At 43.4% G+C, this 72,089-nt stretch overlaps 1 long non-coding RNA gene across 1 annotated transcript; it reads right to left on the bottom strand.

The window, feature by feature from the left end:
* Positions 1–43,081: 43,081 nt before the first annotated feature.
* On the bottom strand, positions 43,082–60,881 carry LOC149864160 (uncharacterized). Its single transcript, XR_016442724.1, has 3 exons — positions 60,807–60,881; positions 44,701–44,903; positions 43,082–43,399 (listed from the first exon to the last, which is right to left on the bottom strand). It is a non-coding gene; the product is annotated as an uncharacterized LOC149864160 (long non-coding RNA).
* Between the last annotated feature and the right edge of the window lie 11,208 nt (positions 60,882–72,089).

The raw sequence follows: 72,089 nt of genomic DNA, 5'->3' as shown, positions 1-72,089 counted from the left end.
AGAAAAAAATGAAAGCTGAAAGGCTCAAAGTCATTCAAAGGATGTAGACACCTTCTACATAGCTCTCACCCAGATGTCACTGTTATAATATTTAGGCAGCTTGAAGAAAGTCACTTCACCTGCAGAGGTTCTAAGCATTTATAACTGGCTATGAAAGGGCATGTTGAGACTTTCATCACAGAGGATTTGACCAGCAACTACTAGTGAAATGTATGCAACATATGTGACTAAGTCTGCTGTGTAGCTTTGAAAATATTGACCTTAGATTATAACTATCCAAATACTGGCATCCAAATACGAAAAATATACTAAATTGTCACTATGGGTCAGAATGCTATTCCACTTACTAGACATCTAAATTATATTTTAATGGCAAAGTCTGAAGCTATCACATCTTTCTTGAGTCCCTGAAAAAGAACAGTAAAAGAAAAAAGTGAGTGAATCCTTCTCCTTGCCTTATGTACTTATTGTGACTTAGACTAAAGTTTAAAATGGAAAATGTTAACTTATTTTTTTCAGAATCAAGCAATGTTTAATAGGATAGCACTTAAATGACTATTCTGTTTTAGGAGCTGACCTTTGGTTCTTTGAAATAGTATACGTGTATGTGTGTGTGCACATGTGCGCATGTATGTAGGAGAGAGAATAAGAGAGGGAGAGAGTGTGGAAATAGACATTGCTGGATGTCCCATGTGTGCTGCCATAATATTTTTTTAAGGCAGTACAAATTCTTATCTAATAGACATCACTACCCTTTGTTATGCCACATCAGAAGAAAATTATGAAAAAAGGTAGTAATAGACTGCCACTTTAATAAAGAAGACATCTAAAGAAGACCGCAGCCGCGCGAACAGGCTGCACAAACAGGTGCTCGAGTTAGCGCCGAGTTCGTGCAGGGGAAGGCGCGGGAGGGCACAAGACCCTGCCTGCGACCCCCCCCCAGCCATAGCCAGCCCCAGCTGTAGCCAGCCTACCAGAGGCATGACATGGATGGGCACGTGCCACACCCCGAGGGTCCCCTCGGGCTCTGTGGCCCCTTCATTGGCCACCTCAGAGACAGCCACCCAGACGGAGCCCATGGTTCTGGGCTCCATGCAGACAGAGCCCCTGGCTCTTGGCTGCGGGGGCTGCCTGTCCCTTTTTCAGGCTCTGGGGCCCAGGAGCATGGCCACCTCCCCTTGTGGGGTCTGCTCCCTACTGGGGTCTCTGGCACACCAGCTGGAGGAGCTCTAGGCCACAGTCCAGAGACTGCGTGCCATCAGGGACTGCGAGCAGGAGATAGACTCCTACTGCCAGGCCCTTCTCCCCCAGGAGCCACAGGGGAGAGCTCTGTCTCCCTCCATGACTAAGGATGACTCTGGGACCTCCCGCTCTGCCCAGTCAGGGGCATGGACCAAGGTGGTCAAGGGCCCCAAGGCCCGCCGCACCAAGGCCCCTCCCTCGCCGGAGCTTAGCAACAGGTTCGCACCTCTTGCAGCCCCGGCAGAGCCTTCTCAGTTGCCGGCTCCTGCAGGCAACCCAGGCTCAACCGCAGCTACTACCCCCACTCTCCCCAAGACAAAGCAAAAGGTGTTTGTTGTGGGAGACTCCATCCTGCGGGGGACCGAGGGGGCAATCTGCCGCCCCGACCCCTTAGCCCGGGAAGTCTGCTGCTTCCCAGGGGCCCGCATCCGAGACATTGCAGAGAGGATCCCACAGCTCCTCCAGCCCACAGACCACTACCTCATGCTCCTTATTCACGTGGGCAACAATGACACGGCTCGGAGCACCCCCAGCCAGGTCATGAGGTGCTACAGGGAGTTGGGAGTGGGGCTTAGGAGTCTGGGAGCTCAGGTGGTGTTTTCGTCCATCCTCCCAGTCTCGGGCTATGGGCTGAGGAGGGAGAGGAGGATCCATGTGGTGAACCAAAGACTGCGGCGCTGGTGTTATCGGGAAGGCTTTGGCTTCCATGACCACAGCCCGCTCTTTGGTGAGAGAGGCAGCGAGCTGCTGGGAAGAGACGGCCTCCACCTCTTTCCCCTGGGGAGAAGGCTCTTCTCAGCTAGGCTGGCTGACCTGCTCCACCGGGCTTTAAACTAAGCCTGCTGGGGGATGGGGGGACTACTACCACTGCTGGCCTGCAGAGCGACCCTTGCAAAGCCAGCGGACCAAGGCACTTAAGGGAGACCACCCCTGCCCCAGCCCTGGCACAATCTGTGGGCAAGGCAAGAGCCCCCAAGGGGAAACCTGCCTGCCTGTACACTAATGCCAGAAGCCTGGGCAACAAGCAGGAGGCGTTCATCCTCCTGCTCAGTGCAAAGAAATATGATGTCATTGGGATAATGGAGACCTGGTGGGACTCCACCCATGACTGGACCACGCGTATAGAGGGCTATACCCTGTACAGGAGGGATTGTGTTGACAAAAGGGGCGGGGATGTAGCTCTCTATGTCAAGGAAAGCTACATGTCCCTGCAAGCTGATGTTGGTGACCGGCATGGACAGCTAGAGACCCTCTGGGTAAAAATTCATGGGGAATACGGCACAGGGGACACAATGGTGGGAGTCTACTACAGACCTCCCACTCAAAGTCCTGAGCTTGACCAGGAGTTTGCCTGGGAACTGACTGAGGCCGCTTGCTCCAGGACCTTGGTTGTCATGGGTGACTTCAATTACCCGGACATCTCCTGGGAAGATCACTCAGCAAAATCCGAGCGGTTGCAAAGCTTTCTCTTGTGCGTGGATGACCTCTACCTGACTCAAGAAGTCTATGGGCCAACGAGAGGCAAAGCGCTGCTTGACCTGGTACTGGCTACGGGGGACGACCTAATCGGTGACCTAGTGATCGATGGGAAGCTGGGTGACAGCGACCACAAGCTGATCACCTTCACCATCCGCCGTAAAGCTGGCAAGTCAGTCAGCAACACAGAAGTCCTTGACTTCAGAAAAGCCGACTTTGACAAGCTCAAGAGGCTAGTCAGTCAGGCCCTCAGGGACCATGACCCCAGGGAGATGGGAGTTCAAGAAGAGTGGTTGCTTCTCAAGGAAGCGATCCTCAATGCACAAGCTAAATCTATCCCAACACGGAGGAAAGGCAGCAAGAAGGCACAGCAGCCCCCCTGGCTCTCCAGGGACCTAGCGGACCTCCTGTGGCTAAAAAGAAAAGCCTACAAAGGATGGAGGATGGGATTCACCTCCAAGGAGGATTACTCCGCGCTGGTCTGGTCTTGCAGGGAGCAAACCAGGAAAGCCAAGGCTGCAACTGAACTCCAACTAGCTTCAGGCATCAAGGACAACAAAAAGTCCTTTTTCAGATATGTGGGGAGCCGGAGGAAAAGCAAGGGAAACGTTGGACCCCTGCTAAACCAGATGGGGCAACTGGCAACTGACGCCCAGGAAAAAGCCAAACTATTAAATAGATACTTTGCGTCAGCCTTTCATCAGTCCCATGGGACGCCCATGCCTGCTATGGGACAGGGAAATCTGGGTGAGGGGGATCCCCTACCCTCCATAAATGCTGACCTCGTGATGGAACACCTTGAGAAGCTGGATACCTTCAAGTCAGCTGGCCCTGACAATCTGCACCCCAGGGTACTCAAGGAGCTGGCGAGCGTCATAGCCCAGCCCCTGGCACGGATCTTTGAAAACTCCTGGCGCTCTGGTGTAGTGCACAAAGACTGGAAGAAGGCCAATGTGGTGCCGATCTTCAAGAAAGGGAGGAGAGTGGATCCGGCTAACTACAGGCCCATTAGCCTGACTTCTATCCTGGGGAAGATCCTAGAAAAGTTTATTAAGAGGCCATCCTTGAGGGACTGGCCCAGGCTAACATTCTAAGGGATAGCCAGCATGGGTTTGTTGCGGGTAGGTCTTGTTTGACCAATCTCATTTCCTTCTATGACCAGGTGGCCTATCACCTGGACAAGGGAGAAGAGGTTGATGTCATATATCTTGAATTCTAAAAAGCTTTTGATCTGGTATCCCATGATCACCTCTTGGCCAAACTGCCCAGTTGTGGCCTTGGCTCCACCACGATCCGCTGGCTGGGAAATTGGCTCCGTGGTCGGACCCAGAGTGTTGTGATTGATGGCAGTCACTCATTGTGGTGCCCTGTGACTAGTGGGGTCCCTCAAGGCTCTGTCCTTGGACCCATACTGTTCAACATCTTCATTAACGATGTGGACACTGGAATCAGGAGTGGACTGGCCAAGTTCGCCGATGACACCAAACTTTGGGGCAAAGCATCCATGCCAGAAGATAGGTGGGTGATCCAGGCTGACCTGGACAAGCTCAGCAAATGGGCAGACGAGAAGGTTCTCCACCTTGGGAGGAAAAACCTGCAGCACCCTTATAGGCTCGGCAGTGCTACGTTGGTTAGCACTACAGAAGAAAGAGACTTGGGGGTCATCATTGACCACAAGATGAACATGAGCCTGCAATGCGATGCTGCGGCTAGTAAAGCGACCAAAACGCTGGCTTGCAACCATAGATGCTTCTCGAGCAAATCCCGGGACGTCATTCTCCCCTTGTACTCGGCCTTGGTGAGGCCGCAGCTGGAGTACTGCATCCAGTTTTGGGCTCCACAATTCAAAAAGGATGTGGAGAAGCTTGAGAGAGTCCAGAGGAGAGCCATGCTCATGATCAGAGGTCAGGAAAACAGATCTTACGATGACAGGTTGAGAGCCATGGGACTCTTTAGCCTGGAAAAGCGCAGGCTCAGGGGTGATCTGATGGCCACCTATAAATTTATCAAGGGTGACCACCAGGATCTGGGGGAACATTTGGTCACCAGAGCGCCCCAAGGGATGATGAGGTCGAACGGTCACAAACTCCTGCAAGACCGTTTCAGGCTGGACATAAGGAAGAATTTCTTTACTGTCCGAGCCCCCAAGGTCTGGAACAGTCTGCCAGCGGAGGTGGTTCAAGCACCTACACTGAACACCTTCAAGAGTAAATTGGATGCTTATTTTGCTGGGATCCTATGACCCCAGCTGACTTCCTGCCCTTTGGGCAGGGGGCTGGACTCGATCTCCCGAGGTCCCTTCCAGCCCTAATGTCTAATGTCTATGAAATTTTCTCTGTAGTGGGAGAGTATGAGCAGCCTGAGATGCTCACACTCCCCAGACACCTTGGGCAGGTGCTTTGGGGGCTTGAAAGCCCCTCCAACCCTTGGAGCGCCTGCCTAGCTTTTCTCACTTACAAAGAGGCACCCCAGAGAATCTCAGTGCGCGTTGCCATACACAGTTCAGGGGTGTTCATTGTAACCTTGATGGCCTAAGGACATAGGCAGACAAGGATTTACCCAAAGACCTTGTCTTCCCATACATGGGGAAGTTGGGATTTCCCACTCACCCAAACCCATCCACAATGATCCTAGGACTGAGTCTGGGTAAGCGGGGAAAGTTTTCCCTCTGAACTTGCAGATATGCATCCTGTGTCAGGGCACAGACACATGCACAGGATTCCCCCAGCACATGTATCTGTACCCCAACACATGGCATAGGTCTGCAGGCAGGGAAGGAAGAACTCCTACGGCAGTTCTCCCCTCCCTGATTACAGATATGAGCTGAGGAAATCCCCTACAGAGGATTCCCTGACTTCCCAACATGGGGAAGAACATTTGCAAACATGGGGTTCAGCGCACAGCAAATTCTTCAGTTGTCTGTGGAGCATAACATATTGTGGTAGAGCTGTTCATGCTCCACAGTAGGTGTCTATTTCCAGCCAGGCAACCACATATAGAATTAGTCTGTGTTCATTTCTTCATACCACCACTTCTCTCATGAATGAGAGAAAAACTAAGCAAATGATTGCTGCTTAGTAAGTCTCCCTCTTATTACATGGTGATAAGTAGTTTCTGTTGAATTATACACTAAATTAAAAATGCCATTTGAGCAGATAGTTGTATTATTCCTGTAGTTTAGAAACCAAGTAGTGCTTACAGGATATTCAATTAATATTATACTTGTATCTTTAATTAGATTTCTCTAATTGTGTTTGAAAAGCTTGAACTATGCATTATTTTAGATGTTAATACAATGAAATGTTATACTCTTCACTAATCAAAACATACAAGCGTAATTATGAAGCAGAATTCTCTCATTTACCTGAACATAAATTTAAGTTTTCTATTTGGCAAATGTCTTGAATGTTAAAATGAATAAATAACTTTCTTTATCTCAGTAAACATAACTGGAGATATAGCTGACTGCATCTGCAACATTTAGGATTTACATCTTAGGATTGCTATGCATGGTTTGTTTAGTTAATTGATTTTGCACATTCTTACTGATTTATGTTTATTCATGGTTCATGTAATGCAAATGCTGACCAATGTTTGAAGAGAATATTTGGAATTCAGATAGCTCCTCTGAATGAAAGAAAAAGGTGATGATAACAGATTATACTTCAGAGACTGGAAATATACTTCTAGTCACACAACTTAATCCCTGATCACATAATGAAGTTTAAAAAGCCAACTATAATTATGTGTCAGTGGGTTGGAAATTCACAGTTTGGTCAAAAATCAGTTAGGTATTCAAGGCAAAAGCCCTGAAATGTAATTTTTTTAGCAACTAGATACAAGATTTGTTTGCCTCCTGCCTGAACAAAAAAGTTATAAAAAGAACACGTGAAAAGCACTAATTTCATAGATCTCATAGATTTCTTAGACATTAAGCCTGGAAGGGACCTCATAAGATCATTGGGTCCAGTTCCTGGCCCAAGGGACAGGAAGTCGGCGAGGGTCAAAGGATCCCAGCAAGATAAGTGTCGAAATGTTTCTTAGAAATGTCCAGAGGAAGTGCTTGCACCACCTTTTGCGGGAGTCTGTTCCAGGCCTTGGGGGCTTGGACAATAAAGAAGTTTTTCCTTATGCCCAGCCTAAAACAGTCTTGCAGGTGTTTGTGGCCTTTGGACCTTGTGGTCAATCATATCCCCCAAGTCTGTGTCAGCTGTGGTGTTAGCAAGTGTAGCTCTGCCAAGCCTATAACTGTAATGCAGCATTTTTTTTTCCCTGAGGTGGAGCACTTTGCATTTCTCTGTATTCAGTGCCATCAGGTTTTCTTCCGCCCACCTTGCTAGCCTATCAAGTTTGGCCTGGATCACCAACCTATCCTTAAGTATGGACACACTTTCCCAAAATCTGGTGTCATCAACAAACTTGCCCAGTCTGCTTCTGATACCAGTGTCCAGATCGTTTATGAAGACATTAAAGAGTACAGGTCTCACAACAGAGCCTTGAGGGAAACCCCTAGTCACTGAGTGCAAGGTTTATTTGGTTCTGCCAACTACCACTCTCTGGGTCCAACCTCAGAGCTAGTTCCTGAGCCATTGTACTGTGGAGTAGTCATGGCTGCAGTTGCCCAATTTTTCCATGAGGACATCATGGGACACCAGGTCAAAGGCTTTATTAAATTCCAGATATATGATATCAACCTCTTCCCTTCCGTCATAGAAGAAAATGAGATTGGTCAAGAAAGACCTACCTGCAACAAACCTGTGCTGGCTATCCCCCAGAATGTTGCCTTCTGTTAGCCCATCAAGAATGGTTTCCTTGATATTTTTTTCCAAAATCCTCCCAGGGATTGAGGTCAAACTGATTGGCCTGTAGTTTCCTGGGTCTTCTTTCTTCCCTTTCTTGAAGATGGGCACCATATTGGCCCTCTTGCAATCTTCAGGTACTTTGCCCAGGCACCACGAGTTCTCAAATATCCTTGCCAGTGGCTGCACTATGATGTCTGCCAGTTCCTTTAGCACTCTTGGGTGCAATCTATCTGGACCAGCTGCCTTCTGGGGGTCCAGCCTCTCAAGATGCTTTCTCACAAGATCCATGCCAACGGTGGGCATATATTCACCCTCACCCTGATCATCCCGTATCATGTTAGGCAGGGTGGTCCCTTTGGGCTGGTGAAAAACTGACACAAAATAATCCTTAAGCAGATTGACTTTTCCCTGGATGTTGAGAGTCAGCTGGTTTATCGGGTCCAATGTTGCCCTTGTTTTTCTTTCAACTCCCCACATAGGTGAAGAAAGACCTATTATTGTCCTTGATTCATGTAGCCAGTTAGAATTCAGTCACATCCTTGACTTTCCTACTTTGCTTTCTGCAGGTACAGACCAGTGCAGAATGCTCCTCCTTAGTGATGTTTCCAGTATTTCATTTCTTATATGCCCATAAGTACTTTGTGTACTTCTAGAGAAATCGACTATATGACTGTTTTTGGCAGTACAGGAAACATTTTGTGGGGGGCAGTGAAACATTGTCAGTGAAATTCACATTGTCAGGGAAAATTAAATCCCTTAAAATGTATTTAAATAGATATGCAAAATAACAAATGTTCAGAGTAATTAATATAAGTATAACCATATTAAAATTTGCACTAGTTAAACTATTTAGGTCATGTGTAGATGAAATGAGAGGCATGTGTTCACAACACTTTAAAGTGGGCTAAATGCTTTTTCACCTCTAATGGTGTCAGTGTTTGCATGCCACGGTGGTGTATTGTGCATTAATTCCAGCTGCTGTAGGAGACTTGGTGGCGTAACATGCCTTAAATGACTTGGGGCTCAGCAAACTAAAACTCTTTTGAGGAATTGTAGTTTGCTGCCCCTACAGCCATGGAGTGAAGCACTGGCCTCCATACAGCTCCGCAGCTCTGCAGTAAGCCCTGCAGGCAGTCTGGCAGCAGCCTGGGAAAACAGCTCCTCCCAAGAAAAGTGGCAAGTCTGATCTTCCCCACCCCTACTCCCTAGAGCCTGCCTGCCTGCCTGAGCTGCATGAGGGCCTGGTGCTTCCCTTTGTGCTGTGGTGTCCCCAGGGACTACCCAAGCCAGATGCCTGTGGGCGAGTGCCACCTGGGGGGTGGCTGCAGTTGCTGAGGAGGGAAGCACCAGCCTCCCTCCACCCACACACGCCAGGGACTGCTCCACCCGCTGGCAGCTCACCCGCCCCTCCCTGCCAGACAGGCAGGTAAGCCAGTGGGGTGTGTGCAACACACAGGGGTTTAATCAGCCCTAAATTGAAGCGGTGTTTTTTAAAACCCACCACTGCAATTTAGGGCCCCCATTTTGTCTACACCCACCCTTAAAAAAGCTAGCTATATATCCATTTATATTTTATAATGGAATTCTAACTGATTAAAATAAGATTTTAACTGGCAAAAATTGATGCGTATTAGGAATTTACACAAATTTAACTGTTATTTAAAAATCAACATATTTAAATCACAACAGTTTTAATACAGAGAAGCATAGAATGAAAAAGCAGGAATCTGAGATTTTGATTATATTAGTACAAATACAAGTGTAAACAGCAAATATATTTTGTGTAAAATCTTACAACTTCAGAATTGTGTTTTGTTCCATAGTGAAAGAAAAACACAAAATTTAGATTTTTTTTCTTGGAATAGAAAATCCAGAAAAAATAGAGTTTCAATGTGACAAAATATTTGTGTCATAAAATCCATCTTGTCAAGTCTTTGGACCTGATTATAACTATGCCTTTCCAGACAGAGATGAAAAAGAGGTTAGTAAAGTGTCTCTGGGAATGACAAATACTGTTGCTGAACTTGGTCCATACTGTATGCACCCGGTGGGCAGCAGCTCTGTGCCCCTGGTGCTGGCTTCAGTGCAGACCTGTAGGCAAAGGTCACTGCGGCTCCTGCCTTGGGCCTGGGGGGCAGTGCATCCTGCTGTAGACACTGCTTCCACTATGCTGGCCAGAGACAGAGTCCATAGCTACTGGGCAGGATGTGTCAGGGAAGGGCCCCGGGCTGTGGAGGGGTGGTGGACAGGCCCAGGGCCCTGATGAATCTTAACCTGCCCATGGAGATTGCAGGGGATTCTCACCATGAGCATATTGGACTGCTGCACTCTAACCTGAGGTGTGAGTATTCAAGTGGGAAAAGCCTGCATGAGGATTCCTGTGGCATGTATATCTTAATGCTGGACCTGAACATAGGGTGTAAATTGCAGGCTGTCATGCCCCAGGTTGGGGTTTGGCACCTAGAGCCCTTGTCCTGCTGGACCAGGGCTCTAAATCCCTGGGAGTGGCAGGGATCAAACCCTGTAGACAACATCCCTAGGCACTGTCTGTAGATTCCAGTGAAGCAGATCAGCTGTGCCAGGACACATCCCAGCGCAGCTGATTCCACTCTGAAAATATGTCTATCATACACTATGAAGGGAAGGCTGGGGAAAAGTGTCCAACACGCCTTTGTGCTTAAGCAATCGCCTCATAATGTTAAGGTTCCTTGAGATATTACTATAGTATGTATACCACTGAAGGCATTATAATTTAGAGTAGGGTTGGGTATTTGACCGGTCAAATAAAGTTCAGTCAATTGAACAGTCAAATATTGGTCAACAATTGTGAAAAGTTGCCAAGATGTCCAAATAATGCACAGAAAAAGCAGTTATTTTCCATTAAGAAACATGTCAGAAAACAATAAAAAAACATAATTCTGTCAAGAAAACTATAAAAAGTAAGGTTTTTTTTTGTAAAATTTCTATAAATCTTTGATTGGTCAAAAATATGCAGTCAATTTGATCGGTTAACTAACAATATTTGAACAGTCAATTGACCAGCTTGTTGATGCTGATACAGAGTGCCTATGACAGTGACAACTAAAACAATAGGAAACAAAGCCTTTTGTGGTTCTTTTTGGTGGCAATTAACACATACTGGTCATATGAACACGTGTGCAAATCTAATAATGAAATTATTTGTATGGCAGGAAAAGATCCAAAAGAGACAAACAGAAGAATAGCATGTACATCAATAAAAATACCAATAATTTAAATGAGTATTTTACTAACATTAACAGAAATCCTGCCCCCCAAAAAAATAGTAGAAGGAAACACAATGATAACATTATGGTAAAGATAATATTTTTAAAAAGCCATAAAGAGAGCAAAGGAAACATTGAAGAAAATCCCTAAATGAAAATAAATGGGTAAATATAAAAATGGCAAGGAAGTTGGTAATTATTTTATAGGTTTAATTGTATTAATAGTCAGAGCTTTATTAAACACATTTCTCAGTATAACCCAAGGATATTGATGTGATAGTGCTTCTAAGTAGTGTCAAATCCTTAAAAGGGTGAAATGCAGTTTGCTATTTTGGGCATAATTTTTAAGAGAGTCCTTATTTTTCAGATGAAACTCAGTGACAGAATCTCCTGCTAGGCAATGCTTGTCATCCATCTGCTTGTTGCAAAAATCTGTCACACCCAATGAACATCAGAAGGAAAATTGATTGCTGTTTATGTTTCTGAAGCTTAACAATGTCTAACATTTCCTTCTTTAGACATTCCCCTTTTATTTTTAACTAGTCTCTAACTAGTAGTAGAGAAATCCTCATCCTCAGAAGCATCTGATACCGGGACAACTAAACAGAATTAGTTCTTTCTAAAATGACTAGCCCATTTGTACAAGAGGACCAAAAACTGCACATAAACAAGCAAACAGGGGGTTAGCAGTCTTTTCAATCCTTCAGCTGTTCCTTGCTTGTGTTCTTAAGGCTAAATTCCAGGCTCTCCTCAGACCTCTACTGGAGATGAAAACAGCAGTTACTAGTGCTCATTTCATGCTTTTTATGAAGCAGCATTATTGCTTCAGGTTCTATCAGCTACTGATGGCTTTACCTGTGATGCTGCAAATTGGTCCCCGTTGACAAGAGAAAGCACAGTAGACTACCCAGTATCTCTTCCTGAATTCAACAGGGGAGTGGCCTAATTAGTTGCCTTTGAAGGGAGGGCAAAAAAGTTGATTCATCAATAGGTGAATCGGCCTGTATCTACTTAGCATTCTAGACGAGACTCAGAAAAAAAATAAAAAAACAAGTACATTTCTGTTCAAGAGGGGGAAAAAGAACAAAACAAATAAATACATTTTTAAAATTGGCATGGTGACTTGGGATAAAGGGAGACCTAATATCAATCACGTATACTTTATTCCTCTCCTTTTCATACCCTCCTGGAGTGCAAGACTCCAAAACATTAATAAAAATTTAACCCTCTGAAAGACAGAATTATGGTTCATGCTGTGGATGATTACAGTGAGAGTTTGGCTGGTCCCACTGTATCATTGGTATCAATGACCCCCCACACATATGGATTCCACATTCTGAGCTAGGATAGAGCAAGAAGGGAAAGTCTGGGTCTGAATTCCCATGTCCTCTTTTTGTCATGAGAATGTGTGAGTTAATACAGTCAGAATACATTAATATTTATAAGCACTCTGCAAAAGTATAAAATATATGACAGGAGCAAGGCACAGGGGCATCAGAACTGGGAAAAAATATAGAAGATAATCTGGCCATACATTTTTCCAGAAATAACTATCTATTAAATGCTCCTGACATTTAGAATGGGGATTTTAGGTAGGGGAAGACATAGGATAACTTGAAAGAATGAAAAGAAAATTCAAGTTGTTATGGTTCTTTCCTGTAAGTTATGACCTTGCTTTATATGGTCAAATGGGGCCCTTGGAAAATAAGGTCACCTACTGTGAAAAAAAGGTGGCAAAGTTAGATCTATAGAAATCAAGTATAATTTTTCGGGCTTCAGAAGGAGTAAATAACAAAGAAAGACATAGCAAATTAGAGATAAAAATAACAAATCTGGCCACTCATTCTGACAGCACCTCTGTGAAGAGAAGGAAGAGGAGGAAATGAGTGTCATAAAAGTATCTTTTCATAATTTGGAAATGGATACATTGATAGGTATGTTACAGCAGAGGTGAATTAAAAAAAAGCAAAACTGTCAGTTATGTCTCTCAGTATTAATGGCACTACATATCTATCTTTAACCCATGTTGGCTGCAGACAGCAATGTGTTCTGAGTTACAGCAGGAAGCTGTACTTCTATCTGCACCCATTGTGGACAATGACATTCACAAAATCTTTTATAGCTTCACACTTCAAGCTAAGTGTGAAGCTATAACAGATGTTGTGAGTGTCATTGTCCACAATGGGCACAGACAGAAGTGCAGCTCCCTGCTGTAACTCAGAACACTTTGCAGCCAACATGGGTTAAAGCTGGATATGTAGTGCATTTATACTGAGGGATATAATGGAAAGTTTTGATTTCAGTGTTGTTCTTTGTGAAATCTTGGATTTCTCCTTGAGTTTATAAATGCTCTGAATTGCCTGCTACACACCAGTGACTCAGAGATCTTTACAGCATGCAGGAAAAAAAAAATTAATCACCATTGCATTTGAAAGCATTTGTCATGGCCCAAATGAGTATTCTTAAAATGAAAAAGTAACACAGTAAAATGTTAGCTAAATTGCTACAACTTGGTTTTATTTCATGTCAAGGCAGATTCTAAAGGTAGCTCAGCTGAAGTCAATGAGTTTGGAACGTTAAACAAATTGAGATTCTGGAATGAAGTGTCCAGTATATCCAAGATAAGCCTCTCTGTGGTGAGTAGAAAGTAGAGCAGGGTGCACCCTAAAGATTCATTCATTTAGAAAGACATAAGTTTTCATAAGCAACATTCTGTTTTTCTAGATGCTCTAGTAAAGAAAATCCTAATATCTCTGAATAGGAATGCATGCACCTTACCTGACATGCTTCAATCACTTAGGGCTTAAATCTGTTTCATACAGTATGCAGAAATAAGAGAGTTAGTTAGTGAATTCAGGAAAGCTGTCAAGAACAGCAGAGTTTTCTTGAGGAAGTCGTTAGCTTCATGGAAATGTAGCTAGCTGCTGGGTTTTTGTTCCTTTTGAGTTGGCTAAAGATTACTGGTGCAACCACAAAATGGGTACTGTGAAGAAAGGGCCTGATCAGATACCATTTTTCTATCACCTGCCTGGGGAATAAAGTAATACATGGTATTTTGCCTTTTCACCCCCCAAAATCTGTAAAATCTAAAATAGTGTCCTTTTTGATTTAGGGGGCTCCTTTCTTGGTAGGGGAACATCATACTGGCAGAATTTCTGTCCAAAAGGGTGAGGAAAAATATCCCAGAAAACTGCAGCACTAGGAACAAGCCAACTGTGTGTATTTGAAGTCTACAAGAGGGAGAGATTTCCTGTACGTGTATTTTGACACAGAGGAGAAAAAATTGAACACTGAAGGATGGGATATTGACAGTTTGGCACCCTATATTTGGAATTATCACAATATTCAAAGTTGTCTACCCTAATCAAATGATTTAGTTGTAATATATTATTCTAATGACAAGGGTTTACTTATAAAATCAAAAATGACCTACAAATTTAGGTTGTCAGGTGAATAATTATCTATTATGACCTGTGTATTCATCAGCTGGCCTAGTTCCCACTTCTCAAATTTCAGTCTCCTATTTCCACTTTGCTAACAAAATTAATTCAGTAGCAGTAATGAAAAGAAGGAAAAATACAACAGAAACAAGGCATCTAAAGATAAGAAATCCATCCATAGTCTTCCATCCATCTAGCTCTTACATGTTGCATTGTATGTATGTAACAGTGTGATCTGAGCTTTCCAGAGCTAAAGAAGCTGCTACTAACCAGCAACATCCTTTTATGAAAAGGTGTGTTGTCCTGACAGAATGAATCATCAGAATCAAATGGGGAAAAATCTGGTGATGGTCTGAGGATCTTAGTTTTATAAAGGATGAAAGAGCTCATTTGAAACAAAAAAGTTAGTGAACTAAGAAGAGCTGTCAAGAACAGTGGAGTTTTCTTAAGGAAGTCTTTAGCTTAATGGAAAGGTAGCTAGGCTGTTGCTGGGGTTTTGTTCCCTTCGAGCATAGGCAGAGGAAGAAAAAAAATGGGGGGAGGGGGCTGAGCATGTGTGCACACATGCCTCCCCCATGGGAAAGTCTGCTGGGGGAGGGAAAAGGGCCATGGCGGGGGAGCAGCATTGCCCAACACTACACTACTCCCAGCTGCCTCCTGGCCCTAGCTGCTACTCCGGCTGTGCCCCCAGGCCCAGCCCTGGTCCCAACTGCCTCCCTACCCCAGCCCCAGCTGTGCACTACCCAGGGGGGCCCAGACACAGGGGCTGGAGCAGGGCCAGCCTCAGCTGCACTACTGGGACAGAGGATATGCCTGATCCACATCATCCTGTCGCAGGGCACTAAGGTGCCTGCTCCTTTAAGACCAGAAACTACCTAGGGAGAGGGCCCTAAGAGTCAGACAGAAATGCCACAGGTGCAGGTTACTATGGCAGCAGGCTAATAAGGGTATTAGCCTGCACCTGCACCCGGTCAGCTGACTGAAAGAAGGCTGGGGCCTGGGCATATATAAACTCCAGGGCTGAGACCAGCAATAGTTAGTTCTCTGGCAGGATTCAGGGGAAGAAGCCTCCAGGGAGGAATTGCCCAGAGGTGCTGTGGCTGCAGCTGCCTAATATGCTGTATTTAGGGCTAATGGGGCTCCAGGAGCTCACCAGGTAACCTGGCCAGTGAGGCACTTAGTACTGGGGGGAAGTTTGACTTGTTTAAAGGGACAGAGCACACCCTGAACTACTTGTCTTGTGTTTTAGCCCAGGGGCTCATATTTCAGTGGTTGTTTATAGACCAGTGCATTGGGCTGAGGTTACTGAGGAAGGAGGAGGCCACATTGGGGGCCCACTACAGTGTGGGGACCCCAGTGCCAGGGAGTGTGGTGACAAAAGGAATGAGTGGACCCCAGAGTTAGGTGTGCAGTGACAAGGTGAGGGGGGGGCAGACCCTAGCGCCAGGGGGTGCAGAGGGAGACAGGGCTGTGGAGAGCCCAGTGATGACTGGAGGCCAAGCTAAACTATGGCCTTGGAGCAACAATGTGTGAATGCCATCTGCAAGGCTTGGGGCATGGTAAAGGCGCGGTTTTGAAGCTATGCATCAAGATCATAAAGCTGAGGGTGTCCCATTAGGCATCCATTTTTGAGTGGGACCCACAATAGTAGCAGGAGGAAAAAGTCTTAGTAGAGGGATTGAGCTCAAGGTGTGCAGAGACAGAACTCAGGTCCCTTGCTTAGAGGAAGAGGGTGAGTGATAGCTACCTGTTCCAGGCTGAGAGTTGATACTCAATGGCCAGTCAGGGTCTTCTCCAGTAAGGTATTGTCCAGAGGGAATTGCTGGCAGGGCCTCTGGGTGGATACATGGCATGGCATAATGCTGGTCCAGATGGAGAAGGCATCCCAAGGAGGTCATCTACCATCCCTTTTATAGGGGTGGGATAAAATGGTGGAGTTGCTGCTTTCTATTCTATTCTTTATTTCCATGTTGCTGGTTTTTTGGAGGGTCTTTGTCTTTCAAATATTGGGTTTTGTCACTGGTCCTTGGAGTAGGTCTGTGGTTTCAGGGAGAGTCCATGCAAGGCAGTGGTCCAGTCATTGATTAGATGGTCCAGTCATTGAGTTGATGGTCTGGTCATTCAACAAGAGCTATTTTTAGGCCTGTGCCATTATGTCTCAAGCACCTTCATTCACTCTTATTCACCCAGGAACAAATTTACATAGGAGGGGCAGGTATGAGTCACAGTTGCAACAGAGTTACCATAGGGTATGCTGGGGCAGGGGACACAAGATGGAAACTTGGCATTACAAGATGGAGACTTGACATTACTTTGGTTAACTTACAGGAACAGGCCTAAATCATATAATATCAATGTAAAACCCAGAGAGTAGTGGTGAACGGGTCTTATTTGACCTGGAGGGATGTGGGGAATGGGGTCCCCCAAGACTTGGTCCTTGGGCCCACACTTTTCAACTTCTTCATAAGCGACTTGGATGAGGGGGTAAAAAGCACCCTGTTCAAATTCACAGATGACACTAAGATGTGGGGGAAAGTAGGCACACTAGAAGGGAGGAATAGATTGCAATCTGACCTAGACGGGTTACAGAGGTGGGCGGATGAGAACAGGATGGGTTTCAACACTGAAAAGTGCAAGGTACTGCACCTAGGGGAAGATGAACCACAGCATACCTAGAGGCTGGGGAACTCCCTTCTTGTCAGTGCAGAGGCAGAAAAGGATCTTCGAGTCATCGTTGATGCCAAGATGAACATGGGCCGACAGTGTGGAGATGCAGTCAGGAAGGCCAAACGTACCTTGTCATGTATCCACAGATGCATCATGAGCAGGTCCAAGGAGGTGATACTCCCCTTCTATGCAGCACTGGTCAGGCTGCAGTTGGAGTACTGTGTCCAGTTCTGGGAGCCACACTTCAGGAGGAATATGGACAACATGGAGCGGGTCCAGAGGAGGGCCACTCACATGAGCAGGGGGCAGCAGGGCAGGCCCTATGAGGAAAGGCTAAAGGACCTGAACCTGCTCAGTCTCCACAAGAGAAGGTGGCTGTTTACAAACTAGTCAGAGGGGACCAGCAGGCATTAGGGAAGTCCCTGTTCCCCCTGAGCACTACCAGGAGTGACTAGAAATAACAGTTACAAGCTGGCAGAGGGTAGATTCAGACCAGGCATCAGGAGATGCTACTTCACTGTCAGGGTGGCTATAGTCTGGAACCAAGTTCCAAGAGAAGTGGTGCTGGCTCCTACCCTGGGGGTCTTTAAAAGGAGGCTAGATGAACACCTTGCTGGGGTCGTTTGACCCCAGTACTCTTTCCTGCCATTGCAGGAGGTCAGACTTGATGATCTGCTCAGGTCCCTTCCAACCCTACCAACTGTGAAACGATGAAACTATAAAACAGTAAAAATCAATACAAAAATAACAGAACACTATTTACAATATAAAAAGGGGCTTGTCACAATAATGACATACAAAAACTTAGCTTATCTATTACTACTTATAACTACTTATAAAGGAATAGAGAGGGCAGAAAAAGAGTCAGAAATGGTTGGCGAAGGGACAGGAATGTATTTAAAAAAGAAAAATGTGTTTTGCTACACCATGAAGAAAGGGCCTAAGCATACATATTGGCCAAACTAATACAAAGCGGGCACATCTATATGAGACGCTGACTGCACAGTAGCCAAATAATACTGTGCAGTAGAGTGTCACAGCATGGACAGTTCTAATAGGCTACTGCACAGTATTATTAGACTAGCACGCAGTAGCATTACCTAAAAGTAGCTCACCAGTGCTACTGTGCAGTAACTCCGGTTACTGTGCATTTATTTAGTACTTGCTAATATAAGTACTAAATAAATGTGCAGTAATGACTGTGCAGATGTGTCTCATGTAGACACATCCAGTGTGTTTAATGGCTTGATTTTTCTAAATAGGATAGTCTTAAGTTTCTGACTCCAACATTTGTTTTAAAGTCCTGGATCTCTTTGTAAGAAGAAAATTAATGTATGAGTATACTGGTGGGTATCTATTGTTTTAGGATGGCAGCCCAATCCCAGAAAAAACACTTGCATATCAAACACCTTAGTATAAAGATTCCTCTTTAGGTAAAGAGTTAGCTTTCTGGAAACTACATAGTTTCTTAAAATAAGTAGTGTTTTGAATTTTTATCCTATCATTTCACTTTCCTTGTGTAAAGCAGGTGTACACTCTGTGTATATTTGAGACTTGGTGGATCCTTTTATTTTACTTTTGAGAAACCTAAGAGTTACAGTTGCTTTCAAAATCTCCAGAGTCTTGCACTATTTCAGTGGCTGCTTACTATGAAAATAATCCAATTGAACTAATTAAGAACTGATTAAGTATTGTGCTACTTAAGATGAGTAACACTATGTCTGGCATCATAATCAGCCAAAGGGCAAAGGATTTATAATGGGCCCATAAAATTAAAAGTATTCTACTGAAAAATAAGATGTCAGGTTGATGATTTACTGTTAAATATAAGTATCTATTCAAACCTACATCTTATGTTTTAGTAAAATACAATGGTTTATACTGTTAGCAAATTATAAATACTTCACTGTTATTAAAATTGATTAACATTCCATTACGTTGTCATATTCTTTTTGAAATAGGTCCTTGTTTCATTGTGTGGTTTGGACAGATTATGATATCTGGGACTATTTTGCAAAGCCACAACACTTATTCATCAGAACTACATTAAGAAACAAATACTGGAAAATCTGATGGTGAATCACTTAATCTGGATCAATGCAGGTTATTAAAGGAACTTCAATCTTTGACATGTATATCAAAAAACAATGTGTCGTATAGGAACTATTTGATTGTTGCTAATTCTTCTCTAAAATTGAATTCTTAAAAATAACAAATGGATATAAGTTTTTGGTCTGCTTATCAAGGGCTGAGAGAACCCAATACTCTCCTTGGGTATTGCACATACTGAAAATGAAACCTTTTTCACATATTTGATTTTCTTTGATGTCAAAGGATAGAGTCCTCAGTTGGCACAAGTAGCCTACCATCACCAATTTTAATAGAATTATTACCTGGTGTAAGATGCACTCATCTAGCCAAATAAGATGACAACTTGCATAATTAAAAAAACACTAAAATCATAATGATATACAATTATTTAGATATTAGTGACACAATTATTATTATTATTCAGATGAGGAAACTAAATCATAGAAATGAAATGTCCTGCCTGTAACACATAGGCAGCACATGGAAGAGATGTCCTTGTCTAATACATTATCTATTACACAACATTGTCTTTATGGCTTTATAATTCACGTGATAAATAGTTTAAAATAAATTGAAAAAAAACCAGCTTTAATGATCAGAATCAAGATTAATAGTCTTCAAATCCCACACTGTTTTTGAATACTCAGAGGGCACTGAACAGGAATATAACTTTTGAGAAGACTGACTGAAGAAAGGTGGTACCAAAAAGGAGAGTATAACATGTGTGCTTATATGCAGTCTTGGCACAGTAGTAGGGCTATACAAAGCTTCAGTTGCCAATTTGATTCAGAGGAGATTCGGCCCAACTGTGGGGCCAAATCTCCAAATCCAAATTGAATTGGGAGACTCAATAAAAGCTCTGAATTGATTCAAAACATCCAAAATGATTTGGAAAAAATTCAGAGATTTGGACTGGCTGGGGAGAGGCAGGCACAGCTGGGTGGCTTAAGGTTCTCCTGTGGCTCCTTTGGCTATGCTAGCCTCTCCCGAGGTGGGAGGAGCCCCCATGGCTGCTCTGCCTGGTTCCAGCCCCATCATCCCAGCACTTAAAAAAACCCCAACCAAACAAAAAAAGAGCCATGCACTCACCAGCTGCAGTACTCATCCAGAGCCCAGCACCACTGAGTCCCACTGAAGGCTGAGTGCTGCTTGGCTTCAAGTGAGTGTGGAGTGTTTTTTGGTTTCAAGTACCAGGAAGCTGGGCCTGAACAGGGCAGCTATGGGAGCTTCTCCCATGGCTCCCCCTGCTTGGGAGAGGCAGGCATAGCCAGAGGAGCCATGGGAGAACCTGCAGCCACCCAGCTGTGCCTACCTCTCCCCAGCTGATTGCAATCATCAAATCTCTTTGAATCAGCACTGATTCAGCTGAATCAAATGAGGACAAGGATTTGAACCACCGAATCAAATCACTATCCTCCAAATCAGCGGAATTCAAATCCAAATAAAATATTTCCCTATTCACATAGACCTAAATATTATTTATAGCTTATCTGACATCTCCCCTTAAATTTCTGAAAATATTGTTCTCACATTCATCCTACTGGGTGGATGTTGCTTCATTTTACTGTGGTCAAAGATGTGAGGCCTAGAACGTTACTAGAGCAGCACTACCAGAAAATCTACATCTATGAAAAACAGTAGCACTTCATGTACAGGTAGTTTTAAGCCTGCTGAGACTGTATAATATGCTTTCCTTTGGCATCACATCTTGGATATCACTTAATCCTATGATTTGCATGAACAGTTGGTCCTGACCAGAATTGCTGTTATGGTAGTGTGGTACTTTTCATTTATTCAAAATTATTCCATTTTTTAACGATAACTTATCATAATAACAACATTATATTATTAATTACTTATATTTATTTAAGTAATTATCTGAATTTTATTAGGCTTTTAATTTCAAGAGACTAGCTGGAGAGTGACAAGATACCGAGGACTGATACTGGTCACTATAATTAAAGACATGTTGCAAAGTGCTGCATAAGAAGGAACAGTTATAATATTCATAGTTCACTAAAACCTATAACATTCAAGTAGATGTGAAATTGCTGTATGAGCATTTTTTCCTGACACTGTATGCAAGGAGAGATATGAATAATGTGTTCTACTTGTATGATAGAGTTCCTTTTATTTGTGACATATTTTTTATCTTTCTTTCTTATGATATGATTACTTTCATACCACCTATTACAAAGCTGTGATTAATTTGAATAAAAAAAAACTTAGATGTTCCAATTCAATGTTTCTGCAAGATGATAAAATGGAGGTAAGAGTAGTTTGGTGCATACAAAGCTTTATATAGGTACCAAATCTCTCCCCACCCCCCCTTGGGATAAAGTATTACCATAATCTCACATCTTTAATATAATTACATTTGATCCATCTTTAAAATAATTCCAGCTTTTAAAATCCCTGAAAATATTCTTTAAAACAAACTTTTCAGCAATCCAGACATTTTTCAGTTATTACTCTCAGTTTTGACCAATATCATTTTTCCATATTCAATTTTGGGTTTTGGGTGGTCTTTCTGTGTCCCTGGTTAAAGTGTGCTTATTATCTGAAGTGATAAAGAGTAATTTTTTATTTTCTCTGCCATTATACAACAAAATAGCTGAGTATGAAATGCTAATACCCATGGCAAAATTCCAGTTTTCTTTCGGCTTCTAAGGAAGGAGTAGTTAGCTTGCTTTATGGAAATGTCCCTGGCTTTGGTCCTGCAAACACCATGCAGATGTTTAAATTTATTCATGTAATTAATTCCCTTGAATTTTGCTACTCTGCTTAACTTTTTACATTGTTATTAACCTTTCCAAAACTAGTCTATGAGCACAAAAGATTTGGTCTTCCTGTAAGTGGGCCATCACCTTCTGGATAACTTAGTATTTTCCTTATGTATATATTTAAAAATTGCCTCAATGAAAATATTTAGAAAAGTTCAGAAAGAAACAGAAAATTACAGAGTAGAAAATCACTACTGAAATTTACAAACAGTAGAAAATTATTACTGAATTTAACTGTCAAATTATGAACAGAAAACTTCTATTGACAATACTTTCTCCAGGTGTAGCCCCCACTTAAAGTACTTGTATCAAGTTGATAAAATTCATTTTTGGCAATATATTTGTAGAGGAATTGTATAATATTAAAAAAGTAATACAATAAAAACTGAGATCACTTATTTATAGTTACTGCCTAGAGCCTGAGGCTCGATCCTACAAACACTTAATGTTGAGTTCAGTGCCAGAATTTAGGACCTAATCCTATGAATAGTTAGGTTCCAATCTTAAAACTGGTGTACATTAGTGCAGAGGTGTATCTTCAGAGTAGTTTGAAAGATCCAGGTTTTCAACTGTTGGAATAGAAGAATGGAGAAAGAAGCATGTAGGAGATGAGCTTTGACAAGCAGGTCAGGGTTGAATGATGGACACAGAATATGAGGGCGAGAAATTTGAACTTGATGTACAGGACAATGGCATGCCAACAAAACAACTCAGACTGGAGAGTGACATGGTCAAATCATCGGTGAGAATGGTTATCTTGCCAATTGTGGTAGTTTCTTGTTGTTTGTTAGGTTGGGTTTTATTTGGGGGGGGAGGGGCATGGCTTTATGATTGCCTTTTCTATTTCTGCAAATTTGTAGTTCTTCTAAAATCAGTTCCTAACTTGACAGATATTTTTGTCTTCAGTTTTCTGTTGAATGAATGTCATCAAGTGACAACCCATTCTTCACTGTTCTCTTACTTATTCACAGTGTTAAAAATGGACCATTCAGACTCCACAGCCTTTTTTAGTCACTTCTTTCTTTTTTTTAACACTAAACCACTGGATTGGGGACTAGCGATTACAGATCTAAATTCAACTATCACTGCAAATGGTTTGAAGTCACGATCTTTTAAATTTGTGTTTAAATTCCAAATCATACATATATATCTGAAAAATAATCTGTAGTCTCATGGGTGGAAAGTTTGTCAGGCCCCTTTTGACATGGAGAATAAGTAATCTGTAGTTACTTTAAGCTACACAGGGTGCATTTACATGAGGAGCTTTACTACAGAGTTGACTAATTAGCTCCACAGTAAAGCATCACCATATGCACATGCACCCCTATTAGGCCAGAGTAAACTAATTAACTCTACCATAGGATAGTACCACCCAACACAAGTACTACCCTATGGCAGAGTTATGTGCTCTTCTGCAATGCATGTGCAGATGGTAAACTGGGCTGTTGAGGCACAAGGGTTCTACAGTGTGGAAGCTGCTTGCCAGGTAGCCCCGCACTATAGCACACTCATTCCCCAGCCATCCCTTCCACAGCAGGTTGATACAGGGGGAGCAACTCAGGGTTAACAGGCTAACCCCCCTCCCTCTGCTAGCTGGGGCTGAGCTGCCCTGGCTCAATGTACTGCAGTCCTGGGCACATGTGTAAACACTGTACCTGAGAGCAGTATCTCTGACACAAAGTGCACTGGAGTTGATTGCATCACATTCATATCATGTGTAGATGCTCCAACATAATGCTACTGCAGCTGTACATAAAGAAAGAGATTAGGCATACACAATCAGTTGTTTAACCATAGTATCTTCCAATTGTGCTATCTCAGAGAAGTAAGAATAACAATTTAGAACAGGTACATAACTTTTCCAGCTAATGTAAACAATTATATACTTACTGTTCTTGAAGGTATATAATACAAGTTTTGGTGCAAGAGAAGATTTTGAGGGATCAATCATGGAACAGATGTTATGAAAACACAGAAGACTAGATTGCATTTTGTATAGATAATGCTTAACTCAGTAATATTAAAGGCCTTAATGCATCTTTTTATTTATTAATTTTTCTATACTACTAAAGCATTACTATCCCAATGTCTTTAAACAAGCTCCAATCTAATACCGACAGCTCACTGTTGAATTGGTGGTAGTGACTGGTAATATACTGGGGACATACCCTATGAAGAAAGGAAGTAAGGCTATTATAGTTGTGCAGCTAAGGTGTGGCAACTGGTTCAGCACCCCTGAGTATCGTCTTTGGGTGGGAGGAATGCACTGCCACTGCTGCTATACAACTGCTGCCCATCCAGCTGCCCTGTTATGTTTCTGGGCTACTTGCATGAGGTGTCTGTAGTATACCCTTAATTACTTTCTTAACAGTCCTATCATCAGCCAAAATTTTAAAGAATGTGTCTTCATCCACCAGTTTAATGTGTCTTCACTCACCAAATCTCCCCCTCTCAGGTTTGTACTTACTTGACAACTATATATTCATGGATGAAAAATAATTTGTATTCTTAGGGGGATGTTTGTCAACCCCATTTTGCACTGAGAGTGATTGATTTATAGTTAGTTTCAGCTAACACAAATCTCCATTCAATAAAAAAAAATAAACTTTAACCCCTGTGGAACACAGCCAAAGTCTCCTACTCAGCATATTGAACAAACTGTTGTTCTTCGCTTTTGATTATACTGCTGTAAGAGAAATGTACCAGTACCCTTCTCAGAAGCATATATGGACAAGTTTTTACTCTGCCGCAATGCATGTGTAGATGGTGACCAGGACTGGCTGAGGCACAAGCCAGCTAACTAGCCCCACACTGTAGCGCCCTCATGCCCCAGCTACCCCTCTACAGAATGTAGAGCTCGGGGCAAATATAAAGGTGAATATACTGCCCATCTTCAAGAAAGAGAAGAAAGGAAATCCAGGAAACTACAGAAAAATCATCCTTACCTCAGTCCCTAGAAAAAATCATGGAACAGGTTCTCAAAATAATTAATTTCTAAGCACTTGGAGGAGAAGCAAGTGATTAGGAACACTCAGCATGGATTCACCAAGGGCAAGTAATGCCTTACCAATGTGATTGCTTTCTATAATGAGATAACTGTCTCTATATGGGGAAAGCAATAGATGTGAGATACCTTGATTTAGCAAGGCTTTTGATACCATCTCCTTTATCGTTGTTGCAAGCAAACTAAGGAAGTATGGGTTGGATGAATGGACTGTAAGGTGGATAGAAAGCTGGCTGGTTTGTTGGGCTCAAGTGGTAGTAATCAATGGCTCAGTGATTAGTTGGCAGGCCATATCAAGTGGAGTGCTCCAGGGATTGGTCCTGGGGCTGGTTTTTTTCAATATCTTCATTAACAATCTGGAAGATGGGATGAATTGTACCCTAGGCATGTTTGCTGATGGCACAAAGCTGTGGATGTAGTAGATACACTGGAGGGTAGGGCTAGAATTCAGAGTGACATAGACTAATTGTAGGATTAGGCCAAAAGAAATCTCATGAGGTTCAATAAGGAAAAGTACAAAGTCCTGCACTTAGGATGAAAACATCCCATGCACTGCTGCAGGCTTGGGACCAATTGGCCATCAGCACCTCTGCAGAAAAGGACCTGAGGGTTACAGTGGACAATAAGATGGATATGAGTTGACAGTGTGCCTTCGTTACCAATAAGACTAACAGCATACTGGGCTGCATTAGTAGGAGCATTGCCAGCAGCTCAAAGGAAGTAATTATTTCCCTCTATTTAGTACTGGTCAGGCCACATCTTAAGTACTGTGTCCAGTTTTGGGCTCCCCACTATAGAAAGGGTTTGATAAGTTGGAGAGTTTCCAGCAGAGGGCAATGAAAATGGTTAGGAGGCTGGAGCACCTGATTTCTGAGGAGAAGCTGAAGGAACTGGGCTTAGTTTGGAGAAGAGATGTCTGAGAGAGGATTTGATAGCTGCCTTTAACTACCAGAGCGGGGTTCAAAAGAGGATGGAGCTAGACTGTTCTCAGTGGTAGCAGATGATAGAACAAGGAGCAATGGTCTCAAGTTGTAGCAAGGGAGGTTTAGATTGGATATTTTGAAAAAAAACCCCATAACATTTCTCACTAGGAGGGTGGTAAATCACTGGAACAGGTTACCTAGTGGGGAGGTGAAATCTCCAAGCTTGGGGACGGTCTAGCTGGGGATGGTCCTCCTTTGAGCTGGAGGTTATACTAGAAGACCTTCTTGAGGTCCCTTCCAAACCTAACTTTCTGTGATCCTAAGTTTTGTGCTTATGGTCCCAGAAACTCATGATGAGGACTTCTTCCACTAACTCCTTGCATTTCTCAGTCTGTTTATTAAGATTTGTATCACATGCATCAGGGATTTTTTGTACAGTCATACTCTTAGGTTGCTGGTTCAGTCAGCTAGATGAAGCACATGTTTCCCTAAATATCTCATGATTTCAAGGACTCATTTTACCCCTTTATGTTGGGAAAATTTTCCATAATGATTTTAATCTTACTTGTAAACATGGTTGTGCTAACTTCTCTTCATAGTATTTCTGTTAATGGAATTGATGTATTTTTGTTTTGCTTTTTTGTTTTGTTTTGTTTTGCTTTGGCCCCAACTGCGTAGGCAGGGGAGCCGGGGGGGAATCCCCATCTGCTCACTTTTCAGGGCAAACCAGGGCTCAGGGCACCCTGGACTAGGGTGAAGGAAACCCTATAAGGTTTGGAGTTCCTTCCACATGGGCAAATGTTTGGTTCAGGCAGGATCCAGCAGCAGCCCATGGCAGTGCTGCCCCACTCCCACCTGCAATGGTGGGGTTGATCTATGGCTGAACAGGGTGTGTGGGAGAATACCCCTCTCTTCCTGCTGCAGGGTACTTCAGGGCTGAGGGGATCCCAGACCAGAGCCAAGGGGCTCTGTTCCTGTGCTTCCCCATCCAATGCCTTGTGGAGCTGACAGGTGCAGGCAGGATGCAGGCTGGGAAGAAGAGGCAGAGGCTTTGCTGCCTCAGCTCTGTGATAGCTCATGGACAGAGGCAGCTAGGCTCTGGACTGGAGCAGTAGAGTGTGAGCAGGCCTACCTGTTCCAGCAGGCCGCCCTGTGAGAAGGGGAAGCCAGTGGACTGTGAGGTAACTTGTGTTGGGAAGGGATCTGGGACAGAAGGTTGATAGACCAGTTCAACCTAAAGTGATTCAATCTGATACTACTATCTTAAACCAGGTTCAGCCAGTTTGAAACTGGTCTATGTGCACTGAACTTATGTTCTGTTACAGGTTTAGACTGGTTTCCAAGCACATATACAAGTTTGTGTGTGATTTCTGTGCCTAGTCTTACTTCCTATCTTTGCAGTGGCCAGACATTTACAGTGGCCTTATCCCCCTGCTTTACCTGCAGTAAATTAGAATATATTTGATGTTTCAAGCACCATGCCTGGTAGACACAGTTTTGACAAATTTTTTAGGAACAGATTAGACAAATGCCTGTCAAGGATGGTGTAGATACATTTGATCCTGCCTTGAGCAGGGGTTTGGACTAGACAATGTGACTGAGGTCCTTTCCTGTGTTACATTTTTATGATTCTATAATTCTGTCTGTTGTGTAGTACAGGAATGCCACTAGATTGATTTTTCCACATACTCTTCTTCCTAGAGCAATGATCCTCTCCTGCTCCTCTCTTATTCTTTGCCTTAGTGCAAGATGAACTTTTTCATGGGGCAAGAACTGTGAAGATGTTCAGCTTTAATCTATATTACAAGAGCTGCATTTTTTCCTGGAAGGCAGCCTGAACCCTACACTACCATAATTGACTTGGTTCCCTCCAATGAATACACTTTCTCAATTAGACCAAAGGCTTGACACATATTTAATTTAGTACCACTTTTCCATAGTACAAATTTGCATCTTTTCCAGTTTATTCCCCCTGACACACACACACTCCCTTCCCCCTTCCCCATACATTGCATCTGTTCAGGGACAAACTTACAACTATAAACTGAGTATTAACCTGTTTACCTTTTACTGTCTTTATAGTATACTTTATGGTATGGCTATTGTAAAATAGTAAGGATAGTAAAAATATTCTTTTATCAAAGATTATTTTGGTTAAGAAAGAAACCACACAGATTCTAGTGGTTTTACTGATTGTGATCATCATTGTAACCAGTGGCTGAATCACAATATACATCTTTTAAATTAAAATCCCAACCCCAAACAGAAAGAAATCCACAATAAATCCTTCTGCCCTGTAGTGGCCAGGTTATCTTAAAATAACAACTTGTACTTTCTTTTTATGTGGATTTTGAGTATTCCTACATCTCATTTTCAACTGCTTTTCCTTGCTTATGAGGAGTAAGATCATACTTTTCTAAAAAGCTATTTAAATTATTGCCTGTTTCCAAGACAGTAACATTGACATAAAGTATCACAAGGACTGAGATAAAAAAATGGCAACACAGTGGTTTCACCCTAGCAAAGATCCAGTCAGAAAAGAGAAGCTTTCTTATTTGAGCTTGCAACTCTGCAGACATGCAACAGTGACCTTCACAACTACCTGTAACAGGGGGTCCTGTTCATTTAAGAGAACACAGCAGACCAAACTATCTGTGTGGGGCTGTGGTGGCAGGAGCTCAGGGTGACCCTTAATTAAAAGGAGAAACTCCTGTGTGTAGCTGGGGAGCCATCTGATGGAAAGAGGGGCAGAATTTTGAGGCATGTGAGCCCAGGACCTGAGCCACAGTCAGCCATGTGGTACTGCAGGCAGCAGGAAGAGATGCTCCAGACCAGGATGGCTGCAGAAAGAGACTGACTGGTAACTAGGACATCTCTGAGAGATGCAAATATAGAACTAAAGGGGACTTACAGCCTATGAGGAAGATGGTGACCCAGCAGAAGAAAGGTTTTTTTGTTACATAGCTTGTGGGTTTGCATTATACTTTCGTTAGGGACTGGAGAACCAGATAGTAGCTGGGGGGGAGGACAGGGGACCACACAAGAGTGCCTCCAGATTTTCAAACCTATAAGGGGCAGGCTCCAACTGAGAGGGCCAGGACCTGAGCCCCAACAGAGAGGAAGTGGCAGGATTCAGCTGAGAGGGCTAGAGTCTAAGCCCCAACCACAGTGAGATTGGCCAAAGGCCAGAGAAAGCTGAGGCTCAGAAGCCGGGCAAGAGAAAGTGGGCCTATGCAAGCTGTCTACAGCAAAGAGTAACCAATGGAGTAAAGCCAAGGAGGCCGAAGCCTGTACAAGCTGGTGCATGAATCTGAAATAACATCTTCAGGGCATGGGTATGGCTGTAAGGGTAGAGGGAAGCCATGAATCATAAGGTGATTGATGCCCTGGAGCACTAACAGGGCCAAGGTGGGGGAGGTACTTAGGGCACTGAAGAACACGACTGGAGTATGGGAGGGACTCTCTGGCCAGGAAATGACTCACTTAGGGACCCTGGGGCATCCTCCTGTCTAAAAGAGAAACACAATTCCTTCTAGGCATAACAGATGAGAGGAAAAGGGAAGGTCCCCTGGGGAGTCAAGTGGGACAGGAGCTGCGTGGCCACAAGGGGCATCATGGCTGCCCCTGAAGCCCAGTCCTCTTACACACCCCTGTAAAACAATTATGAAAACATCTTTGGTCAAGAATAAAATATATATCCCCCATTCTTTGCCAGCAGGATATTTGCCTTGTATCCAAAATATTAACTTTCCTTGTGTGAGTTCTGCTAATAGAATTTTGCTGTGTAACAGACATCACCACTTGGTGAATATAATGTGCTAGGTCTTCTTTTTTTTTTCTTTTTTCTTTTAAGCATTAACAAATATAAAGTGCTCCAAAAAAGATTTACTTTCCTACCCAAAATGTTTTTTTTCATTTTAAAAAATAAAGGATAAATGTTTTAGTTTAGAGCTAGAATTTTTTATTTATGCCTTTTGAAAGATAAAAATAAGTTGGTTATTTTTCTGGTCATATTTCTTCTTCTTTTTTTCTTGGTTAACATGCAATTTGCAGGTAGATGAAAGAATATTTTTTTCAGCCACTTGTATAATTTACCCTTCAAACATTTACTTATATACCTAACTTTAAAAAAGCAAAAAAATCTTGATGTGGGAAACAGATTACAAGTTTTTCAAAGTTGTTGGGGGTTTTTTTGTACCTACCAAATGTTCCAGTTGGAATCACCATTTGATCTGCTGTGCACTTTTCATTCCCTCTTTCATCTTTGGGAACTCAGTATCTTAAATATGAAACTCCAGGTGATTAACATGGGAAATCATAAAATATATACACCTAAAATCAATAACCAATTAACTTTTCTACTGGTAATGCTGCTTGAACATTCTTATCTATAATTGTAATACCACTAGAACTATTATGGGTCTATAGCTGTTAATGTAGATAAAGCATTTTAAGAGCAGTTAGTGATCATTATTATTTCCATTATTGTTATAGCATGAGTGGATTTAGGGGTGGGGAGATACCCAAGCTTGTGAAGTTAAACTGCGTTACTGGAATCTCCACGTAGCTCACACATCTTTTCTCTATCTGTTACACAAGTTTTTAAACAGGAAACCCTATCTCTGTTAAGCAATAAAGTTACCTGATATCTGCTAGAATTTTACTGGGAGCAACCTTAAGATAATAATCACAACTCATGCTTTCAAGATTCAGAAAATCACTTGTGTGGGACAGATTATTTACCCACATGCATAATTTGATTTAAGGGATTATTTTTGCCTTTTTAAAGCATCAAAGATCAGTGTTGACAGTATATAGTAATTTATCAGACTGGATCAATGTTCTAAATTGGCACATTATATTTTATCAGTTCTCTGGATGATTTCTTGCCCTGTAGATATTGCCAAATATGGGGTTGAGAGAGAGGATGTTTCTCTAGGTTAGATTAGAAAGGATCCTTTATTTCTCTCCTTTCTTCTGCAGGTTTCTCTCTGAGATCAATGGAGCATGTCTAACCTGATCAATTAATTCACTAGTGTCTTGGGAATTCACAGCACCATGATGTTTCCTGTTTTCTACAATGGCACACATTTTATGTTTTTGAGGATTGAAACATTTTGTCCTAGTGTTTGTATTGGTTATAAGGCATTTTACTACTATTTTAAGATTAGGCCTCTGGTATACAGGAAGTCAAACTAAATAGTATTGGCCTTTTTTGATTTCTAGGAATACCCTTATCTTTAGTACCTTGATTAGCGTGAAACAGAGAAACAAGTTATATTGGATTATAGACCTAAAAATCCTGTAAAACAGAGGAAAGAGTGTTACTGCATCTCTCTTCCTTCATTTACTGTATTATCTATTTCTTAGATGGCTTCCTAAACTGCTAAGTGGCAGACGGTCACCTCCCGTGCCAGGGCTGCTCGAGACATGGCAGCACCAGTTCCTCTGGTCCGGCTGGAGAACAGGTACAAAGCCCTGGCAGCCCTGGAGGAGGAGGAAGGAGAGGACAAAACCGGGGAGGAGGCAACTCCACACTTACCGTGTCCCATGCAAGCTGAAGGAGGCAAGAAGGCCAGGAGGAAGAAGCGTCACGTGATTGTCATTGGTGACTCTGTCCTGAGAGGTACGGAGGGCCGCATCTGTCGCCGGGACCCCTCGGCACACGAAGTATACTGCCTACCTGGAGCGAGGATTCAGGACGTGAAAGGGATGCTCCAGACTGTAATCCAGCCCACCGATTATTACCCCACGGTCCTAGTCCATGTGGGCACTAATGATGCAGCAGGAGGAGCCCTGATCACCTGATGGAGGATTACCATGCTCTGGGGTGTGTGCTGAAGGAGATGGGTGCATAGGTGGTTTTCTCTTCTATCCTGCCAGTGAGTGGACGAGGTAGATGGCATGAAATGTGCATCACGGAGACCAACTGGCGGCTACAGGAATGGTGCTTCGAGGAGGGCTTTGGCTTCCTCAGCCATGACCGGCACATCACGACGACAGACATGCTGGGATGGGATAGGCTTCACCTTTCCCCTAAAAGTAAGCGTGTGTTCTCTTCTAGGTTGGTGGACCTCCTCCAGCGGGCTGTAAACTGGCTCATCGGGGGAAGGGGAAGATGAGGGCAGAGAAAACATCAGACTGCAAGACCAAACAGCACCCACAACTACAGTCCAGCCCAGTAAGAGATAGGGGCCAGGGTAATGCCGGGACTAGGGGGTCAGTACACACACCCACAAATGCCTCTACACAAATGCTCGTAGTATGGGCAACAAGCAGGAGGAACTCACCCTCCTGCTGGCTGACACCAGCCTGAAAATAGTGGGGATTATGGAAATGTGGTGGGATGCAACGCATGATTGGGCGATGAATGTCAAGGGCTATAGGCTGTACAGGAGGGACAGGATAGGAAAGAGAGGTGGAAGCGTGGCACTCTATATTAAGGAGGAATACACATCCTCGTTAATTAGCAAGGAATCAGGGGAGGGGCACTCTGAAGTGCTTTGGGTTAGAGTACAAGGCAGTCGAGGGGAAAGGGACTTAATGGTGGGAGTCTACTACAGACCTCCCAACCAGGGAGAAGAGCTTGACCAGGAATTCTTGGGTCAGCTCACAGAGGTAGTGAAGGCTAAGGATGTGGTAGTCATGGGGGACCTGAATTTCCTGGACATCTGCTGGGAAGAACACTCAGCCAGGTCTGAACGCTCACATAGGCTCTTGGCCAGAGTGCAGGACCTCCATCTAACCCAGGAGATGCACAGCCCCACCAGGGGAGATGCCTTGTTAGACCTAGTGCTGGCCACAGGTGATGACCTGGTGAGGGGGTTGCGGGTGCTCGACCACCTGGGCGACAGCGAATATCGCCTGCTGGAATTCACCATCCAGCACAAGGTGGCAAAGGCATGCAGTAAGGCAGCAGCCCTAGATTTTAGGAGGGCAGACTTCAACGAGCTAAGGAGGATAGTTGGAGAAGCGCTGAGGTCCTGGAGGGAAGGGAAGCCAGGTGTCCAAGGAGAGTGGTCGCTCCTTAAGGAGACGATCCTCCAAACCCAAAGGAAGGTAATCCCAATGAGGATCAAAGGGAGCAGAAGAGCACACAAGCCTCTGTGGCTCACCAAAAGCATCCAGGAATGTCTCCTTGCTAAAAAGGAGGCTTACACCCAATGGAAAGAAGGGGTCATCACCAGGGAGGACTGTTCTGTACTTGCTCAGGGATGTAGGTGGGTAGTTAGGAACACCAAGGCAGAGATGGAACTGGGACTAGCTTCCCAGATTAAGGACAATAAGAAGTCCTTTTTTAAATACGTAGGGGTTAAAAATAAGGTCCCAGGTAATGTGGGGCCCTTGCAGGATGCGATGGGAAACTTGGTCGTCACACCAGACGGCAAAGCTAACATGTTTAACGATTTCTTCGCCTCTGTCTTCCTAAGTAGGGACCAGAACAGCCACCTCCCTGCTGGGCCCCCCTCAGGCCCTGGGGGAGGCACATCTGGGCCACGGGTTAGTGAGGATTTAGTTAGGGTGCTTCTGGAGAGGTTGGACGTATTCAAGTCAGCCAGTCCGGATGATCTCCACCCTAGAGTTCTAAAGGAACTGGCCGAGGTCATTGCAAGTGTCTTGGCACAACTTTACGAGCACTCGTGGTGCTCTGGTGAGGTATCGGAGGACTGGAAGAGGGCCAACGTGGTCCCCATCTTCAAAAAAGGAGGAAGGAGGACCCGGAAAACTATAGGCCGGTTAGTCTTACCTCGATCCTAGGCAAGCTGTTCGAGAAAATTATGCTGGCACACATCCAGGAGGGGCCAGCAGGGGACTGCATGCTTAGGGGCAACCAACACGGGTTCATCAGTAGCAGGTCCTGTCAGACCAACCTGGTGGCCTTTTACGATCAGATCACCAGGTCGTTAGACGCAGGGGTAGCAGTGGATACAGTCTTCCTGGACTTCCGGAAGGCTTTTGACACTGTCTCTCAACCCGTTCTCATTAGACACCCACACAGTCAAATGGGTCGCCAACTGGCTGGTGGGCCACACCCAGAGGGTGGTAGTGGATGGGTCCTTCTCAACCTGGAAGGACGTGGGCAGTGGGGTTCCACAGGGCTTGGTCCTCAGGCCCGCACTGTTCAACATCTTCATCAGTGATTTGGATGAGTGGGTAAAAAGCACCCTGTTCAAATTTGCTGATGACACTAAGATGTGGGGGGACGTGGTCACACTGGAAGGATGTAACAGGCTACAATCAGACCTCGACAGGTTATAAGGGTGGGCGGACGAGAATAGGATGGGTTTCAACACAGACAAGTGCAAGGTGATGCACCTTGGGAGGAACAACAGGCACCATACCTACAGGTTGGGGAACTCCCCTCTTATCAGCACGGAGGCGGAAAGGGATCTGGCGGTCATCATTGACTCCAAGATGAACATGGGCTGGCAGCGTGGAGAGGCAGTCAGGAAGGCCAGCCGCACCTTGTCATGCATCCACAGATGCATCTCGAGCAGGTCCAAAGAGGTGATCCTCCCACTCTATGCGGCACTGGTCAGGCCGCAGCTGGAGTACTGCGTCCAGTTCTGGGTGCCACACTTCAAGAGGGATGTTGACAGCATGAAGAGGGTCCAGAGGAGGGCCACTCGTATGGTCAGGGGACAACAGGGCAGGCCCTATGAGGACAGGCTATGGGACCTGAACCTCTTCAGCCTCCAAAAGAAAAGGCTGAGGGGGGATCTTGTGGCCTATTATAAACTAGTCAGGGGGGATCAGCAAGCATTGCGGGAGTCACTGTTCCCCCGAGCACCGCCAGGAGTGACCAGGAATAACGGTCACAAGCTGGCAGAGGGTAGGTTTAAGTTAGATATCAGGAGGCGCTACTTCACGGTCAGGGCGGCTAGGGTCTGGAACCAACTTCCAAGAGAAGTGGTGCAGGCTCCTACCCTGGGGGTGTTTAAGAGGGGGTTAGATGAACATCTTGCTGGGGTCATTTGACCCCAGTATTCTTTCCTGCCATGGCAGGGGGTCGGACTAGATGATCTGCTCAGGTCCCTTCCGACCCTAGAAACTATGAAACTATGTTAGAAAAGGGTATAACTCATGCTGAAAGTTTTCATCCAGCAGGTATATATCTGAAATCTCAGTACACAAAGCTATTAAGTTGTAACAAAAAGGAATACCTATTTATTTTATAAAGCAAACTATATTTCAGTAGTTTTCTCCTCAGAGTTCGTAATAGTCAGAATCAATGAGTTTGAGAAACTTGTCTGTACCAAATTCTGGTTTGTAAAAATAAATATAATAATATATATGTTGGCTAGACATTTTTCTCTAGGTCTTGTTCAATGATGTACTAAGCACAGGTAATGAAACGCATTTGCCTGATCAGCTTATGCATTATAAACTAAATGATAGCTTTCTCCTACAATTCATTTATTATTCAGTATGCGTGCTGAGGCCCTTAAAAATCTGTATTGTGCAAAAGGTAGTCTATGTCATCCCTTACCTATTCCACAAGACAAAGTCAACCGTGAACCAAAACGATGAAGAGCTAGCAGGTAAATGTATTAATTTCCCTTGTTTTTACATATTAAAACTCAGCTTAGTGTTTACTATTAACACAAGAAATATTTTTTTTCTAAGATGAAGCCACTAGTCTGATATCTTCAAACATGCTGTTTTATGTAGCTATAACGTTTTCAGAAGCAAAACATTGGCTCCTGCAGTGTTCCTGCTTTACCTGTGGCAGGTTAGGTTGTCATGTCTTCTGTTGTATCAGGATTGATGGTAGTTTTAATAACAGGTTAGATTATGAGTTGGTATAGGATGGTTTGGATAGGGATGATCCTGCCTCAGTAAGGACATTGGACTAGATGATCTATTTCTCTATGTTTCTATGATACTATGCATTCACAAAACCCAAGCCAAAAATTATCTTTTTTTCTGTGCTATGTGTTTAAAGTCAGAACTTATGCAGAAGTAGTTTAATAAATTAAAGGATTCCCTGGGAGTCTTATCTGAGGGTGAAAGGAGTCCAGGAGAACTAACTGCACTTTGAAGAAATCTGACTCAGGGCACAGGAACAAACCATCCTGATGTGCAGGAGAATAGTAGAATTTCCAGCTGGAACACAGGTAAAACCACAACCATGGCTGCTGTGGGCCCTACTGAAGGAGCCACAGCCTCTCTGCCCAGCTCTGTGAGTCCCTGGTCACTTCCAGTCCAGGGGTTCTCTTAGAGGCCCCTCATAATGTGAGGCCCTAAGCCGCAACTTTCTTAGCTTGTGCCTAAATTTGGCACTACTTATACTTCTGTTCCAATCACGGGGGGGGGGGCACGTGCCCCACCCCCACACAGTCCCCCTACCAGTCACCTGTGGAAATCTTCAATGAGTTTAAACATAAAAAGGAAGCTTACAAGAAGTGGAAGCTTGGACAGATGACTAGGAAGGAGTATAAAAATATTTCTTAAGCATGCAAGGATGAAACCAGGAAGGCCAAAGTGTGATTGGAGTTGCAGATAGCAAGGCATATAAAGGGTAACAAAAAATATTTCTGGACCTATTTAGCAATAAGAAGCCAGTCAGGGGAAGTGTGGGTCCCTTACTGAATGCATCCTAATGACAAATGATGAGGAAAAGGTTGAAGTACTCAATGCCTTTTTTACCTCAGTCTTCACAAGCAAGGTCAGCTCCCAGACTACTGCACTGGGCAGTACAATTTGGGGAGAAGGGAAGCAGCCCTCACTGGTGAAAGAACAGGTTAGGGACCAATTAGAAAAGTTGGATGTGTACAAGTCCATGGGGCCAGATGCAATGCATCTGAGGGTGTTGAGGGAGTTGGTTGATGTGATTGCAGAGCCGGTGGCCATTATCTTTGAAAACTCAGGGTGATCAGGGTTGGCCTAGATGACCTCATGAGGTCCCTTGCAACTCTAATTTTCTATGAAATTAGGTTATCAATAACTTGACAGCCTTATGCAATTTGCTGGCAGAATGATGTATAAAACCCAAGAATTATAACCAAAAAGAAAAAAAAATCATGCTAGCTTCTGTAATTGTTTTACTGTTTGATTTGGAAGGAGGGATCTTTATTATTTGATTTGCTTTTAGGTGAAGCAGCTAATGATGCTTAATATGGAAACAATTTAATCTACCTCAGCTCCATTGTCAAGCCTTCTGCTATTTTTATTCTAAATATTGAAAATAGTAAGCATCTTTTCCTTTAAGTCTTTGCTCTCAAATATGTTCCAACATGACTTATAGCATCAAAAGTGTTTGCACCTACAAGTATATACTAGAACCATTAACAGAATCAACAGGGAGTTATGAAATGTGAGTAATGTAATATCCACGGTATTTTTTCAAAGACTTACATCCTGCTAGCATCATTTTTCAGATAAGAGAAAAATAGAGGACATAAAGGAGTTGGGTTTCATATCAATAAAGGATAGAGGACAGAATAGCAGAAAAGCAGACTATCCTTTATGATGGCCACTCTAGGGGCAGGGGAGGCTGGGACTAGCAACTGCGCTGTACCCAGCAGTTGTACCTGGGGGCCTATGACTGCCAGGTACCAAGTGGGTCAGTGCAACTCCCGGAGCCCTGGGAGTAGCCAGAGCTGGCAGCGGCAGCAGGGAGCAGATGGGCAATGGGTAATTTTGGGGTGGCTATTGCCTTAGGGCTCCCCCTGCTAGTAGGGCACGCAGCAAGAAGACTGGCCCAGATGAGCTGGCAGGGTGCACAGCTGCTCCACATCCAGGCTGGGATCTTGTGGCAGTGACAGCACCACCTAGGGGCATGCAAGCTCAAGATCATGGCTTTGCCCCAGCTACAAACCATGCTGTTACCACTGCAAGATGCTAAGCCAGCTGCAGAGCATCTCTGTGCCTTGCTGTGTACCCTGCCAGTGCATCTGGGCTGGTCTCCATGGAAACCATGGGCTCATGCTATCACAGTGCAGCTGCTGGGGTCTCCACAGAAACTGGTCCCAGCCATGTGGGCATGGGCTCCTGGGAAATGGAGTCTGGAAGCTGGTTTTGTATATTTACAGCAAGGAAACATAGAGGGACACACCCATGTCTTCCCACCCACCATATATGGTGGTGACTTCCCACCATCACCTAGTATGGTGGTAATGCTTCCCCCCGCCCCCCCCCCCCCGCACACCTCAACCGCACACACACCCATGCAGCAGGTGAAGCATGTGCTAAGTTTGACACTGAGGGGGTTTGCTTTGGCACATGTTAACATGTTAATATTTTGGGGTAACTTGTGTCTTTCTTATAATTGTCCTCCAGAAAACCCACTCACAACAGAGACTTCTTCTCAGACCCCTCCCCCAGGCTATGCTGCATCCCGAGTGATATATAAGTACTGACAAATAATGCTTGGAGAACTCTCCCATGGGAGATTTTGTAGCCTGTAGGGGGAGGTGAAGAAGGTGGTATTGGGAGTCTGGGGCAAAACCTGTCTTCTTTCTTCCCCTGCAGGAAGGTTAAACACAAAAGATAATGCCACCATTTCCCAGTCAGTTTTTTAAAAGTTTATTTGTTTGTTGGTTTTTATTTGTTTTTTAAAGAATATATATATATAACTAAATAAAAGGTTTAATCTATAAGCTCCTTCTGGATGTGGTGTGTTTTCTTCATAAATGGATTTGTGAATGTGCCAGTTGAGCCCAGGGTGAGGATTCCCTGGCTTGGGGTAGATGAAACCAATGGCTGGGCCAGCCCAGGTGTGTGCCTTGTGGCAGCCTGTGATTACTGGGTATTGGGATGGCCTGTGCAACCATGCTGGAGCCCTGGGAGTGGCTGGAGCCACCAGCAGTGGTAGGGAGAGGAAGGCCAGTGAGGAATTTTGGGGTGGCTGTGTCTCCCCTCCCCCCCTGCAAAGCCTACCCTTAGCACTACCCCTGCTCGTATGGTGCACGATAGGTCATGGAGCTGCTCCGCAGCTGGCCTGGCATCTTGCAGCGGTCACAGCATGGCCCAGGACATGTGGGCTGCAGATTGCAGCTCTGCCACAGCTATGCCATGATGTCACCACTGCAAGATGCCAGCCTAGTCAGCTGCAGAGCATCATTGCTTCCTGCTATGCACCCTACCAGTGCATCTGGACCAGTCTCCACAGAACCCCAGACCCACACTATCACAGCATGACTGCTGTTGGGGTCTCTGTGGAAACTGGTTCCAGACACAGGGGGGCACCCATGCCATGGCCATGGGAGGTGGGGGTGGTAATCATTCAGGTGACTGCAGCTTGGTATGGGGCTCCCTGTGGGCAGCTATGTCTTCATAGTGAGGAGTGAGGGAATTACTGGTTTGCTGGCCTCCCATATGTCTTGAGTATCAAAGAAATCAGGAGGGTGGATTTTTATGTGGCTCCCCCGCTGTATTTTACTGTGACTTGCACGCTGAGCTTAATTCAATTTAAAGGCTGTCACCTGTGAAGAATGACGTATCAAATTAAAACAAATCATTTTAATAAACCTATTTAATTTAGTGAGAAGTAAACCCCATCATGTGTACAAGTGTCCCTGGGGGACTTCTGGGCCTGCAGCCATGGCAATCCTGCAGCTCAAAGCCTGGCAGGCGGCTGGAGTGTGGTTCTGGCTGACCAGGCTCTGGTTTTGGGTGGCGTGTGCTGCCTCCATGTTCAGTGCCCCACTTTTGGGTGTGTGTCTGTGTGTGTGAATTTTTTGACCCCAGGATTCCCTGGGGCGTCACCCCCCCCCACACACACACACCTTGTAACATGGAAAATACCTAAATGTGTGGTGTGTGGTACCGCAGATGGCTCTGCAGTGCCACATTCCTCACAGCCACGTTAGTCTGGATGCAGTTGTAGAGACTTACACTTAAGACTGCATGTGCCTGTTTATCCTGTTAGCTTTTGGGGCGAAGGAGGAATAGATGGTAAAATGAGGGAAGACTCATTAGGCTCTAAGGTGTCACGCTGCTTTCTGTCTAGCATCTGATTGAATTTGAAACGTTGATTGTTTCTCCTATTAATTTGTCACAGAATAGTGGGTGACCTAAAATACCTCTTACTTTACTGCTCAGATGACAGCAAACCTACGTGATCCATATTTTCTCATTCAGTTAAGCTATTTGAACTTGCCTAGCCAGGGTTGAGCACTACTGCTATTACTGAAATTGGTGCAACATACAGCAGTATCCCCATCAGAAATGAAAGCTAGTGAGACATGTCAACATGTCATACCTATGCTTTACAAGCTACAGGAGCTCCCTATTTCATTTAATTAGTAGCAGTACTCAAATACCTGCTTCTGTTTTAATAGACCTATAATAGATAGGTACATGATGCTTCGGTAACTCACAACTTTGGTTTATCCTTTGGTTCATGGGTTATTCTCCACACCAAATGAGGGGATTGTTTCTTACAGGGCTGCAGCGCTTAGACATATTCTTGTCCACAAGATTCCAGAGCCAAAATCCCTTATCTGAAGAAATCTGATTCTTCTAGGTGCCATTAGGAGTTAACTAGTAACATGCACTTCGTTTTTTAAGTAGAGAATTCTCTTAGTAATGTTAGTAAAAAAATGCAGTACTGTATATTACCTCTTATACAAATATGTACTCTCCTCTCTCAGGTTATGAAAAATAAAAATGCCTCTTTTTGCTGCAAGTATGTAATGCTCCTTAAATTTGCCAGACACATAGATGCCATTGTGATAAGTACCTTATAAAAGCCTAAACAAATTGGACAGGGAAATAGGAAATTACTTTTCAGGATGATTCAACTTCTTTTGCCTATAAAATAGCTGAATGCCGGTGAGCTTCTTTTCTCCCCCCAAGTCATGCAGCCAGTTTCTTCATACAACAATGGAATGTCTCTTGCCTTCTGAATCTGCATTTTCCACAGTTCCCTGTTTTACAAAACTTGTGACGTGTTTTTTTTTTTATTTGAAGGCATTCTGTAGTGTTCAGCCAAGTGTCATCCTTCAAATTTTCATGTATTCTAGACCTTGTGTGTGTGTTGTGGGCAAACTGGTTTTGCATGTTCTGTATCTATATTTGTATATTGAGTTCTGTGCTGGTGGAACTACTTTAAGGCTTCTGAAACTGTGGGCTCTAATTTTCCTCAATCCCCTAGCTACCTGCACAGTAGAACATCGCTGAATTCCAGTTAAGAGATATAGCTGACCTTATTGCTACTTACAGGATAAATCTTTACCAGCAAACATAAAACAGCAGTCCCTTTCTTTGAGAAGGAGTCAGCCACACAGCATTAGATTACTCCATTGCTTAAAAGACAAAAAAAAACCTCCCCAAAACTTTTATCTTGTGTGGCCACATTGATTTTACCAAATAACATCAGGTGTGAATCCTTCCATCTTAAACCTATCTGATTAGGGATAAACTAATCAACTCCATCTCTATTTAACAATATTTCCTTACATTTCTCATATAATGTAGGGCACTAATAAGACACTCCCTTCTTGAAAAATGTTTGTATTGTATATCCTTCTGCAGAATAAGAGGTTTTTAGTTTTTTGAAGTAGGCAGGAGAAATCCTTACTGATTTACAAGGGTATATGTTGTAGCCACGTTGGTGTAAGGACATAGGCAGACAAGGTTATTCTGGTAAATCTGATATCTTTTATTACTCAAATACTTGGAAAAATTCTTTTTTTGCAAGCTTTTGGGTATAAATACCCTTTGTCAGTCTGAAGAAGCATCTACAGTTGGTGTGTGCTCTTCCTGGATCAAATGAAAGATTAGTTACATAAACTTTACTAGCAACACTAGTAAGAAAAGCAGAAATACTTGTATGCATGAGGCTGTATCTATAACACTTCTGTAGCACTCTTAAGACTGAAGCTGAAAAGCAAGCCTTCCCCCATTACCCTCTCTCCATGCTCCAAACCTGGACCTGAGTCAGTAAGGACTCTTTAGGAATCCATCTAGAGTAATGAAGCAGTGTGAGACAGATGGGGGTGCCAAAAGAGCAGCACCTGCATTGCTGCTATTGCCAACATACTGGCAGCAGCATAGTAACTGTAGCTGCCCCATACACTGCTGCTATCCAGGGCACTAAAGCACCCAGTTATGCTTCAGCCTTTCCCATGTTTCTCAGGTATGACAGAGATATTAAGAACGTCTGCAATGTCCTACCAGCCTTAATTTTAGGTTTGGAGGTAGCAGAATGGGACCAAGTAGGTGGAACTTAATTTATAAGAGATTCAGGGATACCACTGAGTCAGTATAAACATGCCCTGAGTTATGCTAACCATTGGATCATTCACATGGTTTCCAGGGAGTAAGATGATGCAATTTGTAGGCAGAACTTCACGAACTACATGCATCCATGTATCACATGCATATATTAAAATATATAGGTATATATATAATTTGCTCAAAATAATACAAATAGTGGTGAAATATGTTGGGATTTTTTAAAATGGTCAGGTAGCTGTTTTCCATTATATCAAGCCTGTTAGAAATGTAAATGTATATTTGAGAAATTAAGTTTAATCTAAAACAAATGGATTGAGATTGGGCACAAACTTCATAACTAAAAATTGCAAAAGTTACAGAAGTACTTGACATTTTTCTGTCATTATATGAAAATAGAAATGCATTCAATGGTCAGAATTGTTTACACTAATAATGAATACAGTATGTCTGTGTTACTTTTTCAGTGCATCCTGGGATATAAGTGATGTTCCACATAATAGCCTAGATATTATTTAGATAACTGCCGTATCACCAGAAGAATATAAACCTATTTGGTTATTTGTTCTTTAAGGCTTTTTCTCCCCTCTCTCCCAGTTGTTTTGTCATTTGTGAAGCTGTTTTTCTTTTCATCCATAAAAAAGCACGCTAATCAATTGTGTTAAAATAGAAGAGAAAAAAGTTAAAGTTGGTGACAAAGAATTTGTATCCAGTATATTTTCATTCTTTTCCAGGGACTGATATGTTACTGTAATTGTCCTCTGCTGGAGCTTTTTTATTGTTCAATACAGATATTCAGTGTGAAAGAATAAACAACTAAACATAGTTAAAATACTTGTTTATGATTTGGAATTTAAATGTCTTTAAGGGGATCAGTTCTGTTCCCTCTGTATTCCACAGTAAAACTACTAATGTTTTAGCCTGGATGATAGCAGCTACAGAAGTTTGTTAAATCTGAAAGAGTTTGGGTGGTATGAAGACCTGAGTGGAGCTCTTTTCCAGACAAATGTTTCCATTTTGTTCCTGATTAATTATAGTTGACATGTAACTGCAACGTGCAAAACTGCAAGATGCAAGTGCCCCAAAATATATATTTCTTGTACTGAATACTGCAAATGTGGTGAAAACTGTATAAGGAAAACTAAGTAGTCTAATGGATTATGTGTTGGATCACCCCAAAACCTTACAAGAAAAAATCTTTTAATAGTCACATTAATTTGTTTAGTATCATGCTGTATGGTATAGCACTTCTTATGAATTCCATATTGATATTCCAGTTTTATATACACCATTTAGATTTCAACTTGTATATAAGAAAACAAATCATAAAGTAATGTTGAGAGAATCTGCCTTGAAAAAATTGAGAACCCTACTTTCTTTAGTTATTATGACATTTGCAACATCTTTATTGCATTGTCTGACCTTGAAAACATTGGGTTAGACACCAAGATTACCCTTGTACCATACTTAGAAGAAGAGATGTTATTCACCAAAGGGCGACTCTCATCATGTTCAAAGATGGCATCCTCATTTCTCATCACGGCCTGAAAATAGAAATTTCCAGTGTATGAGTATTTTTAGTTTAGTCCATCTTTCTACCTTTTTATTTGGGAGATGGAAGGATGGGGATGAATTTGTAAAATCCATAAATAAACTCTTGTCTGACCACAAACAGATATTGGGGGGGGCAAGAAACCCACCTCTAAATTAGTTAAATACCATACTAAGTTAGGCGTGAAATGTGTTGTACATTATAGAATTCAAAAAAAGTATTTACTGTGGGTAAAATAAAAAAAAAGCAAAGCAAATGTGGTCGAGTCTTTGTCAAATACATACTATTTTGCCTTGTATATTTCAGCACTGTAAGATGAAAAGAAATCAGGAACATAATAAGCAGAGACTGTGTGAACTCATGTAAACACAGCATGAGTCAGGCGATACATCTGATAGTAACAGACAACTGTTTACAGGGAAAAAAACCCAATATCATGCAATGCAAACAAACAAACAAAACCCCTCCAAACGCCTCTGTCTAATATATCAAATCCTTGACCAAATGTATGTTGGCAGTATGCAGTCAGAGAAGTTTCTCAATAAGAAGTGACATCTGGGCAGAGGATAAATTCAGAATGTCAACAGACATAGTAAAGGTCATCAGGCTGGTATAAATCTGGATGACAACTTCTGTAATTCAGATGAACACTCATGGGGGGAAAAATCAGTAAAATTTTAGAAGAAAGAATTGAAAGGCACATCCTTAAACCACAATAATGATTTTTTCCCCCCATACGGATACAAAATAGTATCTGCAAAATGATGTTTGCTTTTCCTATCTGCTCTATCAGATTGGTAACCACTGGTAATGTATGATTGTATTCTGTGCAAGGCAAAGACCATAGGGCACATTCTACTGAATGTACCCACAAACAAAAGAAAGCATACATACCAGGATTCACTGAAATGTGAGGAGCACAGGAATTTCAGTATATATTTAATAGCTGTACTCATTTTTATGGAAACCACTGGAACATTAATAGTTCTGAACACTGTGTTTCATTTGGGGGTTGGCCTGAAAGAAGAAGGGGTAAAATCCAAGCCACATCACATAGCATGCTACCCTTTAGCAGTGGTTGATACCTATATTTAACAGATCTTAAAATATTAACTGTATTCAATATGTGTATCTTTCTCAAAGAGAAGGGGATATTCATGGATCAGAATATTGCAAGGGCACAGTGTGATTTGGTGCTCTTGATTTCATTCTTCACAGAATTTATCCTTTTGTCATCTCATGGAAGAAAAAACACAACTTACCATCAACATGTATAGCTAGAATGATACTTACTGGAGAACATGACTAATGTGGGTTTTGTTGGTAAGAGAGGTACCAGTCCTTATTTATCTGTTTACACAGCTGAAGGAATGACTTAGCTGTGAAATATTCCAAAGTGATATTGTGATAACTGTTGCTATTGAAGAGGAAAAGGTCAAAAGACTTTCAAGTCCATTTGTTTCACACTGTCCATTTCCGTCATTACTGTACTTCACCTGAGAAAGAAGGGAATAAAATAAGGAAAATATCCTAACGGAAGCTTTTTCTTAAAAATCTATTTGAATATTTCACATCCATTTATCCATATATCCTCTGAGATCATTCTTCTCAATGTTTACAGCTTTGGGAATAGGGATAATTCTCAGGATGTCACCTATATGGAGTCCACATATTCCCTATGCTTCAATGAAGGTAAGGCTTGTTGTTCCTCTTCTGTCTTTACCAACACAATTCTCCCTTTAAACAATGAAAGAGAATGCTGCATATCACTCTCAAGATTTTTTACTTCTACCAAGTTAAATGGCCTGAAAAATTTCTGATTGCCTGCAACTGACAAACTCCTTTTACTCCAGAGATTTTCCCCCAACCATCAACCACAGTGTCTTCTGTCATTTCCTCGAGTGTTTTCATCAAAAACCCGTGGCTAGAGAAAGTTCAGCCAAACAAAACAAAGCAAACTAAAATCAACACACTTAGTATGTATACCCTTGCCCTGGTCCAGAGCCCCTAATGCCTGCCTTTGAATCTGTAAGGAAAGAGACAGAGGCAAGGGTTAACAAGATAAGCAGTACTGTTGGAAAAGTAATAGCATTTTCTTCAGCTGTGGCTCTCACACAGCAGAATTATAGGAACTATAATTGATGTTTCATTTATATTGGTTTTATTTTACTTATCTTGAATTATTGAATTCCCAGATCTAGAAATTACTTTGGTGTTACTGCTAGAAATAGAACAAGAGTTCAGCTACAGCAAAATCAATTACAGATTAATTAACATCTAGAACCTTTACAGAAATACTGTACTCATATACAGTGTGTTTGCACTTTAGAATGCGGAGATAATAAGTGGCTGTGAGAGTCTGGTCATTTTTATATTATAGTTACAAAAGTCATTGTAATTAGAGACCAGTATCTGATTTATGTCTCCCTCTGCTGGCTTGCAGCCTACTAATAGCAATAAGGAAAATGCTTCTATAGTTCAAGTGACATAAGACTGCTTTTTCTGTTAAAGTGTCCATGGTTTACCTTTATTAATAGGTACCATATTTCATGGTGTATAGGTCAACACAGTGTATAGGTCAACCTCAGGTTTCTGGTGCAAAAAGTTAGGATTAGGAAAGGCACAGCGTGTAAGTTGGGGCCAGGCTCCATACTCAGCTGGTGCGGCCCCATCTTCTGCAAGCAGCACTGTCTCAGCTGCACTAGCTGAGTGCCAAGCCTGGCCCTGTTCCTGGCCCTGTTCCCTGCAAGCAGCACTGCTGAACCAAGCCTAGCCCCATCCTCTGTGAGCCAGTGCTGGAGATAGCTGCCTTCCCTGCCTCATGCCAGTGTGTTGTGGTGAGGTGCTCAGCCTGCCCAGCCTGCCTCTATCATGCCACTCAGAGGGGCTGGGGATAGCCTCAGCTCTTGGCTAGCACAGCTCAGGCAGTGTCACTCACAGGGACCAGGGCTGGCTCATCCTGGGCCACACCAGCAAGTGCCAAGCCTGACTCTGGCCCTGGCCCCTCTGAACAGTGCAAAAGAGGTGGGCTGGTCAGGTTGCGCTCCTTGCCACTGCATGCACGCAGAGGGTGGGGAAGGCACTCAGGAGCCAGGATCAGCGGGGAGAGGAGGGATCCAGGCACACGTGTGTCCCGCACGCACATGTTCCCCCTTACTGGACCTGGAGCAGAGGCGAATGCAGCAGCAGCAGCAGAGGCGAACACAGCAGCAGTGGGGGCAGCAGTAGCTGATCCCCCTAAGGTAAGTGGGGCAGAGCGACCAACGCAGCTGAGCCAGATCCAGAGGGGAAGCCCCCTGGATCCCTCTTAGCTGAAACGGTAGGGAGCCGTGAGAAAAGAGCGTGCAAACAGGTGTGTTCTGTAAGAGTGCACTGGCATTTGCGTCGGTGTTCGTGCCGGCATTCATGCTAGCAGGTGAGCAGGAAGGGCCAAGAGGCAGACTCCCGCTAGCGTGGGGCAAAGGCACCACACTTAGCCAGAAACAGGCAGCAACTCCTACAATGGTGTCAACACGGAGTGCTGCACAGCCTTCCCAGGGCTTGTCTGAGGCCTCCACCGAGACAGAACCCACAGGGGGGTTGGCATCCCCCAACCCCCTGGCCTGCGGGAGTTGCCCAGCAAGGCCTGGGGGGCAGGGACTGGGGACCCCCACACCTGTCCTGCAGGCGCCCACCTTAGGGCCCTGGTGAGGGAGCTCCAGGAGAAGCTTAACAGGTTGAGGGGAATCAGGGAGGCAGGGGAAGAAATTGACAGCTATTTTCTTTCCCTGCAGGGTTGTACAGCCAAGGAAGATGCACCTCAAGAAGTGCCCTCCACTGCTAAGTGGCAGACAGTCACCTCCCAAACCAGGGCTGCTCATAACACAGCAGTACCAGTTTCTCCAGTCTGGCTGGAGAACAGGTACGAGGCCCTGGCAACCCTGGAGGAGAAAGAAGGAGAGGAGGAAACCAGGGAGGAGGCAACTCCACGCTTTCCACATCCCGTGCAGGCCAAAGGAGATAAGCTGGCCAGGAGGAGAAAGCGTCGCATGATCACCATAGCCGACTCCTTCCTGAGAGGTACAGAGGGCTCCATCTGTCGCCAGGACCCCTCGGCACGCGAAGTCTACTGCCTACCTGGAGCAAAGATTCAGGATGTGAAAGGGATGATCCAAACCATGATCCAGCCCACCAATTACTACCCCATGGTCCTAGTCCATGTGGGTACTAATGATGCAGTCAGGAGAAGCCCTGATCGCCTGATGGAGGACTACCATGCACTGGGGTGTGTGCTAAAGGAGATAGGTACACAGGTGGTTTTCTCTTCTATCCTACCAGTGAGTAGATGTGGAAGACGCCATGAAACATGCATCACGGAGACCAACTGGCGGCTTCAGGAATGGTGTCTCGAGGCAGGCTTTGGCTTCCTCAACCATGACTGGCACATCACAACAAGAGACATGCTTGGAAGGGATGGGCTCCACCTTTCCTCTAAAGGTAAGCGTGTGTTTTCTTCTAGGTTGGTGGACCTCCTCCGGCAGGCTTTAAACTAGGCTCATCAGGGGAAAAGGAAGATGAGGGTGGAGGAATCATCGGACTGCCTGACCAAGCAACACCCACAAGTACAGCCCAGCCTAGACCAGCGAGTGAAAAGTATACACAGGTAAGCAACAGGGGCCAGGGTAATGCTGTGATTAGGGGGTCAGTACACACATTCACAGGAGGCCTCAAATGCTTCTACACAAACGCTCATAGTATGGGAAACAAGCAGGAGGAACTCACCCTCCTGCTAGCTGACACCAAGCTGGACATAGTGGGGATCACAGAAACATGGTGCGACTCAATGCATGACTGGGTGGTGAATATCAAGGGCTATAGACTGTACAGAAGGGACAGGATAGGAAGGAAAGGTGAGGGTGTGGCACTCTACATTAAGGAGGAATACCCATCCTCATCAATTAACAAAGAATTGGAGGAAGGGCGCTCTGAAGTGCTTTGGGTTAGAATACATGACAGTCGAGAGGAAAGAGACTTAACAGTGGGGGTCTACTACAGACCTCCCAACCAAGGGGAAGAGCTAGACCAGGAATTATTAAGTCAGCTCACGGAGGTAGTGAAGTCAAAGGATGTGGTTGTCATGGGGGACCTGAACTTCCCGGACATCTGCTGGGAAGAACAGTCAGCCAGAACTGACCACTCACGTAGGTTCTTAGCCAGAATGCAGGACCTCCATCTAACCCAGGAGGTGCACAGCCCCACCAGGGGAGACACCTTGTTGGACCCGGTGCTGGCCACGGGTGATGACCTGGTGAGGGGGCTGCAGGTGCTTGACCACCTGGGCGACAGTGATCATTGCCTGCTGGAATTCACCATCCAGCACAAGGTGACAAAGGCCTGCAGCAAGGCAGCAGCACTAGATTTCAGGAGGGCAAACTTCAATGAGCTAAGGAGAATAGTCAGGGAAGCACTGAGGTCCCAGAGGGGAGGGGAGCCAGATGTCCAAGGAGAGTGGTCACTCCTTAAGGAGATGATCCTCCAAGCCCAAAGAGAGGTAATCCCAACATGGATCAAAGGGAACAGGAGGGCACACAAGCCCCCATGGCTCACCAAAAGCATTCGGGAATGTCTCCTAGCTAAAAGGGAGGTGTATACCCAATGGAAGGGAGGGGACATCACCAGGGATGACTATACTGCAGTTGCTTGGGGATGTAGGGGGACAGTCAGGACGGCCAAGTCAGAGATGGAACTGGGACTAGCTTCCCAGATTAAGGACAAGAAGAAGTCCTTCTTTAAATACACAGGGGTTAAAAAGAAGGTTCTGGGTAATGTGGGGCCCCTGCAGGACACGTTAGGAAATTTGGTCGTCACACCAGACGACAAAGCCAACATGTTTAACAATTTCTTTGCCTCCATTTTCCTAAGCAGGGACCGGAATAGTCACCCCCCTGCTGGGCCCCCCTCAGGCCCCAGGGGAGGCACACCTAGGCCAAGGGTTAGTGAGGAACTAGTTAGGGAACTTCTGGAGGGACTGGATATTCCAGTCAGCTGGTCGAGATGATCTCCACCCTAGAGTACTAAAGGAATTGGCTGAGGTCATTGCAGTACCCCTGGCATGACTTTACGAGCACTCGTGGTGCTCTGGTGAGGTACTGGAGGACTGGAAGAGAGCCAACGTGGTTCCCATCTTCAAAAAGGGGAAGAAGGAGGACCTAGGAAACTATAGACCAGTAGTTGTACCTCGATCCCAGGCAAGCTGTTTGAGAAAATTATTCTGGCACATATCCACAAGGGGCCAGCAGGGGAGGTCATGCTTAGGGGCAAGCAAAATGGGTTCATCAACGGCAGGTCCTGTCAGACCAACCTGGTGGTCTTCTATGATCAGATCACCAAATCATTAGATGCAGGGGTAGCAGTGGACATAGTCTTCCTGGACTTTTGGAATGCCTTCGACACTGTCTCTCACCCTGTTCTCATTAAGAAACCCACACAGTTAATTGGGTCACCAACTGGCTGGAGGGCCGCACCCAGAGAGTGGTGGTGGATGGGTCATTTTTGACCTGCAGAGATGTGGGCAGTGGGGTTCCGCAGGGCTCGGTCCTTGGGCCTGCACTGTTCAACATCTTCATCAGTGGCTTGGATGAGGGGGTAAAAAGCACCTTGTTCAAATTTGCTGATGACACTAAGATGTAGGGGGATGTGGGCAAGCTAGAAGGGAGGAATAGGCTCCAATCAGACCTAGACAGTCTACAGTGGTGGGCGGATGAGAATAGGATGGGATTCAACATGGACAAGTGGAAAGTGATGCACCTGGGAAGGAACAACCGGCACCATACCTACAGGCTGGGGAACTCTCTTCTTGTCAGTACGGAGGCGGGAAAGGATCTTGGAGTCATCATTGACTCCAGGATGGATGAACATGGGCCAGCAGTGCGGGGAAGCGGTCAGGAAGGCCAACCGCACCTTGTCATGCATCCACAGATGCATCTCGAGCAGGTCCAAGGAGGTGATACTCACCCTCTATGTGGCACTGGTCAGGCTGCAGCTGAAGTACTGCATCCAGTTCTGGGTGCCGCACTTCAAGAGGGATGTGAACAACATGGAGAGGGTCCAGAGGAAGGCCACTCACATGATCGGGGACAACAGGGCAGGCCCTATGAGGAGAGGCTATGGGACCTGAACCTGTTCAGCCTCCACAAGAGAAGGCTAAGCGGGGATCTAGTGGCCATTTACAAACTAGTTAGGGGGATCAGCAGGCATTGAGGAAGTCCCTGTTCCCCTGAGCGCTGCCAGGAGTGACCAGGAATAATGGTCACAAGCTGGCAGACGGTAGATTTAGGCTAGATATCAGGAGGCACTACTTCACTGTCAGAGAGGCTAGTGTCTGGAACCAACTTCCAAGAGAAGTGGTGCAGGCTCCTACCCTGGGGGTGTTTAAGTGGAGGTTAGATGTATACCTTGCTAGGGTCGTTTGACCCCAGTAATCTTTCCTGCCACGGCAGGAGGTTGGACTAGATGATCTACTCAGGTCCCTTCCGACCCTGGAAACTATGAAACTATGACACACCCACACCCTGACCAACCAAGCTGTGCATTCCCACTGCCTCCCTGAGTGCAGCTATGGATTCCTGCCAGCCTCAGCCCCATGTTCTGTGCTGTAGCTCCTCCACACCTGCTACTTCCCTGCCTGATGCCTCAAGGACTGCAGCAGGGAGACAAGGGGCTGCTAGACACCAGGGAAGCTGAGTACCCCAGTGGCTGCAGCAGTGGCAGTAGCCCTGCCTGGCCCTAGTCCGTGGGATTGCTCCTCCTGCAATTAGTGCAGTTAATGTGACTGCACCTCATGCATTTGCTAAACTAGCAGTTTGTTGGCAGTGATTTTTTTTTAAGTGGCACACTGTACAAGTTGAGTTTGATTTTTAAGACACCAAAATTGGGCTTCAAAACCTGTCTTATACATGAAATATGGTATCCCTGCTGTTTTAAAAAATGGGACAAGAACAGGGGGGAGGTGAAAAAAATGGTGACAAAAATCATAAAGTTTGTGGTTTTGAATTTGAACTTTTGGTTTTGGGTTTGTCTGTACTTCAATTTTTACTTGTCAAAAGGAATAGCTTTCTTGGCCTAGTTTCAGTCTCATTATATTGTATACTGTTTGACTGGATTTTTCTCCTGCTCAGTTTTTATTGAACTGTACCAGAGCAGTGAGGCAGAAGGTAAATTACTGATTAAACAAGCCATCTTCCTTTTAGATCCATTTTACATGATCTGTTGATTCAATTATCTTTGAAAGATTCCCATTCAATAGGATGTGTATATTTCTTAATATTTATAATGTACAGTAATAATGTATGCAAATTCCTTTGTAGCTTCATACAAAAAATAAAGTTGTATGAACAGTAATGAAACAATTGAGAAGGAAGCTTCAAACATTTTTATAGTATAATGTATATATATGTCCAATGCTCGTCATAACTTCCTCTTTATTACAGTGATTGTCTTATGTTGCCATGCACCAAGGTATAGGCAGTATGATTAGTATTTAGTGTGAACCAATAGCTGGAGGTCCAACCTCCATCAAGGAGGTCCAAGGGGAAAACAGACCAAAAATAAATTCACCCATTTTCCCCACCCAAAACTTAATTTAACCAAATGTATCATTCAAATAAAGGAACAAAAAACAAACAAAGACACAAAACCACAGGTTGTTGTTCTTGTTACTGTGCACAAGAAAATAAATTCCCCGAGTCTGGCAGATTCCATATTTTCTACATATTCATTGGAGTGAGACTATCCTTTGTCTAGACAAACTTACAAATCTTCTGGTGTTCTCTTAAGATTTCTGGTCCTGCTTGCTGCAAGTTGTATTTATTCTTGAATGACTTAGCACTTGTAACACTGAAGGTTTTATGCTTGGGCACATGCCAAACCTTCATCTTCTCCACAAAGTCCCCCCATGGCACCTCATAACTCATGTGACTTTGGATTTGCTTCCCACCACCAAGGTGCAACAAAAGCTCATATATTTTGCAGAAAAAGCCACATCTCCCACATTTCTGTCTCCTATATAGTATGTCTCTTGCCAAACATTCCTTCCAGGACTTGCAAAAGGAGATACAGAACTTTTGCTGGATCTTGTATACCATCCTCCACTGAAGCAAAAGTGCTATTCCCATGCAAAGCAGTAATGACAAGGTCAATGCCTTGATTATCCTCATCTTCTCTTCCAGAGACAGTTTTAATGAACTCTAGAGTACCAGTAACTGTCTCACTCTACTGCTCAACTTCTCCCACAGGGTTTGTCTCTTCAGACCTGGGTCAAAATCAGTTCTCAGCACCTGTCCCTCTTCCTTGACATTCTTGACCCCAGTGTACTTAAATCTTCCACATCCCCAAAGACCATGCACATACTCTTCATTTCATTTCACTTAGCTTCTGCCACCTTTCTATATTTACCTGTGTGAATCAATACCCTTTCCAGGGTGAGGATATCATCCATACAAGCATATGGTTATATGCCATACACTTGTCTTAGTTTCTATCTCCCCTGGGTATAGGTACTCCACTTATTACCCAGTCACTCCACCTGACTGTTGACAAGTACTTGACTCTTTGGGTGCTTGTAGATATGCAGGGACACTGCTCTGACACACTGTAATTACAGTGCGTCAGAGCAGACTCAATCAAGTCTGCTGGGGAGTGCTAATTAGCACAATCCAGCAGCCTGTGTCTCATGCATTCAGTGTCCCCATGTTTCAAAATGGCAGTGGGGGTGCTTTAAAGCTGAAACAAGCTTTAAAGTGCACCTGCTGCCATTCTGAAGCATGGGACACTGAATACATGAAATGCTGTGGGCACTTCCATTAGAGCGGATTTCAGAGTTGCTCTAATTAAAGCGCCCTCCTCCCACCCCTAGAACACTTGTAAAGACACCCTTTATATCTGAACACATTTGAATCTATCTTACGCATGTGGGGTTAAGGGAGCCCATTCTTTCCAGAGTGGCAGCATAAACTTACAAGACACATGATCATATATGCCAGTGGTCACCAGCCTGGGGATTTCAATCTATAGGTAGATCCTGGAGCCTCTTTTGATAGATCCTGGGCTGGGGGAACAGGTGGGCATGTGTGCATGCGCACACCCATTGCTCCCAACTCCAGCAGGTCAATCTATAGGGGAGGGAAGGGGTTGAGGCCCCTGTGGTGAGCAGATGACTGTGTGGCCCAGCCAGGAGCAGGGGAAGGTAAGTGGGGCCTCAGACCAGCTGGCTGGTGGGAGGATTGGAGCCCAGGGGAGTTCCTCCAGGGGTGTGAGGAGCTCCATCCCCATCTTTGTGGGGGCAGAGGTGGGAGAGGCTGCTGGCGCTGTGCCTTGAGTCCCACTGCAGCTGGCCACATGTGTCTGTGGCTCAGCTGAGCAGTGAGGACTCCCGTGGAGGTGGCCCTGGCCCAGTCTGGTCTGAGAACATTTGGTTGTCTGGGGGCACATGGGATGGGTTTAAGGGGCACATGGGAGGCCCTGAGGGCCTGTGTGCTGCCTATCTATGCTCAGGGTGCAGCAGATAGTCCACATCAGCTGCCTCTTCCCGAGCATAGGTGGGGAGAGCCAGGGGCTCCTGAGGCCTTCGCCAGGCTGTGCCGAGCAGCAGCCACCCCCCGCCCCACAAGGCCCTGGACCACAGAGATCTGGGATGACCTTTAGTTCTGAAAAGTGATCTTCACCATAAAAAGGTTGGAGACCATTGATATATATCTTTTCTAAGTTCAAGTTCAGTGTAGCCACATTCAGTTTTTGCTCTCTGCAAAAGCAAAACCTCATCTCCAAGATGTACCATGGTTTTGTGTATTTGTCTTCCTGGCAGCCCACAAACCTGATCTAGTGCCACCATCTTCCTGATCACCCCCTTCAACTGCTTCACTGTCACTTTGCAAAAAGCTTTACTATAAGCTTTGCAAAATGCTTATAGTCAAAGCTGAGCACAGTGATGGGTCCTCAATTAATCAAAGCCCTCTATCACTGTTATTGAAAACCTGAGTAATCATCTCCCTTCCCATGACCACTGCCAAATGTCTTCCCCTTTTCATTTCCCCACACACTTCCATTATGTATGGACCTTGAGCTCCCAAAAAATTTATAGAGTTATTTTGGTAGCTCATGTTATCCCAGATTTCTGCCATTCCTAGCACCTACCTTACTACCTGCACAGTCCATTCTTCTTCTATGTTGTTACTATCCTCCTGGCTTATTTTGTTTTGCAGTGGGTGCATCTACATGTTCATTAATGCACAGTAGTCACTAACCATTTACATATAGTTCTTGCTTAATGGATTACTAACTAAATGCATGGTAACTAGTGTTCCTGTGCAGTAGCACCAGAGCATAAGTTTACTGATGCTTACTGTGCAGTAGCATATTAACACAGTTTTTGTCTGGCATGCTACTGCACAGTTATTAGGCTACTGCACATTAAGTATCTTGTGTAGATGCACCCAGTATCTCCAAAACTGATGGTATCACTTCCATGTTTGCTACCTTTGGCAAATACAAATCTTGATAGAATCTCTCTACCACACCCAAAATGTTACCCATCCCTGTAACATGCTCTCCCTTCTTGTTCTTCAAAGACCCACTCCTTCTCCTCCCACCTGTCATGTTTTCTCAAAACAGATGGACCACTCTTAACTTTCCTCTGTCCACTGTGCCTTTGCTTGAAGCATTTTTTTTCTCCCTCTTACCTTAAAACAGTCCTTTAGCTTCTCTTGCCTCTTGTGTTTCCTTCTGTACCTGGATCCTGAGTCTAACTTGCCTATACCAACTTTATAGCTTCCTCCACAACCAATTCACCCCCCTCTTGTCCTCTCTTCCACAGTCTTCCCCTTTTCCATTTTTCCTCCTCTGAATATTTCATCTTGTCACTATTTTGGACCCTTGGCCTGAACATTCCCATTGTAGGACCTCTACAGAGGAAGGTTAGCACTCCTCCTGTCCTATCTCTGATTCTCTACTTTTCCCCATTTGTCAACTTCTTCTCTGCCCTTCCTTTGTTTGCCTGTCATCTATTTTCCTTTTTTACACTGTCAAATGCATCCCCTCCTTCCTTTTCTTCCATGTCCATCCCATCTCCATCCCCGCTGTTGGGGATATGACCCCTCTAGTTCCTTTTCTTCCATTTACCCCCCTTCCTCCAATAAGCTCCCCAGCCAGAGGAGCTCCTCAAAAATCTCTTCCTGACTGGTGTGAGTTCACCTCCACCACCTTCACCTCTTTTTTTCTTCTGCATCTGCTCCTCCTCTTTTCCCTCCTGCCTCTTCTCTTCCCATTTTTCCTGTTATTTGCTCTCCTCTTCCCTCTCCTCTTGTGTGTCCTCAGCATCAGCTATTCTCTTTCTTAAAATGTTTTCAAAATATTTGAAACAAGATTGGAACATATGGTTCCTCTCCCCACATAGGCCACATACCCTTGGTGACAGTTTTTCACCACATTACTGTTCTCTCTACACAAGGAGTACAAAGTCTGTGTTCAAGTTTAAGTGAGAAACTCATGTTCCCCACACTTATGACTTGGGCTGTCTCTGTTAAATCATCTCCTTTAGGGGACCCTATTCTGGGAGGGCAGGGGGAGTAGGCAAGGGTGGAGCAGCTTCACACCCACATCGCCTGTGGGGTCCATCCACAGTAACATGGGCATGACAAGCCTCTGTTCAAATAATCTGCATCTTGTGCCTTCTCTTTGTAACCCACATTTCACAGTAGTGCTCCAGCCATGTTCCTACATCCTCCTATGTAATAAAGTGTGCCAACACTTTTATCATCACCATCTGGGAGTCTTCACTGCTTCATACCATTTTCTAATTAGAAAGTAAAAAAAAAAAATCGAAATACATAATGTAATGGATTCTCCAATAATTAAAAAAAAATATATGAAAAACTGAAAAGATTGAAAACAGAGGATAGGGTCCACTTAAAGTTCTCATTATGTCTCCCAAAAATCATCATAGAAACTATGATTTCTAAAGCTAGCTAATACCCCAGTCTAAGCCCATAGACATCTCCAAAGCTATTGAGGAACTTCATCATGAAGCATTTCTGAAGAATCACCTGGCTAAATTCTAGGCCTGACATCAAAAGACTTCCTGGTTCATCACAAAAAGCAGGGAAGGTCCGTATCCGCACCAAACTGCTGTCCTCTAATCCCCATCCCTGTCCTCACTGCTCCTATCTCTTCACTAGTTACAAGTGCAGGTTGAGACTATGTCACCTCCTCCATCATCCTCTCCTCTGCAGTCCCTGGAAGCCACTGACTCACCACTCTTCTCTACCACAAGGTCCCTGATCCCCTCTTTGCCCCTCCTCCCCTCAAATGAATATGATTGTACAGGCAGCTGCCACAGGGAACAGGGAACTTTATACAGGTGGGAGGATACAATCAGCAGCTGGAAGCTCTAGGCCAGTCAGGAGCCAGCAATAAGCTTTTTCCAGTGAGACCTGTTACCCTGCTGCTCCAGCTTGATTCATGTGTTGAGCTGGTACTCAATCCCTAGGTCTGTGAGGTCAGGACTGGGTCCTGACATGTCCCATTAATAATGCCTTTGAAATAGATTTTTTTTCTGGTGCACTGAACAAGCAATCATGTAACATTTGTTTGCTTCTGTTCCTCTATGGGGGACCTAGAGCCAAGAGCAAGGTCCTTACTGCAGGGTGTCAGTACAAGTTCTTTCCTATTTGCACCTATAGTTCCATTTACAATATAGTTTTTAATTGTAACATTTTTCTTAATTCATGCTGTTGCAGCAACTAATGGAGGTGTATTATGTTTCTGTAGCCACAACCTAGAAAAAGTAGAAATACAAATACCTAAATTATATTGCTAATATTTTACCATATTCTTTACTGCATGTCATTTCTCATGGCTGGCCACAAAGAATGTTCTCTTTCCTGTCTGACTACTGTATTCTTGCTCTTTACCTATTTTAGTTGATAGTATTGTCCTGTTTTTCAATAATATGAATGCTGTTCCCATGGTGATGAATTGTGTTATCACTATTCATTGTTTGTGAGAACACTGGATCAGGGAAGATATGTAATTTGGTTAAAAAGGATGGCTACTGTTAATATAGGGATACTCTGATAATGAGCATGTTTTCAAAAGAAACTGCAAATACAGCGCATTCTAATGAGATTTTAATAAAATATATTGTTTTATTTAAAACTGCCATAATATGGCAACTTGGTATAAAGATCAATAATCTTCCTTAATTCAGAATTATGTTAGGCTGAGATCTTCACTATTACTTAAATATTTTATAAGAGAGGGAAATCCTATTGCATTATATATTTTTTTTACTTTTTAAATTAGAAAATGCTACAAGGCAGTAGAGATCTCTTCCCCTCTCCCCTTCCTCCCTCCCCCCTCCTGGCATCAGCAAGAATTCAAAAGCGGCTGTCTAGAAAGTCTCAACTGTGATCTACTGTAATGGTGAATTCTGATCTTCCAGATACAGAGGAGTGAATTACTGTTTTTCACAATATAAAACTGTCAGTTCTCAAATTCATTAATTTGCCTATTTCTTCACCTCCTAATTAGCACATACACCACTAGAAACAACGCTCATTTATTGATTCTTCCTAATTACTAGTGTAGTCATAGGATGACAAGCTGATTTTTCTTTTCCCTTAAAGCTGTTTCTAATCAAAGATTGACTCCACACCAACATGAAAGAAGTCCAGATAACCTCAGCAATGTTGAATATTAAGGTCTGTAGCAGCTGGGAGCCAGAGGTAGTGGGCTTTCCACTTTCAGTCTCCATCTCAGTGTCTTGGGTCTCTCCCTTTTTACTTGCCTGCCATGCTTTGATAACACTTTAAGAGGGAAAAAAAGAGTTAGGGGGAGCTACCTGCATCTCAGGGTCTCACTGGTCTGGCCTTTTAGTACACAGAATGTCTCTGTTCAAGTAGTGTCCTATTAGTTATTTGTGGCCTCCAACCTCCCCTCTAGCAATGGCATGCCTCCCAGGTGTCAATAATAATCAGTTCAGCAGCTGCTCAGCCCCATACTTCTTCTGCCCTGTCAGACATATAAGCTTATGATCAGCCTCTGCCCCTTCCAGGTCTAGGGGCCCTTGGCCCTTGCCATCACCCTTCTTGGGATGTGAGCCTATTCTCTGCCTGATCCTGGCTCTGCCTCACTCCAGCAATGGGCCTCTAGCTTGGTCTTGGTCTCTTCCCCAGTTTTCCTCACACTTGGTGCCCAGCTCTGGCTCTCCCCTTTTGGGGTGTACTGCTGCTTGGGCCCTGTCTTTGACAGACTCAAACTTGGTAATGCCCCTGGGTATTATTGGGACCTCCTATTCCCCTTTTCAGTCCAAGCCCCAGTCTGCTAATGCAAATCATAACAGAAAACTTCAGACTTCCATTTATAATCAAAATCAAGCACTCTGGCTGCATAAGAAAGTTCAGCACCTGGGTAACTCACAGGTCCCTATTAGTATTTTACCTGTTGCAAGATCTCCAGCAGTCTCACAGCCTAGATGTACCATTGAGCCACCTCCCTGGCAGCAAAGAAGCTAGGTTTCCTGAGGTGGTTTCCCAGCCAGAGTCATCAGAGAAGAGTCCTTTCCTGGCAGCCTGCAAAGATAGCCTGCTGCCTGGTCTCAAGCCTGGGCTTATGTGGATGTCACCAAGCTGGGGGAGTAGTAGATGCACTGGAAGGTAGGCCTAGAATTCAGAGTGACCTAGACAAAGTGGAGAATTGGGCCAAAAGAAGTCTCATGCGGTTTAACAAGGACAAGTGCAAAGTCCTGCACTTAGGACAGAACAATCCCATGCACCGGTACAGGCTGGAAGCTGACTGGCTAGGCAGCAGCTTTGCAGGAAAGGACTTAAGGGTTACAGTGGACAATAAGCTGAATATGAGCCAACAGTGTACCCTTGTTGCCAAAAAGGCTAATTGTATACTGGGCTGCATTAGTGGGTGTGTTGCTATTAGGTCAAGGGAAGGGATTCTTTCTCTCTATTCCGCACTGGTAAGGCCACATCTGGAGTACTGTGTTCAGTTTTGGGCCCTCCACTACAGAAAGGATGGGAACAAACTGGAGAGAGTCCAGCAGAGGGCAACAAAAAAGATGAGGGGGCTGACACACATGATTTATGAGGAGAGGCTGGGGGAACTGGGTTAATTTAGTCTAGAGAAGAAAAGATTAAAGGGAGATTTAATAGCAGCCTTCAACTACCTGGGGAGGGGGAAGGGGTTCAAAAGAGGATGGAGCTAAACTATTCTCAGTGGTGGCAGATGACAGAACAAGCAGCAACCGTCTCAAGTTGCAGCAAGGGAAAGTTAGGTTAGAGATTAGGAAGACTTTTCTCACTAGGAGAGTAGTAAAACTCTGGAACAGGTTAACCCAGAGAGGTGGTTGAATCTCCGTCCTTGGAAGTTTTCAAGACCTGGCTAGACAAAGCTTTGACTAGGATAATCTAGGGGGTTGGACTACATGACCTCCTGAGGTCCCTTCCATCCCTAACTTTCTGATTTCTATTATTTCTATGTAGGGCCCAGGTCCTACCCTTTCTCCTCTTGTGGTCTCCCAATCATCACAGGTGTCTTTTTTAGGCTAAATAGCTAGCCTTCAGCCCTGCTCCCAGCTGTGGGTGATATAAGCTAACTGCCATCCTTCCCAGTATTACTGTGTCGCAGTAGGCAGATCGCAGTCCTTCACCCTTCTCTGCCCTATTGGACTATTGCAATGCCACTACCTCAGCAATAAGCACCTCTCCTGCCTAGGATCCAGGCAGCCTATCCTTCTGCTACTCTTTAGCGAGAAGCCTAGATCACCTTAACTCTTCCTCACTGCCAGCTCATTTTCCATACCAACAGGGAGTCCCTGGCTTCCTGTTATATGGTCCATGATGGATTTGACCAACCTGCTAAGAAGGGAGAAGATGAGCACATGGTGACCAACTATATTATTATGCCTAAAATATATTACTACAGTCCCATGTTAATGGTCTTTAATATCGTAAGATATTTGCAGTTTTAATCAAGATTTTTTTTTCAAGGAATTTCAAAATCTAGCTGCAAATGTATGGAGTCAAAAGTGAATTCATAAAGCAAACTAAGTATATAAGGAGTTCTAGTGAGTTCTCTACTGCTTCAAGTTTTTTGATAGTATATTATGTTGTATTTCTGGTCATAAGGAAGGGTTATTTTTTACACCTTAATATTGCATAGACGAAAGCTTAAATTGTAGTTCCTTCTGTTCATTTTTCTTTGTTGAAAAGAGTGAAACATTCTGGTCTTTCAGAATCCAAATTCTCATAATAAAGCAGATGGAGAAGGCAGCATGCAAGACCCACTTCTGTTTGATTCCCTAAAATACCATATATATTTTTGAAATACTTTGATTCCCTGGTGCAGCCAATGCTTACCTTTAATTATATGAACAGTGGCCTTGGGTAGTTACTCCAGTATTTAAAGCCAGTTGCATGTTGGATCAGAGGCTACCTGCTATAACAAAGAAAACTATTATAAAAGTGAAATCTTTGAGCTGTATTATTCATGTTACTTTCTTCCATGATAAAATGCAACCTAAATTGCTACAGTTAATGTAAGTCATAATACGCCAGGGTTGTTGCTTTGTAAATTTACAGTACAAAACTTCCAATCCAAGAATTTCAGCTCAAAACAAATGATGCTATCAGATCTCTTTTTCCCTCCTCTAAGAATGCCATTGTTCATTTCATTTGTAACCCTATTATTCTGCTTTCAGAGGTAAATTGTCAGTGAGTTCAATCACTTGTGTCATGTAATATCCCGATGTAGTCTAATGGAGAAAATTGAAACACAGATCGAGAAGAAGAAAAAAAAACTTACTGTGGATAATTACTATTACAACTTGGCTATTCAGCAAGATATCACAGCTGTCAAATTAAATATTTTGCAAATTTGGGGTATTTTTAATTGAACTTTATCCAAACACCATCCTGAGAAGTGTTGGATAAAAATCTAAAATCTGTTGCTATAGTACTCACTGTTATATGACAATCTCTAAAAAAACACGCATTGGGCCCTCTTAATAAGAACTGTAGATAAACGCTTGTTTTGATACAGTAACTTACCTCATCTCCCAGTTCCTGTTCTTGAACCATAGATCCAATATGTGGTCTGATGGTGTTGTGATCATTTGTTTAGCTCATAGTTATCAGTGATTAATAGATGGCCAACAGGTTGCACATATTAAAATAACGTTATTTCATTCCAAAGTAGTTTTACATAAGATACATTTATCATATACAACAATGATATTATATATTAGTGGGACTTCCCTTTCTTCCAGAGAATAGTCATTTGTATCCAGCTGAGAAGAAAATGATATTACTGAATTACATTTTACAGTGTCCCACTTTGTTGTTTATGGCAATTATTACTGTTTATTGCTATTAGCAGTCATCTTACTTCTGTTTTTAATTGGCATTTTTTTCAGATAAATGTTGATTTTTTATTATAAAATGACTCCATTTTTATTCCTCGCCAAACTATAAAGCATCAGTCTATGACTATTCTGACAATTCAATCCAAAGGTGTGCTTTGCATTTTTGTAGAGCCATATTAAAACTTGTTTCACACCAGTTGGCTTGGTACTTGTAATTGCATAGCCTCCACTCAGGCTGGCTTCCTAGGTATTTATCCAAGGGGCTGAGTGATGATGATGATGATGATTTATATCCCACCCTTGGCATGGAGGCACATACGGTTTGTAACCATTAAACTGTACCCCGTGCACTTTAAACAGTGTGTGGCTCTGCTAATTTGCAGTGCCGAGGAAAAAAATTGCTACTGGGATTTTCCAGTAGGAAAAAAAAAACCCAAAGAAAAAATGGTGCAAAGCATGCCAAAATGGTGCATGCTGGGACAAACATGAAGACAGGAACAGGCAGCCCAGAGCTGTCTGCTTCCCCTCTGTGCACATTGTGGAGTCCCTGCACCAAGGCACCCTGGCTGGCCAAGATACAGTGTGCTTTGAGATGGGGAAGCAGGCAGCCCTGGGCTGGCTGCTCCTTTGTCTTGATGTGCCCAGGGCTGGATTGACACACAGACATACTAGGCACATGCCTAGGGCCCTAAGTGAAGAAGGGGCTCAGTTGTGCTTATTTTACATATTATAATTATAGTGTGAACAAAGTAATATAAATATACAGTACTAAGTAGGAGCCCACGAGTTTGTTTTCCTAGGGCTCACTAAACGGTTAATCTGGCCCTGGGCATGCCTCAGAGCAGGGGCTTCACTGCGGAGCCCCCATACTGAGGCATATGGAGCTCCTGCACTGAGGCACCCTGTGCCCCAGCCAGCTGTGCAGTAGTTGGCTGGGGCACAGGGTGCCTCAGTGTGGGGGCTCTGTAGAGCATGAAGAGGGGAGTAGGCAACCCTCGACTGCCTGCTCCTCAGTCTCCATGTGCCATTCTCTGGCTGGTGGAGCAGAGGGTGCCTCAACCTGGTAGGGCTCCCTGCTGGCTACCCCTCACCCTGAAGCACGCTGTGTCCCAATCTGCCCCCCTGCAGCACATGGAGCAGCAGGACAATGGATCCTGCTGCAAAGAACACAGGGAGGGGCATGCACTGTGGCACAAAGTAGCAGTACAAAGTTGTGCCACTACTATTTGTGCTGCTGCAATGGCATGCTCCTGCTCGTGTGGATGTGGCACTTAGAGATAGCACTGAGCTCCACCCAAGCTGCACTTTAGTTACCAATATTCAATTTAAAGCTAGCTCAGGAGGCTTCAGTCAGAGCGTTGGATGATAATTTAGACATATTCTGAAAGGCAGGGAGATCTATCTTCAGCTGATGTAAATGGATGCAGCTCCTTTCAATTTCAAGTTGTCTAATACTAGCAAAGGATCTAGTCTACTTTTTTGTCTCATTCCGATGCAGTGCTTGGATGTTTCTCTGGAGTGGGGATTTAGTCAATTTGAGTTAGTTCCTTTGGCTTGGATTAGAAGCAAACCATTATTATTACCCCACTTACCTGGAAGATTTTCAAACTGCACATATGTTAGCAAATATATCAGTATGTATTTGGTTTCTTTTTATAGCATACACATTTAGTATTCTTTAGCAGGATTTTGAAGTCAAAAGCAGTTAGTAAAGCTGGCTGATTTAATTAAATTAAAATATTTTAAAGCACTGCTAAAGTTTCATTGCAACTTGTTCACCTGCCAGCTCACTAGGTCAGAGCTATCCAACTGATGGCCATCAGGAGACATGCTGCCCATGGTGAGATATTGTGTGATATTTGCTCTCACCCAACCACTGCTCCCCCCATCATTCTGGGCTCCAGATTCTCCCTCTCCCATCTAGCTGCCATTTTCTGCCTCCCCCCTCCTCGAGGGGAGTGTCAGGAGGAACTTGAAGGTGAGCCTGCAGTGCGTAGTACAGTTGTGGGGGACGGATGCAGGCATGCAGCACAGAAGCGGTGGGGTTGGAGGGGCCTTTGTGGTACAGCTGTGGGGCACCCACACGGGTGTGGATGTAGTGGAGAGGGTTATACATGTACGGTTTGGTGGTGGGGGCCTTGTGGGTGTGCAGTTAGGGGATATCCATGGGATGTGAAACCTAGTGCAGGCCCTGGTTCACTCCAGTGTGGTCTGTGGGGCATGTGGCCCCCACTGGTACAGACCCCCAGGAGCTTTTTTGTTGGAGAATCCTGGACTAGCTCATAACTCTAGGATTTCTGGTCTTGGAGCTAAGGTCTCCTCTGACTTCCAGGACCTTAGGACCATTGTCTTTCAGGGATTTGCATCCAGACTACTTTAGCCCTTTCCCAGAAAACTTCAAAATGTTGGGGGTTGTTCCTAACTCAGAGGTATAGAAATGTGGCCTAGGAGAAAGCCAGGATTGAGAGCTTTTTTTTGGACAGGGTACTGGCTGGAAAGCCAAGCTTCAAAACTGCATGGAAAGAAAGTATCTCCTGTATTTTATTACTGTATTTAGGGAAACAGGAATTGGTGTGCAGCATTTCAAATTAACAGGATTGCATGAAAGGAATACGTGATCTGTAGAAAAGATTTCTCTTCCCAACAGAAATAACAGGTCAAAGCTTCAGCTGTTGAAAACCACATAGACCTAAGAGTAACAATATATTCTCTAGTACAGGATGATATTTGACAATTAAAGTGTAATTATAATTACTTACTATAAGTGAAGTATTTTTGTGATACATTATTGCTGTTTTTGTGTGTTCATTTAAAAAAAAAAAGCTGATACCCATTACTACCACAGTAGTATCTGAGCCCCATCTTTATGTGTTCTTCCAACATCCCCCTGAGTTTTGTAGAAGAATAATTTTCATAAGGTCATGCAGGAAGTTTGTTACAGGATAAGGAATTGAAATCTGGTTCCTAAGTCCCAAGTTAATACTCTGACTACTGGACCATACCAGGCTTTATTTGCTCTCAATGTTTGCTAATTCCCAGAATGCAATAACTTGTAATGGGTATCCCAGTCACTACTCAGAGTAAAGAAAAGCTTTGGTGTGCCTTTAATGAGACCAAAATGCAATAAAGAAAATATTGTAAGTGGGTGTGGGGTTTCAGCTTTCATCAGGAAGGATAGCCTTGGCAGTTTGCCACAATAAAATTAAATGATTCTGACATCTTTTGGGCAAGTAACATTTACCTCTTGGAAGAACATTAGTTAATATAAAAGTCTCCCTAAAACTGAACCTAAAACCACAATGTTCAATGGTAAATAAAAGATTTGAACTGACTGTTGCAAAAACTGCTCTATTGATTTTCTTAGTGCAATTTAAAACTGTAGAGATATAAAATAAGGCTTCTTTAGAAGCTCTGAGACCACAAATGTCACCAGCAATGCAATTAGAGATAGAACATTGTACTGGATGATATTTACTATGCCCTGAGGGATTCTCTGAATGGGCTAAGTACACCTAGTTTGTGTAAAGGATGGTTGGTTAACCACATAGTCCTAAGATTCCACATACTGACATAAGTGAACAGGAACTATACTTGTTCCACTTCATCACCCAGACAACTAAACATCAATTTCTATTACCTTTGGCTTTCCCTATTTCACATGAATTATTTACTATGGGGTTTTTCTTTGTTCTGGTGCTATTGATTATAGTATATATATATATATATATATATATATAGTGTCATCACATTCATATAAAAAATAATTCTGTAGTTGTGTTTTTTCGCACTTGGTACTTTCTGGATGTTACCTATTACTATAATAGTAATTCATGCAACAATATTTTTATCATCATTACTTTTTGTGGTGAAGATGATTGAAATTTCTGAACAATCAGTAAGTAAGCTCTGTCTTATTAATGAATAAAAAATCCTTTTGTAACAATGATATTTCATCCAAATTTCTCAAAACCAAAATTTCTCAACCTCTAGCATATTCCTTTCAAATTATATTTACTTTCAGGAGACAATAACCACAGCACAATGTCACATGCTATATAAGGATGCTTATTGCAGCTGTTCTTATGCACTTGCTCCAGAAGACATTACTGAAATCTTTATTCAGTGCTTTGTTCCATAGCAGGTCCTGCAGTGCAAACAATCCCATTAAAGAAACATATGGGTCATTTAAAAAATTTTCTTTGGGTGCATCTACACGAGACACTTAAAGTGCAGTAGACTAATTCTATTCTGCATTAGTGTCACAGCAAAAACTGTGCTTGTGTGCTAAAGTGCTATAGAATTGGTCTACTGTACATTAAGCATCACAAAAAAAATCATATGCCATTGCTACTACATATTAGCACTGGCTACCATGCACTTATGTAGTAGCTCATATTAGAGGTACTAAAATTAATGCACAAGAGCAATGGTGCATTAACACATGTGTAGACGCACCTTTTGGATACCAAAACAATGAAAATCTTTTAATTTTGTAAGACAAGAAAGTATTCCATGAAAACAATTGGAAGCTTCATCTATGTAGATAATGACTAATGAAAAAAATGTTAAATTTGTCAAATGACTTAGTGGTGAAGTATTCATTTAGTTCTAATCTTAAAGGGTATCATTAAAGTTGATAAAAATGCATAAAACGTGTAGACATTCTATTACATACATTATTAGCGCAGCCACGGTAAAATTATTGTAGAATTAATTTCCAAAGAACTGACTTGATCTTGGAAATTGATTGCCAAATGATTGCTACAAACAGTTCTAGCCAATGAAGCAGGTATCAAGTAGCTTATGCCACAGAATGACTTTGTGTTGCCACACTTCTATCTGAGCATTTTTACTATACTGATCATTACTATGGTATGTGAGTACTTACCTTAATAAGCTTTTCTTAAAGCTATTTAACTTTACACAATTCAACAATATACTTTGGAAATACACCTTTAAAGTAAAGTTATTACAATTCTCTTCTGTGCTAGCATTTTAGAAGCACAGCAGTTTTATTTACTTAGATCAAGACAGAAACCAATGGGAACATTTACAGCTGTTGCTATGTCACTGTTGTGACACGTAATGGTGATGTAGCATCCATGGATGTCTACAAGTGACCAGCAGCTACCACGCCATTGTGGCACTCTATAATGGGAAGGGGGGGGCGCGTTGCTTCAGTAAAGTAGCTGCTAAAAATAACTGTGCGCTGTGTTTACAGCACAGTATGGGCAGTTAGTATGGTATAGTAACAATGTTGCCATAGGGCAATGTGTAGATGTGCCCAATGACATGATAACTGAACTGCCAAAGAAAGAGGTGTAGCCAGCCTACAGAGTTTCACCTCTATTTCAGGGTCTTTTTTCACTTCTTATGGAGGATGTTTGAAGTTTAAGAGCAGCAAGAGGAATTTTGAATTGCCTAAACTCTCTAGATTATTATAACAACTTTTTTTTCCAGCGATCTGTAAAATCTTCATCACCTGAGATAATACAAGCCCTGAGCAGGTAAAAGCAGACATTTACTGAGTGGGGAGATGCATTTCATCTTCATAATTAGCAAGTAGGTAAACTTTATAAGCAGCAGGTTTGGGTTTATTCAAATTGTTCTCAAAGCAAATAATATTTTAAGCAATGAGGCATAGAGAATCATAGCAAAGCAGGGCTGGAAGGGACACTGGAGACACAGAAAGAAGTGAGAATTTTTGCCCAATCAGGCTGCAGAAAGCAGCCTATTGCCATGACCAAACAGAAGTGCATGGCGGCAGACTGCTTCAAAAATGGTCAACTGGGTGAAAATCAGAACTGTCATGAAAGGTAAAACAAAGATGTTTCAAAACAGAGTGTCTCTTGCCAGCCTGTCACTGTTTTTAGGATGGGAGAGGGGAAAGGGAGAGGAGGGAGTTTGGTCTGGGAGTTTTTCAGCCCCCAATGGAGGGTGGGATGGGTGTATTGAAGCCACCTTGAGATGGGAGGGCCATTGCTAGGGGAAATTGGCTGTAGGCTCACAGCCAGCAGCTAGATTCCCATACCCTCTGAAACCAATAGTGAACTTATGTCTGGTCTGGGGTATCTTTGTAACTCAGAACACCTCCTGCAAAGAATTTTCAGTTAGAGCAGGGAGCTGCTCTTCTGTGTCTACCCCTAGACGACATCTAATTCAACCCCCTGCCTGAGGCAGGTTCATAACCATTCAAACTATCATATATAAATCCATTTTCTAAACTCCTGACAAAACTACACAGTCAACCCAGACATGACGACAAGACATAACACCCTGATCTGCTTCAAGTAAAGCGTGGGAACCACCATGGCCAATGTTCTGCTGTTGCAAAAGTTATTAAAATACTTGAGAGACCCCAGGAAGAGAGCTATGCCCACGGCTACAGAAGAAGTGTCACAGTTCATGTGGCTGTCAGATCTAGTGAGTGGAAGTGGGAGTGAGGATCATAGGGGTTGCAAGGATGAACCATGGGTGGGAAGCAACCAAGGGCAACTCTAGTTCCAAACTGAAGAAGAGAAGCTGAAGTCCAGAGTCCAAACCCAAACTGTAGGCAGTAGTGCCCTTAGGGGAGGGCAAACCAGGTGACTGCCAGAGGCCCTACATTTTATAAAAATAAAAATTAATTACACTGAATATTTTTATTATCAATATTATATTAAGATACTTTCATTGTAGTTTCATGGATAGGGCAAAGTGAAGTTGAAATTGAAAATGTCCAACTTGCTTATAGGTCATCAAAATTAAGCCTCTAAGGGACCCCAAGTGACTCTTGCCAGGGCCCCAACAGCCCTAAGGTCACCACTGCTGGAGGGGTACCCAGGGATCAGAGATTATGAAGTAAGCTGAGGTCAAACTGAACTCAGAACGCTGAGTCGGAAGGTTAACCAAGAATCAGAGGCTAGAAAGCAAGCTAAAGTCAATCTGAAGTCCAGACACTGAGCTGGAATGGAGGGTTAGCCAGGAATCAGAGAGTCAGAGGAGTAACCAGGACAGGCGCTGCACAAGGACTAGAGACCAGCAAGTTGTGCAGCAAGGCTAAGGTGCTGGAGAGGTAAGAGCTAACCTAGAGCCAATCAGAGGGCTCATTTGGGACTGGTTAGTTTGATAGACTCGGTTGCTCTGGCTGCAGGGCAGAAGTATCACTCAGTCGTGCCTCTGCAGACTTGGGCTGAGATGGCCCTGTTTAGTTCATTGGGTTCAGCTGACCCAGTTATTCAGGCTGCAGCACATGAGCCTCACTTAGTTTACTCCTGACAGGAGGGAAAAAACCTCCACAAATAATACTAATCTGACCGTGGGGTAAAATTCCTTCCCGACGCGAAATATGATGATTAGTACGATCCTGAGAAATTAGTCTGTACCCAAGACTCTCTAGCCAGAAAACTCTGGGTTTAAGTCCCAGCAGAAGCACTGACACACCCCAGACAAAATCCCCAGTCTTGGATGCAGCCAACACCCAATTCTTCTAAGGAAGATTTTTAAAAAAGCTTGTGTCAAGTAACAGCAGAAAGGGCAATAATTCTGTCCTGTCCCATGTGGCAACCAGCAAAACTCAAAATCAAGGAAATACCCATAACAGAACATAGGAATAGCTAGCTGTCCTGGGCACCTTAATTTTTCAGCTTGTCTTCTTAGGGCACCCTGCCTATTAACTCCTTGAGTTGGTTGAAATCTGCTTTTTTTCTAGTGTCCTAGCATCCAAGCTTTTCCCTTCTCAGGATATGGAATTCTGTCATATTATAGTTGTTTCCTCCCTAATTTCTCATCACCTTTACATCCTCTACCATTTTTTCCTTTTGTTCAGGACAGGATCCAAGATAGATGATCCCCTTGTTGTATCCTCAACTTTCTGGAACAGAAAGTTGTCCTCCACACAAGTTAGGAACTGGCTCAACATTGTATATGTTTGGGTGTCTTGTTCTTCCAACAGATGTCCAGAAAACTGAAGTTTCCTGTCGGTACCACATCATAGCTTTTCCATAATTTTCTCACCTCTTTGGAGAGTGTGACATCCAATTCTGCCTGACTTGATGGCCTGTTATAAATGCCATATCTTTAACCTTTTATCTTCAACCAAAGGCATTCTGATCTGCATTCTAAACAAAAAACTAATTTGGAACATGAATTTTATTTGTAACCTAACTGCAACTTGTCAAAAAGTAGACCCAAGATTTACTATAAATGAGGAGTGGGTAGCTTATTGGTTGCAAAGACATGTTTATGTACAAAGTTTTGGCAAGCACTTACCTGGTTCTTTTTACATACATCCTTCCCTAGCCATTTTCCCTTCATTCCTCCTGATATGACAGTTGATTCCTGGCTCCATTCATCATTCTTTGGAACTGCATAAATCTATGTAAGATATGAGGATGCCTAGGTGTTTGGTGCAGGGAATAGTCAGTGAGGTTAGAAAAAGGATCACATGAAAGGAAAGGATAATTGGAGGGCTACTCTAATTTCCAGGTGAGTCTGCAAGGGGTGACTTGTTCAGCTCCTATAAAACCAGCCATAAGACTCAATTTACTGAAGTCTTGTGAACTACATTTTGAAGGAGTTATACATCCCTGAATACAACCAGTATTCAATTAAGTTAAAAAATGTCTGTTTCTTCCAAGAATCCATTCTGAAGAAGGTGGCAAAGTGTCCTGACTCCATAATTATGTGTTGTTAAGTCCTTGCATTGATTCTAATAGTCTTTTTTGCAAAATAGAAATATTGATTCAATTACTATTTTTTATGAATTTTCTGAGAAAATAAATATTTGTCTAAGCAGATATTTTAAGTGTGTTCATCTAAAAAATAACTTTTTTGGTCCTCTGCTAAAACTATGACTTTAATATAGAACATACCTGCTGTAAGTTCAAATGTCATTTGCTTGGTAACTTTGGGTTGTGATTTCTCCTATGAATTCATTATAGAGATATTCTTTCTACATACACATATTTTATTCCAGTGTGCACACCTGAACAGAATTTTCACGGGCAAAAATTATCCATATATAGTGGTAGGCCTTATACGTTTTCTCAAAATGGTGATCTATGTGTTTGCTCTGGCAGTTGGTTCTTGGATTGCAGAATATGGCAGGATATTGCAGCAATCACAAACATTTTGAATCTTTCAAACTTTATGTTTAATTTCTCTGTAAGGCCATAGGCAGCAAGAGTGAACTATTCCTTTAATGCTCTATGTCCAGTGCAGGGACCACAGAAAATGTTCCCTTATTCTTATTTTTTTCCATAATTCCACCCCACTTTCTGCCTATGAAAGACTTCAGCTGGCACATATTAGCTAGCAAGTTCTTCTTACCACACCTGAGAGAACCATACAAGTAAGCTGTTGGTCTCTGAATTGGTTTGTAAGAATTTAGCACATTGGAAAAATCCTAGTACTGAGATTTTCAGCACTCAGCATTAGCATAATTACTCCCATTGAGTGAGAGCAGAATTAAGCCAATACTGAATAGTTTCAACTCCCAACCATGCACACATTTTCACTTACATAATATTTTCTGTGCTTAGTATTTTCTTTCCTTGTTAACTTATTTCTAAGGCTAAACCCTACAGGGTGACTGTAACTCTGCACATATCTCATGTAGAATTCCTGTTGTAGTGAAAATTTTGCTTGGCTAGGAAAAATTAACTGAATAGGAATAGTGAATTTGAACCACTGATTTCTATTTTGTACAGATAGTGGAGAATAAGGCATTTACACTTTATTTAGAAAGTAAAACATTCAGTTTCTGAAAAGCTGTTCAGCTGCTGATGGACAACTAGTGGGATTTATAGAAGTGCTTAAAGGTTGCTTAGATTCTTTTAAAAATTCTATTACACACCTATCTGCATTCTTAAATGCCTAAATATCTTTGCATATACAATCTATATTCCTTTCATGATAATTTACCCTAAAAGAACTAGGATTATTATCTGTGAATGATTGAAAGATATTGTTTAAAAATGAGTATGCTGGCATGTCAGCAAAGGAAATGAAGGTAGTCTCACTAGGTTTAGTTAATGAAATCCTAATTCTTCTGTTAAAAATAGGGACTTCTGATCCCATTATTAAATAAATTATTTTATCAAAGCAGGTAAAACAATAAATATTGAGGGAAGAGAGAAAATCTGTGTCCAGGCAATTTTAATGAATGGGACATTTAAAAATATATCAGTCTAGACCTATTATGTCAGGGGCAGGAAAAGTCTGGCCTGCAGCTGCGCTGGCAGGGTGCACCTCAGGGGGCTGCTCCAGAGCCACTGGGATCTTGTAGTGGGGGGCAGCT

Source organism: Crocodylus siamensis, chromosome 5 (assembly GCF_052110815.1).
Source record: "Crocodylus siamensis isolate JL-2025a chromosome 5, ASM5211081v1, whole genome shotgun sequence".
Lineage (NCBI taxonomy): Eukaryota > Metazoa > Chordata > Crocodylia > Crocodylidae > Crocodylus > Crocodylus siamensis.
The sequence above is the reverse complement of the archived record's forward strand: the minus strand, read 5'-3'. Positions and strand labels throughout refer to the sequence as shown.